Raw genomic sequence first — 72089 nt, 5'->3', positions numbered from 1 at the left:
GAAGAGATAAAAGAATCACTTTTGGAATATGGTCTGAATGATACTAAATTGGATATGATAATATTATTTTTTGAAAGTCAAAAACCTTATTTATTAGATATTCTATCATCTAGTGCCTTTGTATTTCCACACTTTAAGGAACTGGAGTGGCGATTTGAAACTGATGTAAGCTGATGTTTAGTGGTTTAGTATTTTTAAATATATTTCATACTATGAAGTTTTCAGAATCAAAATAAAAAATTTGTTAAGATTTATTAACTATAAGCTTATATATTTTTTCCTCTGTCAATTAATTCTGCAGATTGCATAAAATAACGGAAAATAGCCAAAAGTAGAATATTCTTTGGAATTCAATTTTTTAGTTGCATTCGGTGGCATATTTTTGGGAGGGTTTCCGGGTTTTTACCTCCTTCTGCAGAAAAAAAAAGATTTAAAAATTATAAATTACTTGATACAAAGGTTTAGAGAAAAATAATATTAATTTATATCATCATGTGATTGTAAATAACTTAATTTGTATTTATTATACTAATAGAATAATATAATTATCAATTTATACCTTATGTGTATTTTTTATAATATTATAACATTTATTATTTTATAGAAATATATAAAATTGATCCCCCACCATAAAAAATCGAAAATAAGCCACTGTTTGCATTATAAGCATACATTTCAAAAATTGTATAAATTATTTTAAAAACAATTCTTGGTAGGTGTAGAGATTGTAAAATAAAAGTGATTATAAAATATTATTTTGAAGTATATTTAACATAAAAGATAATTAAAAATCATTTTGTATTAATATTTTAAATCTTAACATATGTCTAGTTTAGTATAAAAAGATATAGAAACAAACATTTTTTAAAATATATGAATAATATATTTATAATAGTTAATTAAGATATTTTATGTTTTTTTACACTTAAAATGCTTTTTAAATAATTTTTAGAGGTTATGGTAAATTTTTTTAAAATATAGTCAGGAAAAACTAAATAATTTTAAAATTTTGGATTATAATAGTGAACTATTTTGAAAAATGACATTATTTAGATTTCCTTAACAATTTGAACAATTTTTTTTTTTCTAAAATCTATTTTGTTATAAATTGATCTGATAAAATGTAATCATTTGTAGTTTTTTGGAAGCATTCAAGCACTTGCAAATGTAAAAATCAATCTTTGTAGTTTTGCAAGAAAAATTTTAATTCATCATGTGTAACTTAAAATACAGGATTAAATAAAGCACCAAAATTAATATTTTCTCACTTTGTTCAGAATCATAAATGTTTTTACTTTATCATTAATTGTATATCATTATAAAAATGTTCACTAGCAAATGTTAATGAACTTTAAAAATACTAAAATTAACAAAAAAAAAAAAAAATATATTTAAATGTAATGAGCTTGAAATTAGGGTAAATTTAGTTATTTGATTATAACATAAAATGTGATTATCCCTATTAAATAGAAATTATATTGTATATTTATGTAAAAAATTAAACAAAATGTTTGTAACATATGATACTTGTAAAAGCAATGAATATAAGAAAGAAAAAATTAATTAAAAATACTTACACTAACATTTTTTTTTTTTTTTTTTTTTTATACAAATTTACTTTTGATATATATTCTATGTAAGAATTTTGCTTGTAACTAAAAAAAAAGTTATTTTAAAAACTTATAAATTTTAAATATATGTTTATTTTTTAAAGCATAACAACAAAGTTATAAGTACATTTATAGAAGCAACTAATCATGTTTATGTGTACAGATGGGATCCAGATCATTATTAAGTCAAACAGTACCAGTTGTTACATTGAGATTAGACTTGGAAAAAAAAAATTTTTCCGAATCATTATTCTTACAAACAAATCCATTGAATTTGGTACATATCAAGGATACACTAGAGGCTGCTTTAAAACAGAATCAATCCCAATGGATAAGGAAAATACGTAGAAAATTGAAATGAAGGTATAATTATTAAAAATAATATAAATAAACCTCGATAAAACATATTCAATAGGATTAATTTGAATAGATTCCTTAGACCTTGTCTTCAGATACAGTTGTTTGGGCAGATGCAACTGATTTTGTATCACTCTTATCATCGTCCAATTTTCCACACACAAGACATGGGAACTTCTTGTCCAATGCTAATCTATATTTCGGGTGGCTGAGAGAAAATAAAATGTTTGTTTATTTTAAACACTATAAATTATAAATATTTACCCCTCACCTTATTGCATATACTATTGGATTATACACAGCATTTGCTTTGGCGAAAACCGATCCCCAGATTGAAAATAATGGATCAATTGTCATTAATTGAAATATTCCAGCAAAGTTAATTACTAAATATGGAGTCCAAGCTAAGAACCATAGGGAAATTGTCATTAAAGCTACTTTAGCCAACTTAAATTCTGCACTAGTATTGCTTTGATCTCCAGATCTCAAAGAAGTTACATTCATTTTTTTTGCTTGTTCTCTCATTGATTTTTCATGTGTAGCTACTGCCTATTTCGAAATATGATTTAAATGATATATTTTTACTTATAGGTTTTATGAAACTTACCTTCACAATGAAATAATATGCGTAAATGATAATCAACAACGGCAAGAAGTATGCAAAACATGCGTATATAAAAACATAACTACGACTGTGCCACGTCATAGTTAAGTAATCAGTTCCACATGCTGTCATATTTGCTTCTGGTACATATCTATAACACATAAAATCACCTTTAAAATGAATAAAAAATTTTTTTCATTTAATGTAAATATTTTTACCGGCTCCATCCGAAGAAAGGTGTCAAAGTCCAGAACAGTCCATGCATATATATACAAAATATTTTTAATAAAGCTAATTTGGTTGTCATTGGTTTTGCAGATAACCCCTAAGTATAAAAATTGTATTTTATCTTAAAAAATACATAATATAAATAATTTATGCATAGTATGTGTTTATAATTTCTTACCTTGACTATTACATTATAACGGTCTAAAGCTATGAAAACCATTGTCCATATTGATGTGACTCCAAATAGTGATCCAAACATAGCATATAGCTCACAAGCAAAAGGCCCTTAAAGTTATTTTATGTAATAAATTAATAAAATAATCTCTTAGATAGGTATTTATGTAATACCGAACATCCATGTTTCGTATATACAATTCCAAACCATTGCCGGACACATGGAGAACATCAAACAGAAATCAGAAAATGCCAAGTTTACTACCAGCAAGTTGGAAGGCGTTCTAAGACTTTTTGTACATGTAAATATGTAAATAACCATTCCATTTCCTACACTCGCTATAACGCCCAAGAAGAAAACAGTAACGCCTAACCATTTGTACCACATTGAATCCATTGGAGGGAATTGATACCTTTTGGAAATATATTTTTAGTTATTAGTTATTATATTACTATAATTTCCTTACCAAGTAGGATCGATCAGATGAAACATGTCTGGTGTAACTCTGTCAACTACTGTTTCATTTCCAAAACCTCCTTCAGCCACGCCGCCCCAAACCATTTCTTGGCGTTCGTAATGAGATCCAATTTTATTTAACATTCTGTAATACCCAAATGTTTTTCAAATATTGCCAGATCGATAGTAATGTAAACTTACTTTGTGAGTGTGCTAATACGTAGTAAAACAATTATTTATAGCGTAATGCTATGAGTTTACAAATTTTAACAAATTTGAAAAGCCATTAATGTATAACACGTTTATTTTATTAATGTCCCAGTAGTATATGACCATTAAATTGAATTTTGTAGTTGAACTGATGTATGATTGTTCTCCGAGAGCTCGTCCAAGAAAGGACTAATTTTCTTACACCTCGTTACCTTTTTTAAATAAGAGCCTAGGATCGAAACCCTACCGATGCCGTCTTCTACCTGTCTTAAGGGTGTAGTACTTTTAAACAGATTATTCCTAATACTGATACCAAGGTTTAGGTGTATTGTAGGGTTTTACTGAACGACTTGGACATTATGTAAATTTGTATTATCTCATGCAATGAGTGTTATTAAATTTAATTATGTCATGAAAATAATACCTTTTCATAATAGGTTCTTTGTTGAATTCCTAAATAACTAAGGATTATATTAACTCAATTTTTCTACCAAAAACAGCACTAGGTACTACAACGTCCTTTATCATCGATTATTGTAGTTATTAAAATTATCTTCCCTGAAATTTTTATTATTTTGATTTCTAGTTTAACAATTACGATTAAAATTATTTTGACCTGATTTTGACTCCCTTGTGTTATATTTAACTTTTCAATGTGGTTTTTTAGTACATATATTTCTTTGCGTAATTCCTTTACATCTCTATTCAAGTTAATGTTTTTATTTCTAATTAATTTCGATGATTCTACATGTTTTACATTTTTTTCTAAATATTTCATGTCGAGTTGTCTTAATATCAATTTTTTCAAAAATTTCATCAGGTAAATCGGCCAACATTTTTTCAAAGATTTCTGCTTCTTCTATTTGTAAATCTATTTTATTACGTAATTCAATGATATTTATTTAAAACTCGTTAATTGTTTCCTCTTTTTCTAATTTTCTTTGATCTAGTTGTATTTTTAATTATTTTTTATTCTCAATCGCAGTAAATTTTTTTATAATTTGTGTTTTTACACTGTCCCAAGTAATACTAGGATTTTTTTGTTTTAATTATTTTAAAAAATATTCCTGCTGTATTTTAATACCGTAATTTTTTCATATTCTCCCCATTCATTTATGATTGATGCTGGATCAAAATGATCAAAAAAATCAGCAGGTTGGATGCACCGAAGGTGTTGGTGGTCAATATATAAGATTTATGGCTTGTCAGCGATAAGGTTTTGTTTTTATTTATAAAAACAAAATATTTACAATAATTAGAGCAATAACATAGGTAAGTATGTACATAACGTGTAAGACTTGGGGAGAAAGGTCTATGGGTGGATAGACTAACAAAATATATGTTCACCTAGAGCCACATTCTTCCCTAATAAGCCAACACTCAAACAAGTAGACTGCCCAATCGGTCCAGTAATGCCACTCCTAGCAATGACTCGGTGGTAGTTGCTCGTCGTCGACAGTGCCGTTATTTGCTAGTTCTGGCAACTGGCAATAATCGTCGTTCGTTGATGATAGGTGTCACCAGCTATTCCACAAAGTTCCCGAATCCGATGTTCAATAGGTCGTTTTGAGTGTTTTAGATGGAATTACGTTTCGGATAACAATATTCCTACTTCAAGAAAAATTGAAAATTTAGAAATTCATTAGATTAGGTACCTATCCGGTTAGATGGTTACTGTTGAAATCTCACCGAATACATTGGAGTATTAAATAAAAAATATTAAAAAATATTAATTACTTATAAAATGTAATTTATCAAAAGAAAATAATTTAATTTTTATATTAAATTATCCTACAAACAGTGTCGGTCTGGCTCAACCGGATACCCGGCAATCTCAGACTTATTCTTAAAATAGTGGCCCAACTAATGACGGATCCACGTTATCCACAGTTAAAGTACTGTGGGTCAGGTTATTTCAAGAGACCATTTATTAGAGCTAAAAGTAGATTATAAATGAATTCCTTGTAACAAAAAAAAAAACAATATGATCATATAATATTTGTTTTTTACAGGGATGGAAAACGTTTTTAATTTCTTCATTTTTGTTTTTGTTTATTGATTTAAAAATTATCGTTTTTGTTTAACGTTTTTAAACATTTTTGATTAAAGTTTTTAAAAACGTTATTTTCTTATTGTTTCCATATAACATTTTTTATAATTATATATATATATATATAATAAAAAAATATATAATATATTCTTATAACTTATAACTCGTAACTTTTAACTTTTAAGTAATAAGAGTAACGCCCAATATAGAAATGCATTTAAAAGTTAAAAATTCAAATTAATTATCTTTAATATTTAAATTTTAAATCAAAATTATAATTTATATAAAATTTAGAAAATTAAAATATTTTTAAATTTTAAAAGTGCATTGCTAAAGATTGAAAACCAAAAAGTATAGACTTAAGTCTTACAGATATTTACTTTTTTTTTTCGTGGTATAAATAATTAAATAATGTATAATACTATAATTTATTTCCGTTTTTGTTTTCGTTTTTTGTTTTGTTTCGTTTTCGTTTTATTAATTGTTTTCATTTTTCATTTTTTTCCGTTTAATAATGTTTTTTAAAAACTTTTTCCATCCCTGGTTTTTTATGTAGATATTTATTGAATCTCCTCCAATATTATGTTGTTTATAGGCCCATTGTCAGATCCGGCTCAAACATTATTTACACATAGGCAAACTTAAGTTTTGACACCCCCTACAAGTAAATACTACATCAAATATTATTTTTAAATAAATAATACTAAAATAGAATAAAATAGTAGGTACTGGGAAACGCAATATATTTTTTAAAATTATCCATAGTTTAAAAATGTTAAATGCCACCCTAGGCGTGGGCCTATGTCACCTACACCTTAAGTCAGGCCTGCCCATTGTACCTTTTTTGGCGGAAGCCCAATCATGAGCCAGACCGACACTGCCTACAATGCATATTGTGTATCAGTAATACATAAGTTTATTTGAAAAAATTATTATTTTCGATTAATTTGTCATTATTCATTACTCAACTTTAAATTAAAATATCACTTTTTTTTTTTAAAAATATTGCTTCATAAATGTTTTTATGGGTTATGGTTACAATTTCAAATTTAATAATTTTAATTTTAAATGAAACCGATCTCTTTCAGTTGGGTTACAGTCCCTGTGTTAAAGTTATTTGTGCTGTATTAAAGATGATATTTACTGATTATTACATCTGCTTGAATAAAAATAATTTATCATATTTAAATATTATGTATAAATTAAATATGCGAGAGAAGTGTTGATTATTAAAAATGTTTGGCATATTAATTTGAAAATGATTATTTGTATTCAGGGACGTAATTAAGGGGAGGGATTAGGGGGGTGGATCCTCCCTAAAACTTAATTTATGTAATTTTTTTTATGTATTATATTGTGATAATATGATTATTATCATTATTATTATTATTACGATTACTATTATTATTATTATTATCACCATTAAAATTTAAATTATTAAACATTTTGTTCTGGTGAGGTGGGGGTGGGGGGTTGCTGTATGAGATGTACAGATTTTGCCAAAACCTATAATCCTCCTCCAAACCAAATTCCTAATTACGCCACTGCTCGTATTGCAGCGTCAGGTTACCCTACAAGCAAAGTAATCAGGTGATTGGAGCGGCAAATTTGCCACACTTAAGAAAAAAAAAAATGTATTTATAAAATTATATTATAATTTATGAATATTAGTCATTAGGTTATTAACTCAATGAATACTGAAATGGTTTCGGTGAACGCGATCAACTAGAATTGTTATTATTAGCGAATCTGTTTTTCCCGAAAATTGTTTATTTAAATATAAACATAGTTATACATTATGGCGATACATTCTGAGAATGCAAATATTCACGATTTTTGATCAACATAGACAAGAAATCAATTGATACCTATGATACCGTGCAAGGAGCCAAAAAACTTCAACAATTTTGTGAAACGGACATTGATGAAAACACATTTATACAAGAATGCATATATTTCAAAACATTTTTTAAAAATCAGAGTATAGAAGAACTATTTCCGAATGTTAGCAATCGCTTTAAAAATATACTCTTGCATGGCGGTTACTAATTGTTCAGCAGAAAGATCGTTCTTGTGTCTCAAAGAACTAAAACTTATTTAAGATCTACTATTGGCGAAAATCGGTTGAATAGTTTGGCTTTCATGTGCATAAAATCCTACAAAATAATACATATATTAGTATTTAGTATTATTAGTAAATATATAATTGTACTTATACAGTTAAAACACTATTTATTAATATATAAAGAAGTAATAAGTGAAATACAATATTTGATTTTCCAGAATTCCAAATTTTTTTTTCTCGAAATATTGGAAAAAAAATTTTTTTATTACAAAATCTTATTTTAAGTTCTTCGTAATTATTTTATTTTATATTATGGTTTTATTTATTGTATGAGCTGTTATTTACTGATTATTATTTTATTTACTGATTTATTGTTTATTATCTATTTAAATCGTTAAGTTGGAATCTTTTATTAAAGTTTTCGGCTATTTTGGGAGCCAATCGTTAGCTTAATTAATTCATATCTGCCAAAATAATGACTTAAAAAAAAAAAGAAATCTAAGCTTCATCACGCAATAAAAACCAATAAAAAAATATTAAAAAATAAAATTTTACTGCAGCACTATAGTTTATTCTGGAAAAATGTACTAAGCGGAGTGGGGAAAAAAATGAACAGTATTAAAAAATGTATATAGTATATTTAAAAATATCTAAATATCAATAGAGAAATAATATAAAAAATTAATTAATTGAAAAACAATGAAAAATTGATTTTATATTATAAAAATAAAGTACACTATTCATTTTTAATACCATAATATTATATTATTTTATTTCTTTAATTGTCATAAAATTTAACTTTGTTCCTAAAACTACAACTTACCATACATAAATGTATATCCTATCTGTATATATAGCTCCCTTCGTAAAAAATTTTTGGATCCGCTCGTGCCCCGGTTTCATAATAATTATGAAACCGGGGCACGGGTATCATAATTATTATGATAATTTAAAAAACTTTAATTTTTCAGTAATTTTATATAATATATATTTTATGAAAATGATTAGCAACCCATATAGATAAATAGTTCATTTTTTAACTTTCAATATTCAAATTCTACTAAATAGGAAAATTTGACTAACTTCTATGGGTTTGCAGGTTTACATGTATATTAACATATTTAATATCTATATTGTAATATACATAATGTTAGCATCAACTTAACACTGATGTTAACAGTAATTGATTTACGTTAATGCATACAACAATCACAAGAACTAAAATCATAAAATAAACAATGGTTTATTTAAATTAAAATAATTAATTATTGTTGCTTATTTCATGCGATCTCGACCATCTCGATGACTATCTATTTCATTATTATTTGATACTTTACTGTCGGAAGTAGGTCAAGTATTATTTATTTTATTTACATTTATAGAATTATATAAATCATTTTAACTTGAATTACATATGCCTTAAATCAAATAAAGAATTAATAATAGTTCATAAAATATTTAAATAAAGCAATAGAAACTAGAAGTAAATAGGTTATAAATTTAAATTATTATGTAAACGATTTTGTAATATTTTAAAGAATAAAATATTAAAGAAATTTAATAAACAATAAAACAATAATACTTGATGAAACAAAGCTTATTCACATATAAATATGCTAATATGCTAATAAAATAATTAAAATTTAAAAGATAATATGAATAACATAATTTGCAAGGTAAGTTATATAATTTAACTGAAGTACTTTCCTTTTAATATCTTTATTTTTCAGATTTAGCATTTTAAAAGCGTTTAAATAACCTCAATGATTTTCTTAATTTTGTAGTTTCATTTTTTTTATAATGATTTAAGGTGATCAAATTTATTTTTAAATTATTTGATCCTTAATTAAAATTGATATGAATAATTTTACTAAGGTTTTATTACTTATATTACTTTCGTAATACTCGTAAATATATCATATAACCATATAACCGTATATCAAACCCAACTATTAATTTGTAGTTACATTTTGCCTAACATATAAATATTTAAAATTGCGTAAGTATTATAATTAAGATTAATGAGCAGGTACTAACTATTGTTAAATTGGGATTATAAAAATGGATTATACTGTATTTTAATGCTGGTATTTTGGTTTGAATATGTTATTACTTTTAAATTAGGAATTGCATTGCGAATGAAATAAAATTGAGTTAAAAAAAAAGATTAAAACTTAGTCACTGACGTTTTTTAAAATGTTAAGATGCATCATAAATAGGTATTGGTGTATTAGTAACGTATCTAATCTAATTAGCATTACAATGAACACTTGAGATTACAATTTACGGCTACAGGTATTTTACATAGCATACATATCTGCGAGTAGAAATTCTGCGTCATTGCAGTGACAGTAATATTTGTAACTTATGCGTAAAACGTTTAAGGTAACATTAAAATTGTGAATTTTGTGTTTGGTCAATTATATTTTACGAAGACATTTAAAAAATGATTGGTAAGCAATATAATTTTTTTTCGTTATTTATCTAATTTCATGAGAATTTTCAATTACTATTAATTATTTTAGTTGTATTTAATATATTTTTAAAAATTATTTATTCTTTTATTTCTTTTAATGTAGATAGGTATTCAGTAATATGAGCGTTAGTTTATCATGTACATTTATAATTTATTTTTGGTCACATATAATAATACAATGTCAATATGTCATAACATTTTGTTACACACAGCATATAAATGGTATATGAAATGTTCAGATTTAAAAACCAATATACTTTATTTTAAGTTAACAAGATGCATTTATTACAGGCACTTACACAAAAAATATTTTTCGGGTATTAGGTTTTACATTTTCATACTTTAGATATAGATTATTCATAGATTATTAAATCTATAAATCACTTTTACTCTATAAAAACAAATATTTAATAATTTTCCTGAATTTCTGGAGAGGAGGTTGAACCTCTAGAACACCCCTTGTATATGTGTCTGATTTGTTATACAGGCAAAGTAGCAAAAAGACAATTTTAAATACCAATAAAAGTTTCTTTTTTTTTTTTTTTTAACCGACAACCAAATATTTTATCAAGTTTTTAATTAAACTATAGATCTTAATGCATCGACGAAGTAATTTACTGTACAGAAATGAATAGACGTAACTAAGACAGTTACTTAACGTGCAAACCAAGTACTGCACATCATTTTATTGATCATCTATATTTTTTTAGGAATTTTGTAAATTTTCAAAATCATTTTTTTGACGAATTTCCATTTTGATAACCGATATGATATTACCAATGTCCGGTATGTATTCTACATGGAAGATATGTTATCAATTTAAATTGTATCTCGTCCTTGTGATGTTTAAATTAGAGCTCGGAAGTTATTGCCGCAAAAAATTAACAATAAGTAACATACAGCGATAATATATTTTCTTCTTAAGGATTTAAAGGTGATTTTAGTTTAATATTACCGACAGAATAATAGTTTGTATGAAATAAAATACATGTTGTCACTTGTCAATCGTATTAAGCTGTGATTAAGGATTTTATGGAACATTGACTCGATTAGTATTTGAAATGAAGACGAAATGTATACTTATTTCTCAAAAATGAAATAGAAAAATTATGATTTTATCGTTATAATACTAATAAAAAAAAAAAGGTTTATTTATGATTACCTAGCTAATGCATACGCGTATGACTCTACGACAATATACGTAATTATATATAATAGAAGTCATTGCTCCACGTATAAGCGTCTTATCCCAAGTTGTACGTTCGCAGTTACTTTCGAACACGTAGTATTACAAAGCTATGTTAGACCTTTTCCGAAAGAAGTTCCGAGCTCTAAGCTTATTGTATTTTAATACCGTAAACCGCGACACCGTTAAAAACACAAGTGATATTATTTCCATAACTCTTACAGGTGGTTATGGGTGGGTTCCAGTCGAACATCCGAACACGTTAATGTGGGTCCCGTGCGATTCTGGCGACCCGTTGCCCAGGGGCGCCGTGCACGTGGGCATGGACAAGAGCGGCGATCGGTTGTACGCGGGTCGTGCTTTTCACGAGGGCGACTTATTGCCGGCAAAAATAAACCCGAGTCACTCGACGGCATACGTGTGCTGGGGAGGCATGGAACACGCCATGAGCCATTTTGAGGTCATATCAATTACTGTTAATTTTAATCGTTTAAGACCCGCCGTAACATTCTAACGGAAATCGTGTACAATTTCACTTGTTAAAGACCTGGTTTTTTTTTTTTTTTACGAGTATGAACACAAAACATTATCAACCAATATGTGCGTTTAATTATTTAATTCGTCATGTTTGTGGAGGTTAACGTTTTTTTAATCAATCGCGTTTATTAATAGGTACCTACACGGCATTTGTTTGAACTTAATCCGCCGCTTATCTAATCTCATACAGTCTTAGCAGTTATTACTACTCTTATTATTGTATACTACTCTTACAGTTAAATGTCTTTGTTTTCTCTTGTTCAAACATGAAATATTATTAATCTTTAACAAATTTTAATTCATATCACATAATTACTTTCAAAATTGATAAGTGAATAAAAGTGACGAACAAGATAGTTTTATTTACTTTTGTTCATTTTTATACTATAATTTTATGTCTGATAGTTATTACAGCTTTAAAACTTGATTTTGTAACCATTTAAAAACCTATTAAATTTGCAGGTTTTATGTAACGCAAGCGTGGCGTGGCAAAGTATTCATGGAAACGCTATTCCACCCAACGCTATCGTGATAGGTTCCACCGTGGATGGTGAAAAACTTTACATGGGCCGTGCTCTTCATGACGGAACATTAACTCCGGGAAAAGTAATTATAGTTTATTTAAAATAACGATAAACAAATCATATTATTGTATTCACCTCCTAATTGCGTATGTCCGTAGACTGTTTACGTATGAGAGCATTTATAGATTACGGTGGACGGTTATAAGAATTTATTTAAAATAAGTAATTATACATTATTTGCCCTTCAATATACATTTTTAATGTAAGTTTTTATGTAATGTTATATGTGCATTTATATCAATAATATTTTCTAAGTTTACCCGTCCTGTATAGTTACATATTCATATAAATGATAATTATATTTTCTAAAAAATAATACATTTTTCATTTTATTTCAAAACTAGTATTTGTGTGAATTATTTAAAATTAATAATGCTAATATCAAAGCAGAGAAAAAAGTAAAATAGGTTTAGAAAAATCGCTAAAAAAAGAATTATTAAAAAGTAATTTTTGTGTTTAATGATTTTTTTAACGACGGAACGAACGAATTCTAACATGTCAAACCATTGACATTATATATTTATATACCTAGAGACGTATAAAGGGAGGGGTACTTGAGCCTCGGGCCGTACATATTGGAGAGCATTTTGATATAATACGGTGCCTAGGTAATTTGGGTAATAAAAGTAATGATACTAATACAATTATTATTGTAGCATTCATTTGAGGAACATGAAAAGAAACATGCATCATTCCTATTAATATATTTATACAATATATTATATTGATATCATCAATATACCATCAGGAGTCATGATATAGAATATTATAACTTACTATAAAAAAGAAAAAATTGTTTAAGAATTGAAATACACAGAATATATGAAACCAGAATGGAAACTGATTAAATATTACATGGGCTCTTTATGGCTTTTTATAACCAAAAATATTTCGTAGACACGTTTAAAAGTCGTGTTGGTAACTATCTTAAAGTTCATAACGTTTACCGGATTAAAAACTCGTTATCTATTACCTATATTCGTATTCACAAACATAAAAAATAAATATTCTGCTCATAATATTATGATTCTTATCATATTTTAGGGAATTGTTTTATGTTAATTAAAATATTCTTATACATATGGGGCATTTTATATGTGAAGGAAGTTTTTTTTAAATGTTGTAACTTATCCTATTATATTGAGTTTTTTTTTGTATATGTAATAATAAATATGCCAACTATAATTATGTAATATGTGATTTAATAAATTAATTTTTTTATATATATATCTACTATCTACCTAGTATGTATATTCAGATTTTGAGTGTAGCGAAAAATGCATTGGTTTTACTATAATTTGTTTTTTTTTTTTACAAGTACACTTATTGTTAAAGAAATTTAGGTTGGGAAGGAGACGAATTTTTTTGTTACTTGGGGCGCAAAAATCCTAAATACGTTTTTGCATATACCAATCAATTATTTTAAAAACAATAGTTTGATTGTAAATAAAATTATTACGTTTTTAATTTTGTCATTGTATAAGATATTTAAATATATAAATAATAATCCTTTTTTTTTTTAGATTCAACCCAGTCATAATTCGCTTTATATACCATACAATGGAGAAGAAGTAGCTGTAGATGAATATGAAATCATGGTTTTCCGGCCACCTATGACGATTAATTAATAATTATGATAAAACTATTTTTTTGCTTCTAAAAATCGTATTATTTTAGAAGTTATTTCGAATTGTATAATCGCTTGATGGCTTAATCAATATATTATTTACATGGAATTTTTAAATAGTTGTTTTAATTCATTTTAAATATTAGTATTTAATTGTGCTGTGTTTGTAATAACTTTGGTGCATCAATATATAAAATATAAAAAAAAATATAAAAAATTTGACTTAATTTTATACATATTTAGATGGTTTTTCATCTTTTAATTCTTTACAACGGAATTATTAATATTTATTTTATAATTTGCATTAACATATTATAGTAATCCAATTAATTATGGTACATTTTAATTTAAAAACAAAGCTGCATTGAATTATATTATGAATTATACTACAAATATCTACTTTACTTATTTATTATTTATGTACATGTTTGACTATTTAAATATTAACCAGCAATTATATCCAATAAAAATACGAGTATTACGTTAATCGTATTTTTAACAATAATTTATAGTATTATACGAACATTAAAGTAATAAAAAATTAAATTAGTTGAATTTATGACTGAAACGTTCAACAAAGGTAGTGATTCTTCTGAACATTGTTATTTTTTATCAGCTTTTAGTTTTTGTTTTGGCCCACAGATGTCGTTGTCAATACATAGTCGATTCCTAGTCGAAATAAGTTGTAGGTAGTAACATTTAAAAACCCTTATTCCCTAACAGTAAAAAATATATGCTTTCTATGTGCTTTATATTTAAATCGACAATGGCAAGGGTCAAGGATATTGTTTTACATACAAATGTATCGAGCCGCAATATTTTATTTATTAACTTACAGCTTATAATTTGACTATTGATTAGGTCAAAAATTACAAAATGTTTATAACTATACGTTAGACCACTTTTTAATTGGTCATGGGATACACATTTTATTTTATTCTTAATATCTTTGTTAATTAATTATTATTTATCTCATGGGTGTATAAGGGGTTTAGTGTCAAACAAAATGTGTTGCCGCGCAAGGCGGTAAGTTTTTATTGATCACCATATACACACGAATGAGAATCAAACTCATTGAGTTAAAGTAGTTCACGATTTTTTATTAATCCATCAGATTATTCTAAAAATGATAAATGACCAGTGATGTTATAGAAACTAGGGGCTATTGTGTAAAATTGTCTTGAGTTTATTTATTTCGTGCATCTTGTGGAAAAATGTGAAATTATAGCCTGGCTCGTAGCTTATTGTTGTTCTACAATACTCTTCCCGACCCATTTGTGAACCATTACTAAAAGTGATTATTTACAATGACGTCATCCACGATTGCATGTGTATTTTTCCAAACAGACTTTGTTTAGGGGTGAAGGGGCTTCTAGTCACTTAAGGATTTATCGTTTCCATCCTGTTAATAATAAGACTACTGTAAATTATACTACCTATATGTATGCTTTCAGAACATCGTATATTTTACGCTTTAAATTACTCAAATATTTTAAACCTAATTAGAGAAAAAAAAATTGAGGTTAAAATTAACTAACTAAAAATCTGATTTTATGCTATAACTTATAGCAGTGGTTCTCAAACTTTTTTATTCACAGAGTTCTTATGCTCCTAAAAATTTTACGAAGCTCCAAAAATCAGGAATTTTTATTTGTGGCAATAATAATTATAAATTTTATATTAAGAAAAACACACAGTCTAAAATATAATTTTTTTTTTTTTTAGAAGCTCGGATTTTGTCATTTGCTGTGAAAATTATGGTCATTTTACGATGTATTGATAAATTTACTTCGTTTAATTTTGTAAAAATATCAACCAAGTAATAAAGTCGGAATAACCAAATTATATCAGAAATATGAGTAATAAATTAAATGGGTTTTACGAAAACGAAAAATTCATTACACAATTCAAGTAATCATACCAGTTTTTTCTTCGATTATTAAGAAATATAATAATATTTAAATTGAATTAATTCAAATTTGTCCATGGCTCCCTAGGGCTTCGTGGAGCACAATTTGAAAACTGCTGAATTATAAAATTATTAATGTACTATATAATAATAAAGTAATATATATATAATATAAATATTAAAAATATTAATATATAATGTAAATGTAAAAATGAGAAAAATTAATAAACTTTGTCTATTACCTTAATAACTCCTAAAAATTTAAAGTATTTTTAAATTTATTTGTGTTATAATGCTTTTTTACTATGCTTTTTATGTATAATGAATGTATATATTGTAAAGTTTTCAAAATATACGAACATATGTTGTACTTGAAAATTCGTATAAATAGTGAAAGAAATCAGTATATTTTTAAAATAAAAGCCTAACTTCTCTTTTATTTATCGATTATTTATATTTTAAATATGGAATTTAATAAAATCTATTTAGTTTAAATCGTAAATCAATATTTTTAACAAAATATATGTTATAATTTAAGGATATTAGATAACACAACAAAAATTGATTTTTTGATTTTAATTATACATTAAAAGTGTATTGACTGACTAATGTTTACAAAATGTACGCATATTCCTCGAAGCAAATTTATAAAAATTTTAAGGATTAGTGAATCAAATTTACATTTAAATTTGTTAATTTAATGCTAAAATATTAGATATCATATATTTTTTGCTTATTCATGAGACATAACTGAAATTTAAACATTAAATTTATGATAGAAAAATATTTATACAACATTTTACTACACCTATATAAATATTTATACAATTTCTTACTTTTATTATTATAGTATTATTTTGCTGAATCATTTATAGATAATACATTTTTTTTCTTTTTAGGTAATTCTATTGTACTACAACGAAAGCAACTTGTCCTGAGTAATATCTGAATCAAAATTAATTACTCATTATTTTACCCATTCTTACATGGTACATTACAGTATTCACTATCGAATAAAATAATATACATATAGATATTATATACTTATGCATTGTTTACATGTATCAATTTAATTTTGAAATAATCAACAATACATTTGTCTTCTGTTAAATAAAATCAATTCTAATATGATGTGACTGGATAAAATAAAATTAGTATGTATTTGGTGTAAGTTATACGTAATTAAAACTAAAAAAATCATCAACTATTTAACATCGACATCATTTAATACTAGTATGTGAAGCTACAACATTTCATACAAATATCATTCTTTGATAATTAAAAACACTAAATCTTGCGGTTTATCGGCTTTTTTGATAGATAATAATTTTCTAGTGATTGCTATGTATTGTTAAAATATTGTACATATTGGCTATTTCTATGTAATTAAAATTTGTTACAATTTGATGGTTGTATTTGGTCACGCATCAGGTGTCAAAAAATAATTGATTACGAGTGTAACATTCATTTACGACTATGATTTATGTTCAATCAACATTTTTTTAAATGAAATATCTAACTGGAATTGCTCACGATCAGATATGATTAAATATGATAATTTATCCACGACAATATAATATTGACTACGTATTCGCTATTATACACAGGTATGCGTGGGACGTGATATTATTTTTTCATTAATCCTTAAATATCATATTATGTATTCGTGCATAATAATCTATGTATAACGTGGTTATCATCGTTGAAATACCACTATATATCTTTACACCATTAGTCGGCGAAATAGAAAATTCCGATGACTCAAGATCAGTGGCGTAATCGAGAATGTTTCATGGGGGAAGGATCAAAATAAATTTGTATGGCAAACTTGTGGGGGCATTACCCCCACACCTCTTTTATCTAAAGTTATCGAAAGTAAACGTGGAATCGAATCACTAGTACTAAACAACTTTTAATTTTTTATTGGATTAGTTAACAAATATCAACTAATTTTATATATAGTTACAATTTACATAACTTAAGTATTGTATATCATAATATATCATTTTTTTCACATTTTTTAAATAAAATTTAACATTTTCCAACTTATGTTGTATATATATATACCTTTACATTTATTGAATTAATAGTATATGTTAAATAAAATTATTACTGTGCTATAGCTTTTAATTTAAGCGTAGTATACAATTGTTTTGGTAAAAACGTGGTCAATAACTCATTTGGTGGAAAAGGAAAAGGTCTACTTTTGGTGGAAACGGGCATCGCTCAATTTAACATATGTACCTTCAAAATTTTTAGAATGGATTGAAAATCTTTCTTCTAGTTGTTGTATAAAAAAGTCCAAGAAAAGTATAAATACTGACACTTTGTAGTATTCTTCAACACTTAAATTGGGATCTGGGTTTGCTCGATTTACTTGTTGCTTAGATATTCTTTTAGTACTCAAGTCTATATTTATAATTACTGACATCTATTACAAATATTAAATATAAACATAATTCTTTTCATATAATTCATATAATAATATACTTTATTTTAGTATACTTAATTTTGCAAGCAAAAACAATTTGTGGAATTCAGTTTCACAATTTAATCTGATATTTTTTAGTACAATAATAATATCTTCAACAAGGCTTACTGCTTCTCTTAAATTATTTTTTTCTTTTTGTAGCAATTTACACAATGGTAATCCAAAAGAAAAAACCAACTAGAAAAATATTTTATTATAAAATAAAATAAATTATATTTATTAATTACTATTTACTTGTATAACTTGTAAGAATATAAGAAATTCTGAATCAATAGCTTTTAATAGTATATTAGCTTCCGTTGAAGTGGAATCATTCCAATTATAAATATTTTCTCATAATTCAACTACAAATGCAAATAGTTCAATGAAATATGTTACCGCATCATAATGTTGCACCCATCGTATAGCACATAATCTTTTTAAAGTTTTAACCTTAGGATCCTCATTACTATTTTCAATGTTGGTTAAATGAAGATTTTGACGTTTTGATGTATTAAAGAAAACATACACATTTACAGATAAATTTTACGGTTTTTTTTTTTAGTTTCGTAATAATTTATAACTTTGTATTTGTAGGTTTAAGACAATATATAAATACAGCTCATGCCCCCCCCCATAGGGTGATCTATCCCTCATACCCCACCACCGTAATTACGCCTCTGCTCAAGATCAAACATTTAGATCATCCTACTCCCATCCCATCATACATTATGTACGCACATGATGGTACTGTATTGTATCGGTGTACAATTGGAGCGCATTTGACTTGCATGGGACGGATTTATGTCGACCACGGGTACACAATCTTACACATGAACATTGCGGAAATTGTCGTCTTTTTTTTCTACTTCAAATTTAGAATAATCCCTTTCCCTCTCTTACACGACTAGTTTCACCACTATGTAGTAGTATACATGTGTGTATATATATATATATATACACAGCGAAGGAGCTGTGCGCGCACGCCGACCGCACACGTTGTGCTATCGATCGAGGGCGCGTGTAGCGACGCCAAGACAACAAAATATACAGTAAATACATATATATATATATATATATATAAAAATAAACGTACTGAGTGTACGGCCCGCGGCGTGTTCGGGCGTGTTCGTGCGAGTGTTTTGAGTATTTTTCTGGAAAAAATAAACGTCCCTCCCGTCGAAAACACGCGCGTAAAATGTACGATATTATCGAACGATTGTACAGGAGGTAACGGTGCAAAGAAAAGGAAAAAAATATAATAAAAAATAGGTACGTTTCGCGCGGCGAATTATCGGTTTTCGTACACGTGGGGATTCGTTAGATCGTCGTCCGCGCGTTTTCCCGGCCCGGAAAAATATTTCGATTGTACACAAGTGTCTCGGATACGGCGACCGCCATGAACCGCACGCGGTCACCTGATTCGCGCCGCGGTCACCATAAGGGTGACTCGTCATCGGTGTGCGGCGAACTCACTGCGGTCGGGCCGCGGTCAAACGTAGTGAGTCATACCGGAAACGACTGCGGACCCGCGACGGATACGGCCGAATAACCGATGGACGGCGGAAAAATGGAGAAGCCAAGTGAGTAATCGTATACACTTTATTCGACGCGAACTTTCACGGTAATCCGGTGTACGTTATAATCGGCCGGGAGCAAGGAGAGCATTTAAAACGTGCACCGACCACCCGATTGATCGGCACGTATATGATGTCCGCACGCTTCGAGGGTGAAACTTTTACATCGCGAACCCAAAAAATGCACGCACCAATCAATACATAAATCATACATCGATGTGTGCACGAACACGGGTGTAAAAAGTTTACTTTTATGCCGTCGGTCTACATACTCCGAGCGTAGAAAGTCTCGTCTGTGTACCTGTACCTATATTATAAAAATATGTATACTCCTATACATTTATTGATATACACAAAGCGATCAATAACTTGAAAGTCCACTGTCAACGTTTCATTGCGTAAACCGCAACGTTATACGTGTGACAATTAGGTACATCTTTACGGTTGCGCACATGCTTCGTCCGTTGCTCGGAACACGTTTTCTGTCAAAAACATTTCACGCCTTTTCCGCGTTGTCAGTATTTCAGTATGGTGGTGTGATGTCTTGAACGAGTACATACAACTTTCATGAGAAACGCATGTCGTCGTCTCGCTCTAATCTATATTTGTTCGTTCTACTTTTACGTAGACTTTTTAAATCACCAATACAGATATAAACATTATATTTGTCGTGTAAAGTCAATCGTTTAGAAATACATTATTAAATCATGATGATATGAAAATCGAGGGTTGTTTTTATTTTAAATTTACCGCGGTGCAGTGTTTTGTTGGTCACTGGAAGAAAACGAAAAACGTAAAATCAATACTATCACGTTATCAATTGCAAAAACTTCTAAGTTTTGCTTTGCTGTGTTGCCGACTGTTACTTTTTTTCATTTAGAAGTTGTCGCTATATCAATACTTGATTTTTCTTGATTTTTTAGACACATATTTTATGCTTTTAGGAAAAAACTATCACTTTCACACATTAATTACATATAATGTGTATATTTTTAACATAAATATTTTAATAGGCAAATATTGAATTTATTTAATTCAAAGAGATACAATTGTTATTCACTTCTAAATATATTACTTTTATTTATCATTTCAATAAAATTAAATAATATATCTAACATATATAATTATATATATCTACATCTATCAATAAGTGAGTTGATCTAATAAAATTTAATTAAAAAATCAATTTATAACAATTGTTCTTGTTATTAATTCAAATAAACACTCGTAGTCATTGTTTAGCTATATTATACTATATTTTTATGTAATATACATAATATATCTGTATATTACTTTGGACATAAATACAATGTATAAATTATAAATATGAAAAAACTGTAGTCTAACTTCCGTGCATAAAATTAATAATTATACTTATAAAGAAACCGAATAGTAATTTTACTTAATGCATGTAAATATGTAAAGTTAATCAGCCAACGAATTAAAATAAATTCATAGTCATTAAATGTAAGTACTATAATATTATTACATATGGATATAACTTGTAAATATAAAATATTTCACTTAAATATAAGCTAAGTATTAGTACTTCCTGAAGATAGTTGATACTAATGTAATATAATAAAAAAAATACTGATATGGAGGTATTAATGTCTTAAACAACTTTCTCGAAGCATGAAATTATTATATTGTAGTAGTAGATCTTTGTTACTAAAACTAGATTGTTAAATTGCGTAAATTTTAAATATTTGAAAGTAAACCTATTATTCACTTATAATTTTTAGTTGATTAATTTTAATTCGACGAACCTCTTCGAATTCGTAACGAAGAAATAATTTCGAGTCGGCTAAAGTTTTTTATGGTAATTTGCCAAGATTCGATTTTTTTAATTAGCTAGAAACGCTGAATTTAGAACAGTGCCAACAATTTTGTTACCATAACGAATATGGAATACCAAGGGTTAACTAAGTATTCATATTTATATAATAGCCTAAACTCTTGATACAGAGTAGAATAATATTGATAATAGACTATAATATAACCATAGAAGAATTACACATTATACTGAAACGATATATATATATTTTTTTTAATTTTATTAAGATAATATGCAATCTATACAATTTATTAGGCACAAAAAGTATATGCGTGCGATGTAAAGAGAAAATCATTTTTATACACTTTAAATACTCATAAATATTTTTAGCTTAAAAGCCAATTAAAGTAATTTTTATTTCAAATTAAAACGCTAATACTTTTAAATTTAATAAAAAAATGTATAGTTATTGATTTAAAAAGTCACCCCGATATAAATTTAGGTGGGTCTTTGAAGAATATTTTTTTAAATGTTAAAGCAAATTATAAATTTAAAAGCAAAGGTTGATGCGATTTGTATTTAAATTTATAATTAGTTTTGTAAGGTAATTACATTAAAATATTTTCATTAAAAATATTTGAAATATTTTGGAAAATATATATGATTAAGTAATAGAGTATAGTTATATTAACTTGTTACTATCGTAACAAGTAAAATTAAAATTTTTAACAGTAGAAACTACAAATTAAATATTGATGACAAATTTAAAAAAAAAATGCATGTGTTTTTAAATTCACTCAGATTACTCTCTCAGGTATTTCTACGATTAAAAACTATCTCAATGAACTTAAAATTAATATAAATTATAATTAATAAATATTTAATTTCAATTAAAAAAAAATATACATATATATAATATTATGTATACGTAAATCTAATACATTATACAATAATATAAATCTACAATTATCTACACACTTTACACTATTATATTATTTTTAAAATTCAATATATATTTTTAAAAGTAGTAAAAAGATAAATCGATAACGTGAAATTGTGAATCAGTAGTATTTAATATATATATATATATTTATATTATCTCTATAGAATAATATAATAAGACGTTATAAAGAGTACACAGTATATTATGTATTATTCTTTTGTGGGAGATGTTAATAAGTAGTATTTCCATATTTTCCCGCTTTTATTCTTATTTCGCGCCAAATGAAAAATAATACGGATAAAAATAATATAACATTTGGCACCATACCAATGAATTATTTTTATATTTTGTATTATGTTAACATATGGTTCACACTTAATTCAAAGTTTATAGTAACTATTATTGTTTTATTATTATTTCTCTTATTATTACTATTATTATTTTTATTTTGCAACTAATTATTTTCTAAGAATAAAATAATAATACTTTAATTATTTGAAATATATACTATTTTTAATTAAATCTACTTTTGTTTTGTGTATACTACCAATAGTAAAATAAATAATAGATTATCAATAATCGATCAGAATATTATTTATCATAACAGAAAAATTAATAATTATCAAGTTTATTCCTATGAGTATTGGTATAATTTTATGTTTTCTTAACCTTGACTTTATACAAATTGTATGATACAATTAATTTAATTTATATTAATAATGATAATAAAAAATTAAATCAACTATACATTTTTAATATATGAAAGGTTTAATAAACGTGTTTATAATATATAATTGTATTATTATTTATAGTAAGAATAAATAAATTATGGACAAAATATTAACAATTATCGCACCAAAAATTAGTCAAAGTCAAAATAGGTGCTTATTTCCTATTAATTACAATAAGCACAAATATAAAATAAGATATTATGCATCATATAGATAAGGTAAATAATAATAAATGGATATTTTTATAATAATGTAGTTTTAATTTACAATTTTTATAATATATGCAGAATATAAGAAGAAGATAATATTTTTTTGATTTTAGGATTTGTTCACGTTTAATATGGACTACCTTGGTTGTTATGTTATAAAATTAAATTTTGAAAGTTGTGTAATATAAAATATACGAAATGCTATTAATGACTAAACTTCTAATTAAATAATATTCTACATTTTGGAGCATTTAAACTACTTTAAAATAATGTATTATGAAAAAATATGTCTATTACAAAATGTGATTTTGAAGATTATTTGTTGACATAGCAAATATTATTAGTTATTTGTTATTAGTATTATATAATCATATTAGTATAAAGTATAAAAAAACAAACATTTTTATTGCTTCACTACGGTCAAAATATTATCATTTTAAAAATTATTAAGTAAATATTAAATGTTATTATATCTATATATATTTTAATCCATTGTTAATTTATTGAGAAAATTAATATAAATAACTAAATATATCAATATATCAAAGGGTTTTATCTTTTTTATCTATTTATTACACCATTCGTTAGGTTTTGCAATTTTCATATAGAGAAGTTTATAATATAATTTCTCAAATAATAAAATATAATAAAAATATTCAACAAATATAAATATAAATTTAAAATTATTTGCTTTATATCAAATAAAAATATCATATAGAGCATTTTATAAAATAATTTAACATACATTTTTACATAAATACAAATAAAAAATAAAATTTTTCTTTACATAATACATCCATCATTGCTATTCTATAAATCGGTTTAATTGGGTTGCAATAATTGATAACCCGATAATGCAGCCTTTTTTAGTGGTAGAGGTATTTATTAATATATTACCCGGTTTGCAGAGTATCAATCGCGCTGAAAATCGAAGATAAAGAAAGAAAAATTATGGGGTATAAAAAAGGTATACAATAGATCAGCTGCGCCGATCGATATTCGAATATAATATAATGTTCTAGGTTAGTTGCGCCAATTGATTCCTACATAATTATAAACGTGCATAATACCATTACTATTATTTTTAGAACTTACAGATTAGCAGTATTTTACATTTGGTAATAAATGGGTTTACTTTGTTGTGCCCGTAGGTACGTTTGAAAGCCATTATTTTTTATCATATTATTATTTTGTTGTTTGAATATAGAAAAAAATGTGGACAAATATTAATTTTGTGAAATAAATTTGTAGTATTGTTTAGTATAATTCTATGCATTTTACGTCCAATCGTCGTGGCTCGTGCTTAAATTTATGATGGAAATAGTTGAAATGAACGTGGTAAAGAAATTATTATTTACTAAAATAATTTATTTTCTTGTAAAGAATTTACCTATATGTCTTTTCAGTAAGGTGGTTAACAATTCTCCATTGATGTATATCTTTTTTTGTATCGGCGCTATAGATGTAAATTATACAGGTAGTGTCCCAAAATTGGCGTAATTGATGAACACCGTTTGCGGGTAATAGTCTTGAAAAGGTTGGAAACCGCTGATATTTAGAAATGTATATAAATATATTTTTTAAATCATTAGTTTATTTCAATATAATATGAGTAAATCAATGTCAATTGTTATTTCTTGTATTTCCTATTCCTTTCATTAAAATAAACGATATGTATAATATCTATATATGTTTTTTTACTTCAATGACTGAGAAACTAATAATAATTAGTTAGGAACTAACCTATGATACACACAAAAATATGTTCGAAAAAAAAAATAATCATATCCAACAATATTGGTTTCTTTATCTTAATAGATATAATATCAAACAGATCGATTTAATATTTTTAATAATTTTCGTTGCACTCATGTATTAAATTTTGGACATTTGACATTTTGATATAAAAAAAAGTCTCCACGTTTAATTATTATGAAAACTTACGCACATTAATTTTTTTATTTTATTATTAATATTTCACATTTATCATGAATGTAATTTTTTTTACTGCAAGTTATATTTATTACAGTGGTATATTCGGGAGAATCTGATATAGAGTATTGTATGTAACATTTATTATTTAAATTCACACTTTCTACGGATCATCGAACAATAAACAGTGAAGTCACAGATACTCTTCCAACATTTTTGCTATAAGTTTTAAAATAAGGCACACTACACACAAATGCCAATGAATGCAATATTTAAAAAGTATAGCAGTGAGTAGAATAGGCAGCGTTCAATCGGGTATCAAGTTTACTGATCAAAATAAATGTTCTTGGTGACAATGTCTAGTTAATAAGTATTTAATTGTTGTATGTATCAAAAGTTACTATTATAGGAAATATATGATATCACTAAAAAATTAACATTTCCAAATTATCGAGTTTTATGAGTTACACATTTTTTTTAAATAACTAAAGTTGCTTTTTAAAATTGTGACGTATATAAAATGAAGAATCTACAGATTTATGGTATTTTGGAACATATATTTTCACCTATCAATAGTATAACGCATAGACTCTTAACACTAGCCGCTAGCTGCTTCTTAAGAAATTTTTTTTTCTATCATAGCTGTTTTACCGTGTACCAAGTATAAATCAAATATAATGCAACAAACAAAAGACGTATACATGTACACCAGTAAAATATAATCGAAATCTGTTCTGAGCGTGTAAATGTGAATAATATTATTACGTGATGGGCTACAATGACAACGACAACGGTCCCCTACAACGTGCCCTATGCACACCACACTCGCACGTCTATTAATACGACGACCAATGAGCTGTTGCCTATTCGTGGTCCTGCCGACATCTGTTTTGGCATCCAACCATCTCATAATAATAATACGTTGTCGCGCGTCCTGACGTACCTACTACGTTTTGCCGCGTTCTCCAGTGACATTTTGAATTGAATTATTTTGTTTTTCCTCTTTGATTTTGTTCGCCACGGTCGTATACTTTTCCGTTCAACGCGTATATCTTGACGAAAAATCGCGTAGTCGTTTGTTTTGATTTGTCTTATATTATTATTATTATTGTTACCGACTATTGTTTATCGTGTATTAACTTTGAGAACGATAGTTTATGAGCCGTGTCGTGGATTATAATTGCTATAGTGTGTAATAGCAGTCGCGTTTGTTAGTAACATTTCGTCGTTATCAAAAGTGCGCATTTATATTTTACACGCCCCACCACTTGAACATCCGGCCGTCGTCGATAATAATTGTATTGTAATAATAAAATTTCATACTGGGCTTGGAGTAATTGATTGAAAAAATATATTAATATATATTATATATTCACTGTTATAAATGGAAAAACGGAGTTACGCGTTATGGACGAATAACACGAATCCTTCTTCATTAAAATAAAAAAAAACTAGTGTGCGATCGTATTCAGTAAAAACTGGCTCGTGTTAGTGCGGTTGAATTTTGGCGGGCACCGATTCGGATTATGATATTTTTCGGTTTGTGTTATTTAATAAAAAGAGCGATTCACTTATCGTCGAAGAAAATATTTAACGGCGGCGATCATAAACGCAAGAAGTCTAAGCGCAAAAGCAAACGGGCCATGAAAGGTAGAATTAATTTCTTATTTAATATATATATATTTATATGTATAATGTGTGTGTGTGTGTGTGTGTGTGTGTGTGTTTGTTGTGTGTACACGCGCCCGTATGTGCGTGCACAATGAAAGTGAGATTATAATGAATTCATATTATGGAATGCAATTTAAACCCTAGACAGAATGATTTAGACGAAAAATTGGTAATGGAAAGGTTATATTATCACGCTTGTAAATAATTCATTGTTTTATTACCGAGGAAGGGGAATTTTCTTAGCAATAATTATTTTTGTCGAAAAGTTATTAAAAAATATAAAATAAATAATAATAATGATAATAATTGGATAATTGGGAGTGACGTGGAAAATATTATGCAAGAGATAACCCCAGCTGTTAGAAAATTATTCGATAACGCCCAGTTTAGAACTTCTTAATTTTGTGTTACTATAATAATACATATTGTACAAAAGTTTTTCTAATGCACTATACATATCTGTACACTGGCTTTATTTAAATTTTCTATTTAGTACTTAAGTGTATTAATTTTTAATCATGTCATCACACAAATGGATCTCGAAATGTGTATATAGATACAACGTAGTATTAAAATACAAATTATATTGTATTTTACTAAACAATTATTACAAATTCTATACAGTAGAAAAAGGTACGTACAAATCAACACATTTTTTACCTACGAAAGTTACCGTAGTCATTTTATTTCATGTATGAGCATCAATTGATAAAATGATTTTCAAATAAATCCATATATGACCTTGAATCTTAATTATTTTTAATATTTAATTATGTAAACAGTATTATATATTTTCCATAATTTTTCCATAAAAACGCACTAAGAAACCTCAATAAAAATCAAACTTGTTGGGTTTTGTCTTATTTTATACTATTATAATTAAGAAAACGAATAATAAGTGATATTGATTTGAATATTTATTTTATATAATGTTTACATGAATATGTTTAAGTGGAATACCTACTATAGTAATTAAGAATTAAGAATACATAAGTTTGAATTTATAAATACTCGTGTATATACATATATATATATATATATATATATAAATCATAAGACATAAGACAATACTGTAACTTCATATTAGCTATTAAATAATGTCAGTAAAATATAGTATAATATCTGGAAATCAAATGATTGGTGTAATAATATGCACATGTATTAACTACCAAACATTTAAAATTTTATTATGTTGTTACAAATCCATTATTTTAAACTTAATATACAAAATATACATATAAAATGTAGGGTAGTGTAAACATATCTTTATTGAATCACACAGATTTATTAAATAACGTTTCATCGTTATTCATAGAGTTTTAATAAGACGTTAAATGCCATGTTATTAAAAATTTACGGAACACTTTTATTTTACTTTTGCCCCAAATAGTCTTATTAAAATTTAGATAATTCCAAAATAATAGTACGCAAAATAGGTAATAGTGCAGAAAATCCACGGATAATAATTTTACAAATAATTAACATTAAAATATACTTCAAAAAGCGTAAGCATGATTCTTTACAATTTTTTTTTATTTAACTGTTTAATCAGAATTTCCGTCATAATATAATACTCATGTTAGGTACATGTAAAATAATCGCATTTGCACAGAACTGATAAATAAAATAATTAATTAAAGTACCTATCAAAATATAAACCTTACTATAAAACTAATAAAAAATAAATATCTCTTAAAAAATGATATTCTAATTTATAAATAAATTTTAAAAAAAAACGGACAGATAAATATTTTTGACAAAAAACTCCCTCTTTTAGAAAAAATTATTTTAATACCTCTTCCACTAAGAACTTTCAAGTTAGTAAGGAGTTAAAAATAATAACCAAACAATATGTTATGTTGGAAATGTAGAAACCTTAATAACAATAACGTAATAAATATTTAATTTTGTACTCGTATCGTTAGCTTCAGATTTAAGAAGTTATTAATATTATAATAATGTGTTTTTAACTTGCTTTTCGTCTAAAAAGTAAAATATTTTGAAATAAAAAGTTTATTCCATATAGAGATCTTTCAAATTGGAAGTAGAATATATAGAAAATGACTAATTTTTGAGTATACTAATAAGTAGTTTACGATAAAGTTATAAAAAATAGTAACGTAATTTAAATAAATATAGATGTTTTTCATAAAATCTTACCAGCTTTTTCTAACCACATATAGAATTGGTTTTCGACTGCTATTTTTTTTTTCTCATTGGTTTAAGATACTTTGCCAAAAAAATCAACCAATTCAACATACTTGAATATTTTTACTATATTACAATTATAACAATACTCCCATGTACTTAACTGTAACTACCTTCCGTGGTGCTCTTGGAAATTTTTATTTTTGCACTTATTTTATACAAAGAACCTAATTTTAATTTAACTCAAATGTTGCCCCTTAATTTACTGCTCCCTAGACGACCACCTAATTTGCCAGCCTTTAGTTACAGCACTGTTTACCACTAATACTGCAATAACATTAATATAAATCAAATTTACTTATAAACATATATAAATGTTGTTAGTAAGACCACATTTTATTTCACCACATTACAATGATTCACTAATTTTAATACAAATAAGCGGATTAGTAAATAGCATTTAAATTAACCCATCCAGTGGCGGCACGAAATATTTTACTTCATGAGTCCTGTTAGGATTTTGAACACCCACCCACCCACCTAAAAATAAATTTAAGGGTACCTTGTAAAAAGAGCTCCCTCACTATTCGTTCTTCATGCTACATACCCACTTGATACCCAATGGTCAATACCCACCCACTGACTTGAGTCCAGGGACTCAAAAATCTGCCGTCACGCCGCCACTGAACCCATCACTAAATTAGTAAATTAATAAATCCTCATGTGGGACTAGTATAACTATTAGTGTACAACGCAAAATACTGAATATCCTTATATTTAATGGTAAAATAGTGTAAATAACTTATATACAAATATACCTTACTATAATTAGATTATTAGACAAATACTTGAACTTCAGACGTGTAATTGTTTGCAATAAAATTATTGTTTTATGACATAAATACATTTGGAATACATGGTAGTAAAAATATTCAACACCCTCCTCATACAAAAAAAATGTCTGGGTTCGCCCCTGGTTGTAAGTATAGTATTACAAACTATATTACAGACAGTTATACACTGTTATTTATAATTTAAAAATAGTAGCTCAAAAGTCAAAATATTATAAAAAGAACAAAAGAAAGGCCATATTGGCTTTTACGACTTTAATTTCAAATAAAAATTTTTAAATTACTAACATACTTTAAAAATTATAATATCGAATGAAATATATATATATATATGTATTTGCATAGTATAATTTAATGATACCATATTTTTATTTTATACAAAACTTTTGGGTTCGGTACTAATATTCTCTTAAAAATATAAAATGTAGAAAATTATGTAGAAAAAGGAATTTATTTTCGAAAAAATTATATTGTAGATTATCTATTAATTCGTATAAATAAGTTTTAGCTATGATAACCTATTGTTATTAGTATCTTTGAAGTTGATACACATATGTATAACGTGAAGGTTTACTTCGAATATAAATTGCTACTAAAGGGATAAACTAAGGAATTTTTGCTTTGCTATGAGCAACGTAAATAGATGGAAGAATTATATCACTATGAATATTAAAACAACCATGTTAATTTTTGAAAGAAAGTAAAATCTAAGATTTAATAAATAAAATTAATTAAAAAATATTACTTTGTATTTATAAATTAATTTTTGATATTCTTAAAAAAACTATACATTAATTATATAATATATGCAAATACCAGTAATACCATACAGTATATGAATACACCTACTATGCAGTAACAAAGTAACCCTATACGGCTATATGGTGTAAATGAAATGACCTTTATTAAAGTTTATAATAAGTTTTTTTATTTATAAAGCTATTGCAATGATATTTTGATGTAGTAATAGTTTACATTTTAAGTGTAAAAAGATGATAGTATAAAGTTACAAATGTTATAATCAACATTTTTACCAGAATAATTTATTTAAGGGGGAGGTGTCCATGAAATACAATCAACTTTAAAAAATGTTTGATATTGATGGTGTATAGGATGTACTATATTTCTCTATTATTTATGTAAGTAGTATTTTATTCATTCTGCGGTAGTACGCTGCTCGTGCTACATTAATTTTATGCAAGACTAACGTTACAGATACACGTTAATAAATTTCCTGTATTCTTTGAATCATGCGTAAAATATGCATTGTGTACGTATCAAGAATGTTAACATGCAATATATATTTATTTTCAAAACTTACTGAGTTGACGATAATAGAAAGAATACATAATACATGAAGTGTGTGACCTTTGAACCATTTTTGACAAATATTCTAATAATTATTATATCATTATATATTAGAATTAGAATTTATAAAAACAATTAACAATTTCTGAGCGTGTTTCGTCATCTTAAATTTTCAAAAATATAATCCAAGTGCATTTCGGTTGTGACGTGTCTCTATATAAATAATCTATATGTTAAAGACTTAATATATTTTATTACAGTAACGATCTACTCATACGTTTATGAGTATTTAATTTACAAATTACATTGCATAAGAACGATAATCTGGTGATTTCCAAAGAAGAATATAAATTAACAAATTTGTGTATTCATTTTGGTAAAGAGTATAACTATTTCAGTTATTTGAACAGAAAAAAAAGTGTTTTGAACGTCCGTTTAAAAATGCTAACTTTGAAAGAATTGACAACAAATTAAAATAATTGTGTATAGTAGTTTTATACACTATGACGTACTATTTTGATGTCGGTGATTACTTCAAGTTTTTTCTAGGATCCAAGGGTGGGAGGGACATCAAGCCCTCCAAACACCACTAGTCAATTCATAATAAAAGCCCACGATCAAGGAATAATATTGTAGCCATAAATATAACACTTTTTATGGTAAAACAATTTAATGCGGGTAACAGCAAATGGTTAAAAAAAATCACGTAGAACACGGACCATACGGAGTTTACGTAGTAGTAATATTAATAATATAAAAATGTACAACGTGCTATTAGAAACGCGTCAATACTGCGAGAGCATTGTAAATTTGTCTAAACGCACAATTAAATACTCATAAGCGTGGTGTGTTCGACTTTCTATAGAAACAATAACCAAAATCCAACGATGAAAGATTTACACGATTCCTGCACGTCACGCATGCTTTTAGGTATAATATACGGTACATAATATTTTACGCCATTTGCCAAATGTCTAGATCATTAAATAACGTGTTAACGGTTATATGTGTGTGTATTTGTAGTGCTATCTTAAGGCAGGGGGTCTCGGGATTTAAAGGGCCTCAATTTTATAAAAATTACATTATATTTACAAATTATCATCATTTTACATTGTTTTATTTTATTTTTAAAAATAAATGTCGAATGCAAGGCATTAAAGTTAGCTTTTTATTAAAATAATACAACTTTTTCAATGAAAGAAAATGTTCTTGTCCACATATGATAAATAATAAATGTCTATATAAGTAATAAATGACTATCCATAATGACAGTACATTTTAAAATTATAATTAACAATAAAGTTTTAAGTAACAGATTCAAACAAGAATTTACTTTTTACTGATACAGTTACTAAGTTTATTAATAACCAATAATAATAATTTATGTGTTAAAAAAATGTATGTTTCATAATTTATATAATAAGGCCCCTAATATATATTAGGCCTTTGAGTTTCAAATAACTATTCTAAAAACGGCTAAGCGTACGCGCATCTGTGTGTGTGAAAACGGTCAAGTATTCGTCAGCAATGTATTATGAAAAGGTGTAATTAAATACATTACAATTTAGATAAAATTTACCAGTAGCAGGTCGCCAGAGGAGATTTTGAAACTTAAATTTCCTTTGAAAATCTTTAGCTATTAATAATAATTAATAACATGGACATTTTAATCTGAATTACTAAGTTATATCTTATATATTATTATATTTTTTTTTTTTTTTTTATAATAGACTACTCAATCAGCCAAGACCGTACTGGAAAAAAAATTTTGGGGGGTCTAACATTATTATTTAATACAATTTATAGTTGATAAAGTATATTCACCGCTAAAATGTTTCTACTTTTGAAAATTTCAGGGGGGGGTCTGGACCCCTGGACCCCCCCAGTTACGACCTTGTAATCAGCAATCAATATATATATTTGAGACAAAATCAAAAAGTTAAATTTGTTAAATTTTATCGCCTCTTATAGATTTCATCTTTTAGTGAGAAATCAGTTCCTTCCTCTCCCCAAAAAATATGTAAATAGTAAAATAATTATTGGTATTACGAATGTTAATTTGTCATCTAGGAGTAAATTTTGTAGTAGGTCATAGTGACGTATTAAGATAGAAGTAATGTCCAGAACGGCTAATTTTAATAAATTCAAAGAGAGTGGGGCAAATTTTTTGAAGATTAGAAGGATTACAAACATATATTTTGTAGGTTATATACTACACTATATAATAATGGTTTCTAACATTTAATGGACGTGACCTTGAAATTTAAAATTTAATTATTCGCAATCACAAAAAATTAAAATAAAAAATATTAATCCTAGTGGCTGCATCCGAATTGAGTCCCGAATTTAAAATTACTACACTAATTGGGTTCCAAATTATTTAAAATACTTCACTAGTTAGGTCTCGAATTATTTTAGGTACTACACTAGTTGGATCCCGGATTTTTGTAGGTAGTATACAATAGATATGATAATGTATTATCCGTGATTAAAATGGAAAAAATATTTTGTTATCAAATCATGAGTTCGAAAATTTGCAGATAGGTGTTGTTGGGCCAGCGATATACTAAATTTAAAAAAAACCAATTCCCAAGGGAGGGCGATCCACCTATCGCCAATGCTGTTCATAACAACTCTCCGCGTTCAGAAATCAATTTATTAACACACCATTACAATGTTGTTCAAACAATGTAAAAAAAAAAAATTAAATTATTATTATAATAAAGCGTTACTATTCGAAAATAACTGATTTAAAAATTTCGAATAATAACCATCTGTGGGGTAACGTTTTACCTACGTAAAAGAAAAAAAAGCAACCACCATCAAAACTCTTCTTCGTCTCGCCATAGTAGCTAATGTTATTGGTAGAGCAACAGTACTCCGATCGACTGAATAAACCATATAGTGCAACGTGTGTATTGTACTTGCGACCAACGTATTCATGAATGCTGATAATTAGTGATAATATAATGTATTATTGCCTTTAGTCTTGTGTACGAAACAATGGCGTCAATGGTTAATTGTACTAATATAAACAAGAATTGAATAACGAAACGATGGAAAAAAAAAAAGAAAAATTCATACGCAAGGCGTGGGGTGTCAGCGCACCGATCTTTGTGTGCGCCGCGGTGGGAAAAATAGTTTTCAAGAGATGTGTGTCGCGTTCTGCCGGCGAGGGAAATGTTTTCGCCCAACATCTGGTTACTGTGCGATTAGTTTCTATTTTCGCGTGCGGCCGTAAACACGTCTGTGATAAAAAAAAAGTAAATAAATAAATCAACCATTTTATGAAATACAATATTACATTTCTTATCTGTGTGCTTCCTTTCGCGATACCGTTTACATTATAAAAAATTATACAAATATTTCATGGATTGAATGATTTAAGTGCAACGTTTTCTTTTTTTTTTTTTGTTATTAAATTCCTCTCCGATAATATTATACTGTTTAAAAACTATTTGAAACGGTAGTATCTATTTTTTTTTTCACTTTGCAACGAAATCGCAGTGCTTTTTCGAGTACCGATTATCTGTTGTAAGCGTTTGCGCCACGCAATAAACTCTCGTTCAGAGAGTAAAAATAATAATGACATCGTCTCTGACCAGCCCACCGCGATAAGTGTTTCTGCTTATGTGTGTGCAGTGCTTGTGTTTTGCGTTCGTCGTTTGGTCCAATATCTGTGGGATCACAAAATCTTGATGGTTTGTAAATTTACTTCATATACTTCTATTTGGTAGGTTTTATTGGTATTTTTTGTCTTAAATTACTGTCTCAAAATTTATTAAATTTTGGGTTTCTACTTTTTTGGTGATACTGGGCTTGTTGTATCATTACGTCCACTGCAATTATATTTCAAAATCAGTTACTACTGTTTTTTTTAAAATGAAACTGCTGTCAAATATTAATATCAATTTATTTGGCTCAAGGTTGATATTCAACAATTACCTACAATGAGACCCTGTGACTAATGTTTCTTTCATTATAGTCTGGTACACTGTATTAACAAGTACCGAGGTCATGTAAATAGTAATTGCTTAAAATATATTTAATAAGTATAATTCTTGCAAATCTAAAGACTTTTTAAAATATTATAAAAGTATTGAACTGTGCCATAATAATAAATATGTATAGACTTATTTTTTTATCTATTGGAGGTTGCTTAATACAATATTAAGAATCTCTGTCAATAAAGGTTTAATAGTTTTTGTTTAAAAAAAATTTTTGATTAGTAATTCAGTCAAACCCTATACTATTTGTCTTAACATAAACTGGGAGTGGTTAAATAGCTTTTAATCTAAATTATTGATGATCTATTTAGTTTCAAATAAACTAAATTTTTTTTTTTTTTTTATAACATTCTTTATCCTGTAATATCTAATATGGAAAATTAAAACTTAAACTGTTATTCTTTCTGTAAATATTAGTTATAAAGAATTACTTATATATTAAGTTATAAAATATGATGTTATTTGACTTTCAAAAAAATAAAATTTTTAAAGAAAATAATTTATTATTTCAGTATGTAGTTTATGAACTATATTTTTTATAATATGTAATTTATATTTATCTCTTTTAAAATTATATAAGTAATACTGACTATGTATTTTATGTCAAAATGTCTGAATATGAATTATGTATACAATAATGCTTCATTTTATTGCAAAAATTATTTGGTATTTGTCCAATTATCCAATAAAAATAATATTTATTAATTTACTGCAACAGATTTTGTATATTTATGATTTTATATTACATTTTTGACTATATTTTAAAACATATATGTCATTATTTTCATTATGCACCTTAAATTAAATAATTATATTTTAATTCCATTACATTTGTACTTAAGTTTTTAATGTTTTTCATTCATCAATAATTTTTATGGTCTAAAGTTTATCAAAATAAATCCATTTTAATTCATTTTTTAAAGTGTTTCTTCAATTATAAAGGTATTATAGTTATTAATTTACTAAAACTAAAATGAAAAACATGCTTAAACTGAGACATCCAAATAAAAATACAATTATTTTTACTATCATTTTTGAGAATCATTAAATATTATGGACTTACTTACACCATAAAATATTTTACCATTATATATTTAAAATGTTTATATATTAAATTATCATTCTGTATCATTAGCATATATTAAAATATGAGTATAAAATCTATCTTTAAAGTTTGGTCTTTGTGTGTATTTCTGTTACGTTGTTGCAAGTCTGGCAACAGGCAAGCATCTGTTTTTGTTCACTAAATTTAAACATATGCTCTTGCCAACCATTTGTCTTGAACTCCTAGAGTTCCAAATTCAATATATTAAAAATTAGTTCATGTTAATCTTTTCATGGTTCTTTGTTAAATAAAATATTTTCTAAACAGGCGTTGTTTTTTTTACAGATTCTTTATTAGGATTATCTTCTACCACATATTGCAGTGTTCTTCAAAAATCTGCCATGGTTGAGGTGTTTGCTGCCAATCAAGGTGATTGTAATTCTAATAATTTGGAAGTGTTAGATGCCACTTTGAGCTCATACAGGAGCAATGGATCATCACAAGATAATGCAGATTTCTTCCAAGATTATTCAGATTATCAATGGTTTGCCGACTACAGGTAATAATGTCTTATATTCAATTATTATTATTAATATTATTTAATAATTTTGTTTTATTTTCACAGATACCGTGATTCGGATAACTTTAACCATCATACAAGTATACTATCTTCTATATCTGAAAATTATAATATTCCGTGCTATGAAGATGTTTCTCGAGATTTGGATGTTAATTTGGCCCAAGTAGACATGGAAAATCTTAAGACAGAAGATATACACAATATACTCAGTACATTACCATCAATGTGTGGTCAAGATTTACAAGTATTTATAAACTAAAATAAGTACAATTTTTTATTTAAAATTTTTTTACTAAGTAATTGTTTATATTTCAGATTGTATCAACTGAATCATTTTGTAAAAACAAACAGCTCTTTTCTCCTGTAAAGGAACAATCACCTAATCCATTCATAACATTTAGCACGGATTCGTTGGATTGTAGTGATGATATGCTTATCACCTGTAAGGCCAATAACAAACATAATTATACAATTGCTTTTGAAGAACCAACTATGGGTGTTTCGGAAGAATTTCAAAATAGTGAAGCTATGAGTACAGGAGAGAGTCGAAATACTGGTTCAGGTGAAGTATGGTCAAGTAATGGAAGTGTTCCAGCAGTTAGTGCTCCAATGATATCATCAGATACTACTTTTACCACATGGAATAAGTTAAAAAAATGTACTACATCTGCAACCACCAACTGTACCCAACAACATAAAGAGGTATTAGCTTTAATTTCAGTATACAATATTAACTTAGTTTATATTAATTTTGTAAGAATTACCATCAGTTTTCTATGTTCTATTTATTAAATACAATTTAAACTACTTTCATGTAATTTTTATTGTTGTGCTAATCATTAAATTCCTGTTTTTTTTAATTTCGTATAATAATTTTGTTTTTCACAAATAGAATTAATATTTTTAGAGAAATATTCATAAATGCATACATTTACCATATATTATCAGTATTTTAAGTATTAATTTTTTTTTTTTGTATATTTTGAAGCATGCAAGTTTATCATCAAGTGTAAATGAAAAAACCCAAAGTTTACCAGATCTTATGCCTTTGAGGCTGTTGTGGTTAAAGCAAAAAAAAAGTCACTATAACTATCTAGTCAAATCTACACAATCTGAAGGAGGGAATGGTAATATATATTGTGTACATATACCTTCATTTAATTGTATTGCTACTAAAAATATTGAAAATATATTATAACTTACAGAAGGTAGAGTCAAGCTGTATGATGTATCTGGTACTAAAAATCAAACAGATAGTGCTAAATTCAGCTTAGTCAAAATGTTTATTAGTCAAAAGAAAAATCGTCAATCAGATGGCAGCCTTGTTATTAGTGATAATGAAGCAATTGAGGTCACTGAACCTAGTAAAAATGATTTGGAAGATAGTTTAATGTGTGAAAATGAAAAACCTGAAAACACCAAACGGGTCAGTAACAACAATGGATCTAACAATTCATCAATTATACCTAGTAAGCATTTATGGAAAGGTTCGAGCTTAAATAAGAGCATGCAGACCTCATCTTTGGATGGAATCAGTAATACTAAATCAGACACCAAGGTACAAAGATTTAAATTATTATCAATATTTATTTTTAAATTTATATATTGTATATTTTAGTGCAAGAATAGTCCTGTTTATGTAATGTTTCCCAGTTACACATTACCAGATCTCTCATTCTTGCAGAACCCTAAAGCTGCTTTAGATATAAACAATGTGTTCCTTGTACCACAAAAATTTTCCCCTTTGCCATCTCCTGAAGTTGAGTGTAAAAAGTTCAATACTACACCTATACATGAACCGTCTTCAGAAGAAAATTCATTTGATTTAAAATCAATATGTGCTAAAGGATTCGACCACGTTAGTGATTGGGATTCATTAGCATTGTTATTACCTCGTAATGTCTCTGTGGCTTTATCCAAGACTCCTGAGCTGAAAGATCGCTTTAAACAGATTAATTTTGATATTAAAGAACCATCATTTTGTCATACTGTATCTAAAGCTACAGAAAAAAAAGATAATATGTTCATTTACCAATATGATGATTTGAGTCAACATCAAAAACCACCAGTTGGACGAGTGAATTCAAAGATTCCCATCAAAAATGAACTGAAAAGACCTATTAATGAAGTGCCAAAAAGGTAAATTATATTTAAATACATTATTTTATTAATAAATTATTCTTAATTTGTTTTTTTAATATTTAGATTTAGCATGTTTGACATGAAATCAGAATCATTTCAAGAACTACAAAACAAAAGACGTTCTCTTCCATCGCAGTTGACAATCATCCCTAACATTGCTCCTATTGTAAGACATTCACAAATTTTAAGTGGGATTTGGTAATTTCTCCAAAAGCCATATGTTCAATTTTTGTATGGTTGATATAATATTTTTAAATAGTCTTATATCTAATTTAGCATATTAAAGTGGTCATCTATTTAAATGAAATTTGTTGTGTATGAATTACCAGTGTAATTTATTAAACAAAGTTACATATAATATACACAGCTGGAGTGTTTTTTGTTGTTTGTATCTATATTAATCATTACACTATAAATAATACTTTGTAACTTAAATTAGTACACTCTATGCAGTAATTTTTAAATTGCTATTCATAAACTTAACATAGAAAATTACCAAGTAATTTAAACACATTTTACAACTTTATTACAAGCATGTTAAAACATTAAGTGAAATTATCATTCTATATATTTGAGCGCCTAAAAAGTATGAGCAAATTACTAAATTAGTATTACTATTTCTGTTAAATTTAAGATAACTTGTTTTATATTTATATAATAAGTGTATATACAAATTTTTCATTTTTAACTTAATCAAAAATACTTAAAAGATTAAACAATCTAAATAATTATCTTATTTTTTATGAATACTTTAAACTTTAAAAAACAATTCATATGAATGCGAAAGCTTCTTAGTAAATTAATTACTATAATAATTTTGTAATAATTGTTTATTGATACAAATATAATATTTATTAAGGCCGGATCTGATGTTGGCACATCAGAAGATGAAGGAGTTGAATGTTCTGGAAGTAACTGTGATAGTCCAAATCCATGTCTTGATGAGGCTAAAAGATTAGATTCATTGTTACGACAAAATAAACAATCTCGTGTTAATCTAAAATCACATGTCAATAAATATTTAAACCGTGCTAGTGGGCATCATACTCCACCAAATTCACCTAATCAAACTACCATACAAGTAAGAAATCATCAGTATAAAATTTAAATGAATTTAAACATGTATATTATAATATTTTACATGAATACATTATTGTAGTCTAAAAAAGAAGCTGATAACATAGACAGATTTGAAGGATGTGAAATAAATAAATTAACAGACTCTATTTCACATAAAAAAGGTAAATTTAAAATTTTTTGTGTAATATTTTTTAAATATTTGATGTGAAAATTAAAATTGTATTTTTAAGATCTTGTAAGAAATTGTTGCTTTGGTGCTGAAAAAATTGCTTTCTGTCTGGATAATGACTATACAGAAGATTTACACTCTGTTGTTCTGGACGTTTTCTGTCCAGCTTTATATGCATTATTCAGTGAAAATCTGAAATCAGTTTTGGAAACATCTTTTGGCTCAGTTAACAATTCTGTATGGCAAGTAATAGAAGCTTCTTCACAACAAGGTTAGTTAATTTATTATTATTAAAATAAATTATTAGTATTTAATTTAAATTATTTAATCATATTTTTCTTTTAATATTGGTTATTTAAATGATAAAAATGAGTTAAATTAAATTTATTTTTTAATAAATTTAAATGAATTATGAATATAAGGGATACATTTAAATATGCCAGAATATTAAAACCAGAAAATCCTATGAATTATTTAATTATAATAAGTATTTAGTTTATATGTACCTAAGTAATACAGTAGAGGTAATGGTAATTGAGTGTTTATTAATTTTAATTATATACTCGTATTTTTTTGCTAAGTAAATATTAAATTATATAGACTATAATGATCAAAATGTCTTTAAATCATCTCTCTTTTTTATTTTTCTACTGAAATCATGGGTGTTATTACTATATATGTGGCTGTATTATATGTACAGTGGCGCCCAACTTAAATTTAAATGGGAAGAGTGGTGGAAAAAATTATTCTTTGCTACCCACCACCTATTACACCATAGAAACATAAATAGTAGTTAATTGTTTTTTTTGGGTACCCACCGAAGAAAAAGGAGCGGTTCGTCGCTTTTGGGTTATAGATTCGACGCTACTGATTATGTATAAGTATGTCTAAATTCATTCTATTTGTACAAGTATTAATGTATATCATTATATTACGATTCTACAATATTATCACATTTATATTGTATAAAAATATGACACCGAAACAATTAAAAATTATACGTACGTAAAACCTAAATGTATAAAAGGTTTTTTTGGTTGATTACTATTTCTCTATCTATAGAATTCGGAAAGGAATAAATTAAAAACGGTTAATTCATCTGTCATATGTCATCCAATTATTGGTGTAGATATGAAAAACGAGCCCGAAGTCACCGACTACAATATCGATCGACACTTGCTGATGATCGCGTCGCAGTTAGTGGCTTAAACTTAGTGGTGTGTCCAGAACTATTGTTGTGGATGGGCCACACATTTTTTTATAATTATTTATAAATCATATTTTAATTTTTTATTGATCATCAGAATTAAACTAGTCTAGTACTTATATAAAAATGTGGGTGGGCACATGCCTACCGGGCCCACCCCTAAACACGCCACTGTGTAAACTGGGCGGTACAAATGTGGCACTTGCAACACCACATATAAAATGTGGTGGTGCAAAGATATATTTTTGCACCACCAGAAAATTATTGAAATTTGTATACCTATAATATTATTTTCTAGAGCCAAGGAAATTAGCATACTAAAAAAAAAAATGTGATTGTTTTTTTTTTATTGATATTATATAAATAAAGGTTTTACTGCTAAAATAATTCAAAATTTATTTATTATTTAAAGAAATATATGGGAAAATATTTAATTTATTGGAAAGGATTTTACTTGGGAAATCGAAAATTGGTGTGTTGGAAATTATAAGTTGAGAATATGTCTCTGCACCACCAGAAATTGGATCCAATTTACGCTACTGGTCGTAGTAGTGACAAGGAGAGAACTCTTAAGCCTGGTAACAATAATCGTAACGCAAATAACTTTAAGTCAAGAACACCCAAAGTCCACCTATACATCACACTAATAAGATCTATAGTACTATATGGAACCCAATGTTGGACTGTAAGGAAAAGTGATGAGTCAAAACTGAGGACTTTTGAAAGAAAAATATTAAGAAGGATATGTGTGAAGAAAACCTGATGCTATGATAAAGACGGTCTTGCATGAAAATCCAAGAGGGAAAAGACCCCTAGGAAGACCCTGAATGCGATGGTAGGATTGTGTCAAAAAAGATGTAACAGATTTCTACCAGGATGAAGATTGACATAGGTTATTGCAAAATCGTGAAGGATTGAAGCTTTTGTGTTTGGATGTGTGGTCTAAAAGGCCGTAAAAAAAAAAAAAAAAACGCAAATTATCTGGTACAGTACGTATAATATATAATCGCACGCACACACACACACACACATTGTCCCGGTGCGCGGAGAAAAGAGATCAGTGTTTGAGCTGGTGCCTGACGAGCTGGTACCGTTGGCAATACGACTTCGGGCACACGTCGCACGCGTACGGCTTGTCGCGGCTGTGCGTGCTGCTGTGCTTGGTCAGGTTGCCCTTCTGCACGAACCTGCGGTGGCACACGTCGCACGCGTACGGCCTGTCGCTCGCGTGGCTCCGCTGGTGCGTGCGCAGGTTGCCCATCTGGGCGAACGCCTTCCGGCACACCGGGCACGCGTACGGTTTCTCGCCGGTGTGCACGCGCTCGTGGCTGACCACGTTGCTGGTGTTCCGGAACCGTTTGCAGCACACCCGGCACCTCTTCCGGTCCGGCGCCAAGTGCTGCGCCAGGAACCGTTCGGTCGGGAACGAGGTCGCGCACCTCGAGCACACGTGGTCCCTGGCGCACTCACCGTCGTCACCACCGTCCGTCGCCGATTGCTGCTGGTGACGTCCGTTCACCGCGTTTCGGTGTCCGTCGCTCACGTCCGCGCGACGAGTCTGCGCTCTGCGGAATCCAGTCATTATTATTATTTTCTTTTTTTTTTCTTTCTAAATAAAAAATATCATTCGAAAACAAAATCGAATCGACGACCACATGTGATGCGATCGGGACTCGTTGAAAATTATCCGTTTTGAATATGTTTTCATCGTTCGGGCGGTTATACGCTAACACAAATGTGCGGTTAAAGTAATATAATTTTTAATTTTTCTTTAACCGCCCGCGATTCCACTGTTGAACCGCCGTGTGTGGCGTAACCGACCGATCGCTAGTACACTTTGTATTATGTAGCCATTAGCAAATATTAATATCGGCATTCGTTTGTTTGGATATGATTCAAATTCAAACGATTTATATTGTTTCTCTCGCAATAAAGTTGACGTTCGAATTTCGTTAACGTTTCGTCACTCGATCCAGTGGCTTAAATTGGGCTTAATTTTTAGGGTTGCACACAGTTTGTAGGGCAAACCAATTTGCATAGAACAAATTCCATACACCTCTAATTCCTAAACTCTGTTTATCGTGTTCTAAATTTGAATAAAATGTATTACAATTACATTTAAGTTTATACTTTGTTATACATTTTATATAGGTAAGATAAATAGAAATTTTAAAATAAGTTATAAAAAACACATTTTTGAAATAAAATTAAAATAAACTGTCCAAATGTTCAAATTTTACGTTTTTATGTTTTAGAATATATGTAATATAAATTTTGAAATCAATACAGACTTAAAAATATTAAATACCCAAAATAACATTTACATTAATACAGTTATATTATTATACACATACACAATAAAGATAAATATTTTTAATTATATTTTAAATGTACAAACCATTTTAAAAATAATATGTTATATCAATACATTTTAGATTTTAATAAATAATACCCAAAGTATTAATATTTCTTAACATATCTATGTTTAATAAGAAATCATTAATCTTTCCTTAGTTTTAATATTAATTATCTATGTAAAACGACGAATTTTTATCAATGTATTCCTTTATTTTTTCATACTAGGTCGTGATTTTTTTAATTATATATATAACGTATTTACCTCCTACTAAATAAAGCTCTGCAAAATTACCACAGTTGGTAACCGAGATAATGGTTATTGCGTGCATATATTCTACAATAAGTTATATTTGAAATAATTTAGTCCAAAACAATTATTATCAATGTTGTTCATACAAAACACATTGTATTTTTGTTATAACACTAGTTGCGATTTGTTTTGACTGGAGTTCACCTTGTTAATAATATAACTCAAACAAATCAATTTTCCCTGTGATTGTGGTTACTCGAATTACTGTAGATTTTTAATTTATATAAGAAATATCAAGGTCCAGTATGTAATATAAAAAGTCATGTGTACGAATTGCATAACTTACCGGTTTTTTGTCCTATGTATTGAGTTATACATATTTTTCTGAACACTTATTATTTTTCAATGTTAGCCTTTATTAGTTGTCACGGCTCCGGGCTTACGTTTCACTGCTGTAGTACTGTTTACTACACTAACCAACTGAAATATGGTTTGCCGCTAATTTAATATTGCGGTTGTCACTCAGTATGGAATCAAAATCGCTCACTCTTTCAAACCTCGTCTATTTAAAATACTATCTTAATAGTGTTTTCGACTTTGCCCTGTTGGAACATAATTATACATCTCGGGAGAATGTATTTACAGCATGGACGGTTTTTTTCTATTTTTGTGCATTTTGCTCAGATAATCCCATAACTCAGTCATTAAGTATATTTAATCAAAACTCAGTATACTAATTATCAATGGATTAGTGTATAAAAATAAATTAATATATATAATATATATCATACATCCGCAACAAGATTGTCATAACTCATAATACATAATATGTATTATGAGTATTATTATTTACATATTATGTTTTGAGAAGAATCAATTTTTGTTTGACTTCACTCGTAATCTAAAATGAAAAAGTGTTTTTGTTCTCTATAAAAGAGTAGGTACGATATATTTTATGAGCAACCGTTTTGTTTATTTTTTTTTTTAATTTTAAATCTTTGTACACAATCTTGACTGTTTTATTTAATAAAATTTTCATAATATAACGTTACAACGATAACAATGAAATTATTGCCGTTTTATGTTTTTGATTGACAAGGGAAACAATTCGAATTGTGGTGTAATGTTTTTATTTTTGAAATTTTTTTTTTTTTAATAATAAATTATGTATTATATATAAATAAGTACAATACACATATTGCGCTGCAATTCGTTTGCGTACATTCAAAATTTTTACTTGAAAATCGACGACTCGTTTGTGCACTACGACACATTCAACACATGACACGTGTTTACATACATCGTCACAGACTGTAGTATAAATTATCAAATATATTACCTTAATATTATTTTATAATCGACTGTGTAGACTATATAAATTTGGATTTTCCAAACAACTTTTAGTAAAGTTTCAGTAAGTATGGACTATGGATATGGACAGTGGTGACTAGTGTGTTGACGACGTAAACTTTAATATGGCGTAGAAATTTCTAATACCTACTTTTGAATCTCCATGAAGAAAACGATGTTTTAATATTGATAATTATAAATTTTGTGAATACCGTGTTTTAATGAGTGGATGTTCAAATTTTAGATGCACTAATAAAAAATATCCTGTGAGTGTTATTGTTAATAAATAAGGAGTATAATAATCAACGATAATAAGCAAATGAGTTCTGGCACTAAGGATTTTCGTCACAGGTAGCCAAAATATGTGTGCGTAATCAAGTTGTGCACTTTTGCACAAACGAATTGTAGCCACATATTGTGATCAGTTATACGCTATGTAATTTATATTTGTATAATGGCTATGGTGTAAGATCTGAAATAAATAAATTATATCAAACATTCGATGAATATTTGAGTGATTTTTTAGATTTTGAGTGAAGCAAAAGAATGTATTTTGATCAGAAAGATCCAATCAACTTAATCTTTTTTATGTGACAACAAATTTTGTCTTTCTTCTGGATATCATCTTTTGATTTTCTATACAGTTTTCCAAATAATTGAGAAAAAATGACGATAATTCGATTGTTATTTACCAAAAAATTACCAAAAAAAAAAAAAAAAAAATGGTAACATACAAAATATTTTTGTTTGTTGTAACTTATAATTACTTTAGTAATTTGAAATGCTCACGGTTTTAAGATGGTTATCAAAATATTTTGACTTTTTTGTGACATTAGGTATTTAAAATTTTCATGTTTTCTTTTAATTTTTTTTTGTTAAATGTCGATAAAATAATTCTGGTCCCACAAAAAATTTTGAAAATTTAAGACAAAGTTAGTTATTTTACGATTTTCTTATTTGTGTATAATCATATTATCTTTCTTTGTTCGTGATCATTTTTGATACCAATGGTACATATATTTCATATGCATAAGAACTATTCATCCTTATTAGTCAGCTGTTCTTGTACTCAAAATTTTCATCCAATCATGTATCTAATCTCCCTTTTATTTTGTATAATGTACATAAATAGATTATAAGTTATAAATATGCAAGTTGAAAATATTTTACTTAGTATCAATTTAGTGTAAATATGTATGCTATAAATATAATATTATGGTGTTAAAATAATAAATAATTATTCAATTTTGATTCCTTGATTATCAAACATAACTGATACCATTCTTCTCGATTCCCACTTGTAATCTCTTAATTATCTCTTTCATCTTTAGTTCTGGCTTTTTAATATAAGTTTTAATTTGTAATCGTCCTAACTTCCCTTAAATTTATATAACTTTTTTAAGTACTAAACACCTTATAATATAATGTTCTCTAATTTTTCATAAATTAAGACATTTTATTAAAAAAAAAAAAAAAAAATGTTATTGTTTACGGCTTGTAGACACATAGTTGCTGTAAGAGATCTACTTCTTAGAACCTAAAAATTTCTATCTTATCAACCCCCTGTTTACTTCCATCGATTAAATATACATATTTGAGTTTACGAAAAAAAAAAGCAATTAGTCATTGAAGAATTTTGCTATCTAATTATTATTTTAAATTTAAAATATTTAAAATTCAATGTTTGGCTATAAATTGTTTGATTTATATTGCAATTATAAACTTTCAGGTGTTCTTTCTTCAGCACTTAATGAACTTACAGCAAAAATTAATAATGAGTTGGCACTGAATGAAGGTGTTATGAAATTTAATGCATTTATTTTCGGCTTGTTAAAGTAAGAAATAAATAATTAAATAAGATTATTAATAAATAATATGATATATATATATATAATAATGTACAAAATAAATAAATTATGTTTATAGTGTTGGAGGCTTGGATGCTTGGTTAAGTTATATGAGAACCCGAGAATCGATTTGGCAAAAATACTATAACCGAAATGCTCTTTTTGTACGTGCCAATTTTGGATGTACTTTGCACAGGGATCTTGTTGATCGTTTAATCACATCTACTAAACCTTTGGCCAATTACAAACCGGAATTTGATCCATTGTATGAATGCCGTAAACTTCATGAAAGTTTATCTAACATAAATGTGGGTATTTTCATCAACTGCTTATAGATATTTATACAATTATTATAAATTATAAATTGTAGAACCGAACATCGTGGTTATTAAAGAAAACTGCTCGAACATTGGAAAACGAAGCATCAAGACCAAGATCATATGTTGATTCAGCAAAGACAGTAGATGTGGCAAGTACTGCCAGTAAACGTTGGAGTGGTGTACATATGGGCTCAAAACTAGCTACAGCATTTGGAAGATTGGACAACATTGATGAAAGAATTCAGTAAGTTAATAAAATTATAAATTTAAGATATTACTTATAAAACTGAAATGTTACAGGCCAGAACTAGAGATTAATTCTGAGAAAGAGACACCTGTAAAAGGAAATAGATTTAGAAGACTGCAAATGAAATGGGAGTTACTTAGTACCAAAGATCTTACAGTGGATACACCTAATTTTGATGGACCACAAAGCGTGGCGATGAGAGCTAGGTTCTAAAATGATTACTGATTTTTACACATTTTAATTATTTTAACTGTTTTTTTTTTTTTTTTTTTAAGGAGATCGGCTTCAAAATCTCGTATACCACGTCCAGTTCTCTCGCCAATACAACCAGTTCAAGATAACTTTGGTAAGCGCCCAATGACGGCTACTTATAGAGCTGATTCACCAACATCACCATCTTGTGCCAATCAAATTGAACCTACTTCCAACAAGTAAAAATAATTTTATTTATTAGTTATGAAAAATGTAAATAATTTAAATATGTTATAGAATCAAAAAACCTTTGTCTGCATCTAAAGCAACACGGCCTAGTAGTTTACCACAGCGGAGACTCAAGGAACCTACTCGTTATGTGCGAACATTATCACATCGGTTATCTGCTGACAATGGACACTTATCATTCAATGAGGGCGAAAAGTTGCAACTCGTTTTAGAAGTAGATGACAAGTGGATACTCTGTTGTCGGGGTGCTCGTAAAGGTCTCGTGCCTAGATCTTCCGTACTGATAGTATCCAAGTGAAACCAGTCGTAAAACTGGGCACATTCCTTATTGATAATATTAATATTTAATATGTATCTCTCTCTTTTGTTTTTAATGGTCTCATTTTCCTTATATTTTGTGTTTATTTCTGTATATTTTGTATATTGCAAACTATTACATTTGATTGAATATTTAAAATGGCCTAATGTAACAGTGTGTACATAAGGGTTCAAGTGCAATTGTTGAATTTGGCTTCACATTGGTTTTTTTTTTTTTTTAACAAGCTTACTTATTATTTTTCTTTTTAATTAATGAAATATACACTTAACAGAAATAGAATAATATTAATTGTAATGGAGCATTAGGTAGTTGTATGATTTTTTTATGTGTTTGTGTGTATTGAATAAAGCATTTTTATTTTTATAGATCATGCAAATATCATATTATTCTAATAGTTCTTCATAAAATTATAAGCTTCTTTTTTTTTTTTTTTTTTTTGATATATTCTGTTTCTGTTTCCAAACATTATTCTTAATGCTCCTTAAAAGATACTTGTAAAAATAAGAAAAGTATAGTTGTTTAAATTATAGAATATCTTTTTTTTTTTTTTTTTACAAAGTATTTGCTACTATTATTTCGTTATTTTTATTTTTTATTTAATTTTTTTTCTGTAGTCACCTGCTGAAACCTTCTTTATTTGAATCCATTCTGTAGTTTTAAATAAAAAAGGTTTCAGTATGGGTTATAAAATGTTGGTTAAGATCATTTGTGTTAAACTATCTTCAGTGCCCTTGTTCCCAGATATTTGAAAATAATTTAGTGCTGCACTTATTCTTATGTAAAATAGCTTGACTAATATGTTGCTTTTAATAAGATTTATAATATATATATATATATATATATCGTAAATGTTTTTTTCATATTTTGGTTTTATAGAATTTAAACTTAGGTCCTTTAAGATTTTATTTTTGTTATTTTTTGTTTAATTAAACAAATAAGACTGCTTTTAAACTCGGTATTATTATTTTATTTATATTTTGTCTTATTATTATTATTCATTTTTTTCTTACAACATACATATTTACATAAACTAAAACAATATTACAAAAAAAAAAAAACTAATTACCATAGTAACTTGAATAAAGTATACCTTCATAAAATATAATTAAAATATATATATTATATTATGTATTAATTTATTCAAACTAAAAATTAATCACTTCATATTAAGTATAATTATTTTTACAAACATAAAAAGTATTATGTTTGTAATTAATTATTAATAATTAATAATTGGATAATGTGCCATAACAAAAAAAAATAAAAATATATTAATGAAAAATTATAATATACCGAGCATAATATGTTTAACTGGTATTGATTTCTTGTATTTGATGAAATTATGAAAATAAAACAAATTATTAAAAAAATAATTGTGTATCATTATTTGATAAGTTATTAAAATCAATATCTTTATTATTTTGTATTGTTATTGAGTAGACACCAAAGTCGTCATTATATTACATAAGGATAACTAAAAGTGAACTCATGTTAATTGTTGGATAATTTCATAAAGAGAAATGCAATAATTGTTCAATTAGTGAAAGTGATCTACACATTTGCGCTTTGTTGGCAATAATACCCACTATTATTTTCTTTTACCATTAGTTTAGCATATAGTCTTACGCTTAAGTTTATTAGTTCATATATATTTTATTATATTGAACTAAACTTGAATTGATACTTTATTAATCATTATTATGCCTATAAACATAGTTGCATACATTTATTGTTGCTGTTAAACAACTGTACCAATAATACATCTCAAATTGAATTATTTTTTATTATTTGGGTTTGGTTTGGCTATTCATTAAGTTCACTACACTTACCCAATTGTATCCTGTATGTTAAGTGCTATGGTCAATGTACCTAACATGTGTTTAATCAACTTATGCTTGTTCAGTTAAATGATTTTTTTTTACAAAAATGGGTTTTTATAGATTTATTTTGTTCTTTTTCAAATCAAAATCAAAACTGTTTTATATAATTTTATAGTTTCATACTTCAACGATAGACAAATTATTGATCTTATCACAATAAAGGCATAACTAAACAATGGTTAAAACTATTCCATTCTAGGTATACACAACATCGACACAATGATGAACTTATTTTCTGATTCTATTTGCATTTCTGACTAAACGCGATCCCAGTGTTATTGAAAAACAAAGGAACTGATCAACTGTTTGTTGTCAAGACAATATATAGTTTGAATGTCTCTCATGATATTTTTGTTCATAAAATTTACATAAAAAAACAAAAACACCTTTAAAAAACTAAAGACAACATAAACATTACGGTTGTTGAAAATCATGAACATCGTACTGAATTTTCAGATTTTTGTTAAAAATAAATCCTCACTAATATAATATTACATTAGTAAGATAATGAAATTTAAATTTGAACTAGAATACTATGTACCCGTTTATAAAATTGATTAAAGAATAATTATATCTTATTAACAATAAGATTATTCTACAATCAACAGTAATAATAATACAGACTATTTTGACACACTCAATCAGTGTATATAGACTTTGTGGTATATGTAATTTTTTTATAGAAATTATTATGTGGATACAAATTATCATAGAAACTTGAAAGGTTAACTGTAGTTAGCGAACAAACAAATGTACTCAGTAGAAATATATTTAGGGCAAAGATCATACTTAGTGTATTTTTAGTAGGTAGTACATTATTTTTACAAAAACAATTTCTCCAAAGTAACTCAAATGTAAAAATGAGCCAAACGTGTAATTAATTTTACTATGCAATATAATGGGAAGTAAAATTATGTCCGGAGCAAATAATACTTTGATGAAAACTTTTTGTCTGTATTTCATCAGTTTATCTTGTTGTTTTAACAAATACTATCAAGTAAACAAAATAATAACTTGAAAGTGTAACAAATCTCCCCCTTTGAAGTACTTTAATGGCATCAGGCACATTAGGCTTGTCGCTGACATGCAATTTTCAGTTGTCCAACAGTTTAATCGCATAAGTGGCTACTACAGTGTTAAATCACATTAAGCTCATATGTAACTGATCGAATTGACCAACTAAATAGTTGGTGTTTTGTCACAAATTGTTCAATTACATCCTGTCTATCATAGTGTGACAGGATAGTTTAGTTCCATCTGTGAGTGCAGTTATGATCAAACTATTGCGAATCTGAAAATTGCCTATCAGCAACTAGCCTGTCTTACACTGATTTATTGAAATCTAATAAAACATATTTTATTAAACAACAAGTTACCAAGAAGTAATTGCATAATATGTATATAAGGTTAAGTATTTGCACAAGTAAAAAATATTAAAAAAAAAAAAATGTTTTCAATAATTAACCACAATAATTTATTGTTTTTTGACAACACATTCATATATTTATAGCTTGTAAACATAATAAGATAATAATTTTAAAATTTCAGTTTTTGAATGAGTCATTGCAAACAAATTTCATTAAGCATTTACATGTACAAATTATGAAAAACACTGATATCAGGCATTTGATTTAATTATTTCAGAATTATAGAATATTATATTTTTAGGTTATCATTAATAAAGTACAAAAGTATTTAATTAATAAAATAAAAGATACATATTTGATGTGAGGTTGTACATAACTTAATACATTCAAGATAAAATGTGTTACATTTTGTAGAAAATAAATTTAAAAATAATTTTAGGAGTAAGAATTAATATATATTTTTTTTTTATACATGTATTTTACTTTCCACTTTACAAGAACATAACATTATGTAATAATTTACTCTAAAACGTCGCAGGAATATTTTGTTTTTCAAACTCGGCTCTGGAAAATAATAATATTCATAAAGTATTAATAAATAATAAAAATCAATAATGTTTAAAAAATAAAACATAACAAATTTAAGTTTTGATATAAATATTAGATTGTAAATGGAGTACCCATACATTATTAAACATTTTATATTTATGATCTACTGAAATTATTTTGAAAACATTGTAACTGCTTTTCTCAAGTATAGTTTAGATTTTTTTTACCAATTAATTGCAAAAAGTTATTTTGAAAATATCCATATTTAAAATATATGTATAGTTCACTGGTGTTAAAACCTTATTCAAATGAATTTGTTTTTAATTCATAGAAATATTAAGCTTATCATAATAGGTTTTGTAGTATATACAATGTTCACCGCTTATTGGAATTGCAGTTAATTAACTCTGATTAAACTCAATACCAGTTAATGGGATATATAAAAAAAGTAAAAATGTTTGAGTAGAAAAACTTACAGAAAAAACTTCACAGTAACCGTATCAAGTTATTATTGGGGAGGTAAACTATCTTTATAAATACATAAATTATCTTTCCACAATAGAAACATCAAAATAAATTAGGTATTATGAACCAATGAGCATTTGAATTATAATTTTATACTTATGTATATATTGATAATACATATTAAACATTTTTAAATATTTTTACACGAATATTGAGCTTAAATTTTAATAAATATATAAAAAGAACACGCGTTCGTACATATTTTTATTCTTTAGAATTTTGCCATATTGAATTATTCGCTTAATGAACCAAAATGTTCTGGTTTTAAAGCAAGTTCAATAACCGATGACTACTGTATTTCTAAAGAAAATAGTAGACACAAGTATTCAATAATCATGTATATATATATATATATATATACCTTAATTGAACACTGAAGTCATCCTCGACATTATCATCATCCCAATTATCTTCCCAAACATTAGCTTCTTTATCCTCTTCGTCATGGCTGGTCCATTCTTGATATAAAATAAGCACATATAAAACTTGCCAAATAGGTTGACAACTAAAAATAATGAAGATTTACCTTCTACCGGAAATTCTTCGAATTCATCATCTTCTTCCAATAAGCCAATGTCTAAAGTGTTCTTTTGTTTATCCGTGTCGGGCTTAGGTTCATTAGATTTTACCATGATTTCTGTGTAAATTACTATACAATTGGTAAAAATGTCTCTAATAATTTTTACTTAGTAAATGTGTTAGCAGAGAGCAGACAGAAGCAAATCTTTGTTATTATTTGTTTTACACTTGTAATAAATTAACAGTCATGGCTCTAACCTTAAATTAATTGATTTCCAAAATTGTCTAATAAACAGAAAATGATTGTGTTACTTTACACTTAATATTAATACTGAAATGTTGAGCATCTCTGTTCAGTGTTCTAATCGAATAATTTATCATGGAAGGAAAAGTGTACAAATATTTTTACCCATGATCATTTTTTATCTGAGACTATAATCAATAACAAATACGAATAAAAATTGTACACTATAATAATATTGATAGGAACCAATAATAATATTTATAAATTTAAAATTTAAAGTAATAGTTGTTGTTAAAAATGTTAATTATGTTAATTGAAGTGATGTACCGAAAATAATTTAAAATTTCTAAAATGAAGCCTAGTGAAGTAGATGTGGTGAAGATGATTGATGCTAATAAAATGCGGAAGGAGAAAAAACTGTCGGTAAGTTCTATCAGTAGTAGTACACCACCAGACCTAAAGCCCCGTGTGGTAACTGTCAAACAACACGATTCAAAAAAATTGTACACGCCATCTGCTAAGAAAGAAAATACGAAGAAAATTGTTCAAGATGCGGCTAAGGAGATCCAGAACTGTAATGACAGTTCCGAATGGCGCTTGGACTTGAGTAAATCAGGTTTGACCAAAGTTCCAATTACCATTAGAGATGCTACACAACTAACAGAATTGTATTTATATGGCAATAAATTGGTCACTTTACCATCAGAGATCGGATGCTTGACCAGTTTACAGACACTAGCACTCAGTGAAAATTCTCTAACTTGTTTACCTGATTCACTGGCTAACCTTACTAGTCTTAAAGTCTTAGACCTAAGGCACAATAAACTTACTGAAGTGCCTGATGTTGTGTACAAGCTTGATACTTTAACTACACTGTTTTTACGTTTTAATCGTATACGTACTGTGAGTGATGACATTAGTAAATTAGTCAACCTAGTCATGCTCAGCTTACGAGAAAATAAGATCAAAGAACTATCATCTGGAATTGGTAAGTTAGAAAGATTAATTACATTTGATGTATCACATAATCATTTAGAACACTTGCCTGAAGAAATAGGAAATTGTGTACAGTTATCTACATTAGATCTTCAGCACAATGAACTCGTTGACATTCCAGATACCATTGGTAATCTTATACTTCTAACACGTTTAGGATTACGTTATAATAGATTGAAGACTTTACCAAATTCTTTAAGTAATTGTAATCGAATGGATGAATTTAATGTAGAAGGCAACATGCTAAGTTGTTTGCCCGATGGTCTACTTGTAAACTTAAAAGAAATGAACAGTATAACACTAGCTAGAAATAGTTTTACAGCATATCCTACTGGAGGACCAGCACAATTTATTGCTGTTGACTCGATTAATTTTGAACATAATAAAATTGATAAAATACCCTATGGAATATTTTCCAAAGCTAATTATTTAACAAAACTAAATATGAAAGATAATGCATTAACATCACTGCCATTAGATGTTGGTTCTTGGACCAATATGGTTGAATTAAATGTAGGTACAAACTTTATTACCAAATTGCCTGATGATATACAGTATCTACAATCATTAGAGGTGTTGATTCTATCCAATAATGCATTAAAAAGACTGCCAGCTACCATAGGAAATCTTCAAAAACTTAGAGTACTTGATCTCGAAGAAAATAAACTAGAAACATTACCCCAGGAAATTGGCTATTTAAGAGAATTGCAGAAGTTAATATTGCAATCTAATCAATTGTTGTCTTTACCACGTGCCATTGGCCATCTTACTAATTTGATATATCTTAGTGTTGGTGAAAATAAGCTAAGTACGTTACCAGAAGAAATTGGAACGCTAGAAAATTTGGAAGCACTTTACATAAATGACAACCAGAGTCTTCATCACTTGCCATTTGAACTTGCTTTATGTTCCAAGTTGCAATTGTTGGGAATTGAAAACTGTCCATTGAGTCAACTGGGTGATGCAGTGAAGGGTGGCCCATCTTTAGTAATGACTTATCTTAAGGTAAATGGTCCATACCGTACTCTATGAGATAATTAAAACATTTTATGGTTATTTTAATTTGATATTTTCGTTATAATATTGCAGTGAATTTAATAAATGTTGTTAATATTTGTTATTGTGTTTAAAAAGTTAATTTAGCACATAAATATTAAGCCAAATGTTAATGAATCACTTTTAATGTTATGCGTTATACCTTGATTACCATTATTAAACCAAATAGAAAAATTTTGTTTTTTATTTTTGGAATTATTGTGGTTGAAATAAGCTTTAAACTAATTAATATTTATGTTGTTCATATAAATTATATCAAACCTATAAAAGTACTTAAAATCAAAGTTGATTATTTATTTAGTGAAATTACATCGAAATGGAGTTTATAAATTGGTATGTTATATAGAATAACGCTTAAAAAGTATACAGGGTATATGACGAAGATCTGTAAAATTTCAGTGTAAAATAGTCATATCTTCGTAATATACTTTATATAATGATAAAAATATTGTACATTTCAGCTGCAGAAAATGTTATTGAGTTTTAAGTAAAAGTATAATATTGTTAGTAATATTATTATTATTTGAAATGGAAAAAGTGTTTAAAAAGTTACTAAACAAACTTCAATTGATTATTTTCAGTATTCTATTCTAAACATTTAAAAGCTTAATGTAAATTATTGATTAATAGCTATTTTAAAGGTATTATTTAATAGAATTATTCTTTATGTATTCAAAATGTATTAAATAACTACATGTTTTTAACTGGTTTTAATTATATTATTATTTTATTATATTAAGTTATAATTGTCAACATTTACTGAAAAGTTAAACTATTGGAGATTTAAATATTTAAAATGATAATAATAATTCCATAATTGAACAAAAACGTTGTCGGATACTAAACATATTTAATGTTTATAGTAGTGTATATCTTACAACAACATAAATATGCTGCACAATTTCATTTAAAAGTAGTTTTCATACTGCTGTCTGCTGGAAATTATCCAAAACTATTTAAAATACAATTATTTTTTTATTATTCATTTATGTCAAATATGTAGCTTATTATAAAATATTTGTTTTCAATTAAAATATAAATTTGTGTACAAAGGGTAGGTAAGCCATTATATTTTAATTTTTCTTTAGCAGTTGGATGTAAAAATTAAAAAACCTGGTGGACCACCCTACGTATACATATATGTATAATTAATTATTTTAATTGTTAATAAATATAATGTTTTATTATTTTTGTGTGATAAATATTATATGTTAATGTTTAAACATATTACTCACTAATTTATTTTAAAACAATTGTCATATTAGTATAATGATTACAATTTTATGTTGGTTAATATCTATTGGTTATTATTTTACCTTTAATATACTCATAATTAAATAAGGTGTATTAGAAAATGTAAAGTTCTTAGATTGGTATTTGTGCCCAAATTCCACCATTTGAACTATACTTCTCATAAACATGGTGTATTATCATTATTTGTGCAATATAATGATTTTTATTTTAAATTCAAAACGTTAATGTCTTATTTTTTTATTTCCTATTTATTTTCTAATTATGATACATAGGAATTTAACATTTATGCCAAAAAATTTCAGTTTTAGTAAATAAATCAAATACATATATAAAAATGCATTATTATTTATGAAATTCAATAAGCATATACTGTAAGCCATTTAATAATTCAAATTAAATGAGTTATAATAATGTTGAAAATTCTAAAACATGATTGTATTTACATTTATTTATGAATATATATATTGGTATTTGTTTTGCTTCAATTATAAGTAAGTTAATATATTATTTTTCAAATATGAACTCTACCACATTAACTTCATAAAAAAAAAAAAAAAAATGAATAAACCGTTTTGACTATCCAAAAATTAATAAAATGTTGTTAAAATTATAACTATTATAGAATTTTACTAAAATTGTACTAAAATTATTTATCGTTTTATCTTTATCAAAGATATTTAGATTATTAGTATTTAGATCTTTCAATATTTATAACTGATAAATCTGCAAATTTTGATTGTTTCATGCTTGTCCTAAGCCTATTCTTTAATAAATAAATTTTTTAAAGAACATACCATTATACTTTAATGTTATCTCCGAAGTAATTGTCATAAGTATAATTTAAAAAGTTTAAATTTGAAAAAATGCAGCTATAAATTTTTGTATTTTTTTGGTATTGAAATTATTTCATTAACTTGAATGATTTAATGGTTATACCTTTTATGATTTTAGTTGTGACTTGTGATATTTGTATACTCATAACATAATATTACTATACTGTTGAATGTATTTAAAAATATTTTATAAACATGAAAACAGTTTTGAATAATGAATACCACTAATTATTCATTAATTTGATTTTATATGATAAATAACAGTGGTATAAAATATTGAAGTACAATGCAATTCAACAAATTGAAATTGTATTCATTACCTACATTTAATAATTATTTTTCTGTAAATATTTACATTTTGCAATATTTTACCAATTGCTATATTTTTAATTAAATATTTTTGTATTTCATTACAATTCATAACAGGATTTTAGCAGTGATATTTCATATAAATACTGTGGCTCAGAGCATATTTTAAGTAATTTTCAATGGGTAGAACTTAAATACGGGGCCGGCACTAGAATTATTGGTACCTTAAGCAAAACCATGTTTTGGCACCCTTGAAATCCCCCCCCCCCATCCAACCCACTTAGTTTGAGTAGTAGTAAAATAAAGTTTTTTAGTGAATTTAAATAAAATTAGTGCACATTTAGTATAATAACTTGGTATTATATCAACGCATTTTTTGGACAAGTTTTTGTTTTTTCGTTGCAAGAATATAATAGTTCTAATTTTGAGCTTGGCGTTTTTTACTTTTTGAAAGTTTTTTCGGGGAATATATTATTTCACGCCACCACTGCCTACAATATAGGAATACTGTGTTTCACTAACAACTCATTTATTAAGACAACCAGAAAACGGAGTTTATTGTAGATAACTACCTAATAAGGAACCAAAATATTATGTAGAAATTAACTAAACGAAAAATATGAATATTAATACCTGTTAACTGTAACTTGTTAGTTTAAACATTTGACATTACATAGTAAATCGTACGTAGCGAGAGCTCGTCGAAAACAATAAATTGTGCGTGTGTGTCGGGCATCTGTGTCTTTTTGATTTACACCACACGTCGCGATATTTTCGCCGTAAGGTCCAAACAGTTTTACCGCCGCGTTTTTTACGTAATCGTCTAGTTGTATGAATTTATTTGTAAACGGGTAAATATTTTATGAAAATAATTATTACGACTATCTATTTATTTACACAGAAAATGCGGTGGTATATTTCCATGCATTATTTTTACATCAAAACCAGCGCTGTATGGATACAGTACCTATATGAAGTAGAAAGTACAACTGTTATATTCTTACGTTAATGCGTATCTAAAGATAAATTAGATGAAAACAATTCTCAGTTTGGCGCCCTTTTCGTGCTGGCGTCCCGGGCAATCGCCCGGGTCGCCTATAGTTTTCGCCGGCCTTGCTTAAATAAAATTGTTTACTAGAAGAATATAGAGGGAATATCAACTCTTGTCTCAACAAGTTTTATTTAGGTTTATTTACTGATATATATATTCAACATCATTGATTTTTTTGAGTGAGGATGGTTTGGTCAATAATGTAGTGATCGAAAGTCTAGAGATAAAAAAAAAGTGATTGAAGTGTTATCCGTTCAATGTAATCGAAATAAATTTGATATATATATATATATATATATATATTTTTATACATTTATAATAATTATACGATCTTAATACTTAGTATAATAAATACCAGGGGCGGAAGCAGAAAAAAATTTCGTGGGCAGTTTTGAAAAAATAAGAATAATTACCGTTAGGCTCGTATTTAAAAATTTGTCACCCTCGGGCATAATATTTATGCCCCCTCGCCCAAAAAAAAAAAAAAAAAAAAAATAATAATTTAACACTTATTATTTCGTCCATAATCGAGATTCTTTTATATTAAAATATAACTTACAAATGAAAATTGTTTAATACTTTTTTTAATTAACAAATTAAACAAATTATAACATAATAAAACATAGTATTATACTATTTTCTTTTTTTTATTATTTTATTTTTTTTTCATTAGGTACATCATTTTTAAAATTGATTTCGCTAAAATATTTTGCCGCCCTTGAGACTTGAAGCCCCCGGATATGTGCCTACCCGTGCCCCCTCTAAATACGGGCCTGATTACCGTTATTTTGAAATAATTTACTATTGACTATAGATTGACTATTTTCGATCGTTATCACATGACCATACAACACAAAATTTAGGGAAACCGTCAATCATAATGTACCATTGTAAATAATATTATATCGATTACGTAGGTATATTTACTTATTTTTACTTACTGATAACAAGCGACTTACAAACACGCATTATTTTTACAAAGTATTGCCATCATGGAATTTCAAAAATTTGAGTTTTTAGTACCAATACCTTTTAGAACGTTTTGAAAATTACAAATTATTACAAATTCACTTTTCTTAACTAAACATTTTTTTTCTAGCATATTTTAATCGTATTTTGAACAATTCATTTTTTTTAAGGTACATATGGTAGGATAACTACGTTTAAATTAATCAACTATTCATTTCGGGGGGGGGGGGGGAGTTGAACCTCCAAAACTCCTTCCTGCGTCTGTCACTGATAAGTACAAGTGATAAAAGATAGAAAACATGATATACGTGATTAAGAAGTCACCCACTAGTGATTCTTTGCTTGAGGGGTAATTGGGGAAGATAGGGTAAAAATAAATTCGAGGAGAGAGAGGGTTTGAGAGACTTATTGTAAAAAATCTCTGCACTATCACATTTTCAGTCGACGGCAAGGATTAGGGTGTTTACAGCCTTTAGGACTATCATACATCCAGCTTTCCATCCCTCTCGGTCTTCTGATCGTGCCTTCCAATCACTTCCTCCTCCTAGTTCTTCCACGTTCTTCTTCATTACATCCCCACATTTCATTTTCAGTCTTCCTATGGGTCTTTTTCCTGTAGGCTTCTTTTCCAATACTGTACGGATTAAAGGATTTTGGTTTATCCAGACGTGTTCTGCCCATTGTAATCTTTAATTTCTTATTACTTCAACGGTGTTTGGTTTTTGGTACAGTTAATCTAATTCTTCATTTTTCTTTATCCTCCATTCATTAGTTACACTATCCTTCACAGGTCCGAGGATTATCGGGAATTGTTAAGTTATTTAAGTTACTGATTAGTGGGTTATTATTATTTGCCAAACGAGAGAAGAATCGCTTATAAAATAAACAGATTTTTCTTCAATTGTTTTATCATGTAAATCATTGTGGAGCGTCAGATTTGAAATGTATGGCGAAGCGTTAGTGGGTTGACGTAGAGTGATTTTCTGGTAAGTTAGGATTTTATTTACATTCGATTTCTTGGTCGTACCCCACAGTTATAGACTATAAGTCCATATTGATTTTAAAAATGTTTTGTAAATTAGCAATTTATTTTTTAAGCTTTTGAATTTATTTTTTGATAATATAGTTTTAAGCATACGAGAACGAAAGTTCAGAATTAATTTTTGGGATCTGATTTGTGGATTCTAGGTTAATATTTTGTCTAGAGTAAGGTCTAAATATATCACTATATCGGATACAGGTATAGGTATGTTGTCCAATGAAACTGGTGGGCAAAGTCCATGATTTAAAGTGAAGGTGGTATGAACCGACTTGCCGTGATTCAGTGTAATTCTCCATTTGATGGTACCATGATAAAATAAGATTTAAATAGGTTTGCAGATTACCAGAGGCTATTAGGGGATTTTCATGGATTAAAATTAAAGGTTTGTCGCCAGCGTAATCGGCAATAAGGATGTTTTCAGTGATGGGTTAATTAGAGGCATAGATATTAAATAATAAAGAAGATAGAATACTACCTTGGGGTATACCTGCATTGATTATACTTTTATGAAGTTTGAAATGCCTGAGAAATATCTAAAAAAACATAGGAACAGTATTGTTTACGTTCGAATGAGGTTGATATATGTAAAATCAACCAGACGGTAAACTTGATGAATTATGTTGTTTAGCACGAAATCCAAATTAAGATGAAGAGAGAATGTTATTTGATGTAACACGAGAGTATAGTCGTTGAAGAATAAGTCTTTCGCAAATTTCGAGAAAAATGGTAAGAGGTTTATAGGTCTATGTGAGTCTTTAGAGTCTGAAGGTTTGATTGTATTTTCGAACATGATTTCATGCAAATTTCCACGTTATGATAGATGAAAAATTCTGTTGAAAATAATACGATATAGTTAAAAAGTAGTGATTGGCCGAACTCTGATTTTTTAAATCGAACCGAACTTGAACCGAACTTCAAATTATTTTTCGAACTCGAACTGAACCGAACCTTCATATTTTTTACCGAACCGAATCTATTATGATTTTAAGTCGAACTCGAACTCAATACTTTTTATCATGTACATTGTACCACACACTTTATAACGTTGCGTGGTCTATCTATATAGATAGATATACATAAGTATATTTAATCAATGATTGTACCAACCTACAAATTAAATCAATCATAATTATTAATTACTATTGTATTTTATATTGTAATTACTATTATTTTTAAGTTTTCGTATTACCTATTCTATATTTTAACTTTTAAGTCTAAGTAATTTTATTATTTACAATACATTTAAATTTTAGATCATTTCTTCTTCTTTTTATTATTATTTTTCAAAACCAGTATTGTGCTCTCTCGTGTTGTCTTGTAGCTTATAAAATATTATTTGTGTATTGAGTATAGTATGACAGTACAATCAGTACATTTTAATAATATGTAAAAAAAATAGTAATAATAACTATAATTCACAAATATAGAATGATTAGTAGAATTTATAATGTAAGACGTAAGTTGTAAACATGTTTTTATTAACAGCGCAGTCGCGTATCGGAATATTACTATGGATTTACCCAAAATAGGTTTTAACCTCTACAATAAATATGATAAAAACAAAAATAGCTATATCATGAATGGAGATACACTAACTTTATTGGCAATAAAAGACTTATTAATGTTTTGGTCAGTGGAGGGTGGATTTGTAACAAGCGACTGAAAAAATAACATTATTATTATAAATAATGCATAATGTGTCCCTTACAGATTATCATTTTCTATCGCCAATAGTCTAATTATTTCTAAATAATCATTATCAATTTTTATTTTTTAAAAATAACTTTTGAAGAATTGTACAAATAATTGATTTTCGAACTATCGTGGACAGTAAGTCTGGTTCGACAAATATTTTCAAATTCGATTTTCGAACAGTAAAATATGCTTGAGAGTTCGGTTCGATTTTTTTCATGCAGAGTTCGAATTTCAAACCGAACCGAACATCAAGGGCTTGATTCGAGATTCGAACAGTTCTACCCATCACTATTAAAAAGATTATTGCTTTTTTAGATAGAAATTTTGCAACTTCAGCTGTTATTAGGTCAAAACCGGGAGATTTTTTATTCGAATGTTTTAGAATTATATTTTTGACCTCGTTTGATGTGGTGTATTTTACATAGATCCATTAGATAACGGTGAGTCTAAATATTTTCTAACAATAGAATTAGATAGTTAGATAGTTATAGAGTTAGATAGTTCTCAATATCAGCGTGAGGTTGAAAATGTTATCAATTTATTATTTAATCAAAGTGGTAAACATCCAGGTGTCATAATTAATAAGCTAATTTAATAAAAGTGATATAAATAAAATGTATTAGATATTTTTGTTAGATATCATTATAATATTAAATACTGTTGGTTGCAATATTATTTACCTATTAAACTATGTACCTATGCAGTGCTGTAGCCATGAAGGGAATGAGCCATGCCTTCCACCATAGGCCATATGTTTTATACATATAATCAGTATAAATAACCATAGTAGTTGTCTTTTTATTTTTTACTTTGTACCCCTAACCCTTCAACCACCACCAAAATCCTGGGTACACCACTAAAACTATGGTATAAATTGGATATGAAAAAAATTATCCTACATTAAACAATTTGAAAGTTAGCAATCCTAATAAGGTACTAAACATTGAGTCGGAAGTCCTAGTATTCATTAAGAGCGCAGAATGCAAATAAATAGAAAACAGTAAATAGGTTGATATTACTATGTATGATTATTATTACTATGATCATTACTAGAGTTCGTATGTTTATGACTTGGCATATTTTTTTTGTGTAACCAAAATTATTTCCTTATATGATATAAAATCGATTCATGAAATCTCGATTGCAAATATGCAAATTTATTTTGCATATTTTTGCATATTTGACATTTTAGAGAATATAAATGTATATATCGATTGTTTCTAAATTAAGTAGTATATATTTTATAAATTATAAGTATAATATTAAAAACTGTCCATATTATTAATCATTACTGTTTATTATGTGATTTTCAGTCTACAAAAACTTCTTATCGGATCGTCGAATTTATTGATGTACAGTGTAATCCTAATACTTAAAGTAATTAACTTATGTAAAATTTAACTTTAATAGATCGAAAACGAATTAATATTTTTTTTTATATATTAGCTTTGTTTTTTATAATAAAGTAATTTTAAATACACATTCGTATATATTCGAGTATACACGTGTTTTGAATTAGTATTAACTATTTTTTTTGACTATATTTGTCGAAAAAATAGGTATATTTATTACATTTTATGGCATATAATTGCACACTTTGACATTTTATAATACATATTTGTATGAAATTTTGGTCATTAACATCCGAACTCTAGTCATTACTCTTGTTCATTTTACAGAACCCAATAAATATTAATTATTATATTATTATAGTTTATACATTTATACACTTTTATGATGTTTGTAACTCATGGTTATGTGTGATAAGAACAAGATAAATAATATAATACTATGAAAAATATATATAGAGATTGCTTTATAATACGGTATTCCGCAAAAACAATGGAATTTGAAATGTTGTTACACAGCACATTATTCTCGTCCAGCCTTCAATTTATGAGAATAATAACGATCGACGATTTTCGAAGAAATTGATAATACTGTTAAATTTTGTGTATTATTTAATTTTTTAATTTTTAATTTTCGTTAACATTATTTATATTTTATACTATGTGATAAGCTATACAAAAGCTTAAAATAGTTTTACCAGTGATACAGTTTATCGACGAATCTAACTGGCAATTGCACTAGTACAAAGAAAAAATTAATTTCATTAAATTGACATTGACATCGGTCGTTATGAGAATGTGTCCGTCAGTAGCACGATTACTTACCACTGGGCAGCATTCAATAATCACTGAAGGGGGGGGCACCAAGCCCTATTATTTGTACAATTTCGGACTGCATACTTGATTTTACTGCTTTAAATGAAAATTTAGTCTCGCTACTGTCTTAGAAAAAGGAATATATTACATACATGATATATATATGCATTAAATTATAAAAAATACTCATATTTCCTAGTAGTTGGCTTATTATTTAATTTTTTTTTTGTAGACCGTAGTGCACACACGTTAAAACCTTAGTGCATACTTGTACATTCGTAGTGCACATTGTGTGTCGGGGTGCACATAAAAATAGAGTCTGGGGAGCACTAGTGCTATATATTACGTACCTATACATAACATAGGTTTACATTTAACATAGGTTAAAATATGTTCTGCCGTGACTAATGATAACCCAGGCGACCATTAGACTTTAAATTGGGTAAATTGTAATATGGGATATGGGAAAACTTTCACAAAAATAAGCAACTTTTCTATATGAGATGAAATTTATTCCTATACAAGATTTATTAAACAAAAAATTATATAGATTCTCGGCAGTAAAAAGCTATAATTTGTAAACTATCTCTATATAATAGATGTAATCAAGTTCAGATTTGGTTAAAAAAGTATAATATTATCGGGTTTTTTTTTTTGTATTTTTGTAATTTGGATCGAAAACTGTTCAATTTTTACCTACTTATTTATGAAAAAAAAAAAAATAAATAAAATATGAACTAATAAATTACAGACTAATTAGACAATATAAATAAAATGTTTTTTTTTTTTTTATATTGACATCACGAAACTAATTTCTATCTAATATTATATATGTACGAGTGAAATATAACAACCTCCCAAATGTACAGAATCATAAACGTCCTAATCCTTTGATTCTAACTAAATGTATATATATATTAAATGTTTTAATGTGTGTATTAAATAAGTCATGTATTTATTTACTAACTTTATGAGTTAAATTAATAAGTTAATTCGTACTCCTTTTTAATTAACATGAGATTTTATTAAACTAAAAATGTATTTAAATGATAATAACAGGTATCTAATAAAAAGTATATCTATAAATTAGTCATATTTTTATACATATTATATTTTTTATGTTTATTAAACAATGCATTATACATAGAATATAAATATTTTGCATTTGACAGTACAGTTAGGTAATACGAATTCGTTTTGAAACATCATTATTTATTTGCTAGTTAAGTAAAAAGATCAGTGCAGAAAATAAAATTTTTTGGCCAGGTTATTTGTATAGCAGTATACATTTAGATTATTTCATTATTTATTCGAGGGGTCGTCGTCGTATATGAATTGTAACTAGTTTTCACTACAGATTATATACTGATCATTCGAAAATAATTACTTATTTTTATAAATCCAAATAACTCATATCATTAACTGTACATGTTAAGTATCTATTACCTAGTACCTATTTAAGGCGAAAAAAAACATTTATTTGCGTGACCATTAGAGATAATTTACAAAATATGGAAAGAAAATTAATGATTTATTTTTTTTTTTAAATTAATTTTTCGTGCCAAATAAAAATTGTATATTTAATATCATACATACATGTTTTAATCGAATACAGCTGAAATGTTTTTAACATTTTTATTCTGTATTTATTTTGTTAGAATGTTTAAGTATTTAGCTTAATGCAAAAATCTATAATATAAACGAGATACCATTTGTGTGTGAGAGAGCTAGAGAGTATATTAAATCCCCATAAGTGTTCACAATCCTTATAAATCCAGCTGTAACAACATTATGACTATATCTTTGAAAAAAAATGTAGAAGTTTGAAATCTGATAAATGTGGTATATATTGTATTTTTGAAGTAGTTTTTTCTCCGTATGTGTTCTAATGGTAGTTAATAATGTACAGTCTAATACATATTGTGTAATAAGAACACTACTAATAAAAATCAAACATTTTTTATTTTAATTGAACCTAAGTTCATCTCCGGAGGTGAAAAAATAAAATACAAAACTATACAATAACTTATTCTCTTAATATTTTAATGGTTTATACTAGGGCTCTCGGTTTGGTACGTGCAGGGGCGGATCCAGAGTCGGGGAACTGTAGGTCAAGCTATTTCAAGAGGCCATTTATTAGGGATGAAACTGAATTAAAAATGAATACCTTGTAAAAAAAAAAAAAACACAATATACTCATAAAAGTTTATAAGTATATTTATATTACATTTTAGAATTAGTGATACCACCGATAATGACATATTTATGATTAATAAATATAATCTAATTTTATCAGCGCAATAAAAGTACGGAATAAAATACGATTTACTTAACATTCTACTAAAACGATATAATTTAAAATATAAATTATGAATTGAAAAATTTTAAATTTTGAATATACATGGTATTCATTTTTCAAGTAACTCCGATAGGCCAACTGTCCAAGAGTCCAAATCAAGGTCTAAAAAGAGAAAAATGAATACAGAACATATTTTTAAACAAGAAATGTAAAAACTCTAATGAACGTAATACTTTTAACATTGTTTATTTAAATATTTCTTTTTAAATTACATTTATTTATTATTTAATTTTTATTTACATCGTATTAATCATATTGTTCGTAATTTTTATTTGAAAGAGCTAGAATGAAGTATAAACTATACTGGGTAAGCATCTATACTCAATTTAGTTTTTGATATCATTTGTTACGAGGAAAACCTTAATTTTGTTAAACTTGATGCTTATGAATTACAATATTAATTTATTACATTTCTATAAAAATTTTAGTATTCTGTTCGTGTTTCAAAATAAACTACATTTATCATAATAGAATATTAGGCAAAACTGCATGGAATAAAATATAATAGAATAAAAGATATAAATAAATTCACAAGTATAATTTCATTGGTAATACGGCAGTGTAAAAATCGATTTTTTTTTTTGTAAGATTTCGGTCAAGGACCATTGTTGGTATTTCGACGATTGTTATTGTAAAGTACTTTATACCGTTTATACTTGGAAATCACGGTCTCTATAAATTAAAGATCTGTTTACGGTGCAAAATACAAATTCCGGTCATAAATATTACAACTAGATTTTGACTTATAAGATTTCCAAAGAATAACTTACAGGTATTAGCGAAGAAATATCAACGTTACCTATAGGCTAAAATCAATTTTCAATTTCTTTTTTTAAACATACAATGAAAAATGTCCTACCTGGTTTAAAAGAGTATGGACTTAAGACACTGCTCACATTATTGCCACCTTCGCATAACATTCAGCTTTTGTTTTGAAAACGTCACGTATAATCATGTTGACATCAAATATGTACCTACCCATAAGGAATTTCAATTTTTTCGTTATCGAAAAATATGTAAATAAAACATTTGATATCTTACGTTCACGTAATGTGTACAACATTAATATATTTCATTATTGAATTGTAATAGAAAAATCTGATGACATCATACACTATTCGTTCCGATGGCTTAGTTATTCTTAAAAAAAAAATGTTTAAACAAAATTATATTATTAGATACTACCTACTACATTTGTAAAAAATATCCGTAATGATATTGATTAATGAATACCAAAGACCCAAGAAAATCGTGTGCACATTATTTTCTTACGTTTATGTGTATGCATTGCATGCTTAATAATGACATTTAATAGTTAAAAACTATTATTTTCCCGTGTTTTTGGTTTAAGTAATGAAACAATGTGGTAGAACAATAACGACTACCGGTGTGAAACACGCTACGCTAGGGGTCGGCAACTGGTGGACCGCGGAAGGCAATACTCTGAACCCTGTCAACTTTTATTTTCATGCTTCTATTATTGTAATTTTAATATAAATTACTTGTACTCATCAAATAATTATTTTTATTTTTATACTTCTATTTTTAAAATATAAAGATTTGAAAAAGATTTTTTTATCTAGACCTCATTGATTTATTATTTTAAACTTTAGGACTCCAATGTAAATTACTTGCCGGCATCTGCGCTACGTGAACGCAATGTTTTTGTTGTGTTCCTAACCATGTCAATAATATTTTACGTCGTTGTATGTCGGACGCAACCGTTTTTAAGTGGCTTGATTTTCAACGGATAATTTAAACACACAAACGTGCGCGAGATTTCTGTGATAAACGTACACCAAATTTGTCTATCGATTTACATGTTTCATTAAAACGTTGTGCTCCGCTGACATTCAACGTTGGACTTTTTCAATTTAATATGAAATCAAGAAAACAGTACACTATACAGATAATTAGGTATGGAAGCAGCTCTAAAAGGAAAAAAAATGTTTTCGATGTTTTTAAACTTCGATGTTCTTAAACGCCGATGGTTTTTTACCGATACATCGAACACATTGATATTTTAAAAATCGGTGTATTGATACATCGAATATCGATGTTCAAACAATTTTGCCTGTCCCTAATTCACACTAGAAAAATTGCGGACGTCTGTGTTTGACGTGTTTAATTTTAGGCGAATTTTCGCCTTCAAACGTTAAAATTAAGCAAATTGTTTTGACTGGAGTTATCCACACTAGGCGTTTTATTCGTCATATATTGGCACAGTTTTTTTGTTGGCACAAACGATTTAAAATCGCGTTTATAAGCGACTAAACTGACTAGTGTGTAATGCGTTTAAAACAAATTAAAATGTGAGTTGTCGATAACTTTTAAAAGTATAATTGAATTTACTTCCTATTCGTAGACTAATGGACAATAAAGAGATTATAATTATTTCATGATATTGAAAAACTATAACATACGATTACAGTTTTATTCGTTTTATACTTCAAAATTGACGTTAACGAGTTACATTTTACATTTAAGATTATACTTTTATATAATTATGCTTTTTGAAACGTATAAATTATGTAATTTTTAATATATATGTATATTTATTGTATAACTTTATGATACCAGTCTTTTAAAAATATTAGATTAAGCTATCGTTAAAATTAAAAAATGAAGTTCATATTTAAAAATATACATATTTTTTATGTCATGTTTATATAGTATTAGTGTATTCTGTAATATATATAGTATTCAATTATACACTATGTATCTATATTAAATTATTGTTGTGTGTACATTTTGAACATATATTAATAATATACTCTATAATATTTACCTACTTTTATATAATACGATACGTATTTTAGATAATTATAATTTGTTTTTCGTAATTTTATTTTTTGTTCTTAAAAACTAAATTATATCTATATTATGAAAATATATTTTTTTTATATTTATCGAAAACATTCTTGGATAAATAATTGAACCCCACATTGTCCACTGTTTGTGTCAATACTGTTAATTTCTAAATAATTGTTATTTAATATTTCTAATAAAATAACAACTAATTTATTTATGATTTTGCAATCATAAGTTATAATAGGTAGCAGAAATTTAGACAAGTAGAAATTGCACACTTCCTATAACCTTAAAGCTTGTGTTGGAAGTGTACTTTCAAAAAAATAAAAAATAAAAATCAAAATTTTTAGATAATATAATTTGTTGTATATGCTTACATATAATATATTGACAGGCCCGGTGAGGGGGAGGAACAGCTGGGGCTGTAGCCCAGAGGCCCGGACTTCAAAAAAGGCCTGCCCAAGTTTACTACGTCTCTGTCAAGCTATTTATGGATCACCAACATGAATCGTGTTAATAACATATCCAAATAATTATATCGCATGGTGTACAGTTATAAGGAGTCTACAATAAAGTGAACACTATCATACAATATTGATCTAAAACGTAGACAAATAATATTTTAAAAAAAGACCCATATAAATAATATATATGCTATAAATAATTATTTTCATTTAGTCTGTGGAATAATCATGATTAAAATTATATTATATCTTTGGTATACACATTTTAAAAGAAGATACTGGATGTCAGTAGCAAGTTTAACACCTCGTGCGAGAAGGGCCTGTATTAATTTGTCCCTAGGGCCCTTGATTTCTCTCCACGGTCCTGTATATCGATTGCGCGTGTACGCATATTCGTACCATAGTTGAATTATGTACACACACAGAGACAATTTTTAACAATTATATTAAATGATTCACACGATTGCTAAAAAATACTGCACCTTCAATATAATTATAAGTAATAAATATTAATGTAAATAATAAGTATTTTGTAAAATTTATTTATGAGTAGGTTAACTTTTAGATTAGATTCACCGCTTATTCTTTATATTAAATAAAATATTTAGTAATAATATAAATATTTAATAACTATTAGTAAGTAAATAATGATAAATAATATAAGAAAGGTATTTTTATAAATTGTCAGATTTTTAAAACATTTAATTTAATTTTTCTATGGTGAAAATTCTTTAAAATCCCTTTAAATATTGACAGATAACACATTATATATAATCATAATATGGTACACAGTCCCATTATCTTGGTTATTTCATTACGATCCTGTTCGTCATTCGTCATTTCATCGCCGCCGGTTCATCACTCGAAACATTCTCGCTAAAATTTTATCTTGTAAAGGTACGTACTGACCAAACAATATTTTGTTTGCAATATGTTGAGAACAGTGTA

General features: G+C 27.1%; 7 protein-coding genes across 11 annotated transcripts in view; 4 read left to right on the top strand and 3 right to left on the bottom strand.

Moving 5' to 3' along the window:
* Positions 1-2646, top strand: part of LOC112686189 — a 4833-nt gene extending 2187 nt beyond the window's left edge. Inside the window, exons 5-7 of the mRNA XM_025558391.1 lie at positions 1-165; positions 1774-1973; positions 2559-2646. The exon at positions 1-165 is cut by the window's left edge and continues 9 nt beyond it. Of these exons, the coding sequence (XP_025414176.1) occupies positions 1-165; positions 1774-1971 (363 nt within the window). The 3' untranslated portion in view covers positions 1972-1973; positions 2559-2646. The remainder of the gene's footprint in view (positions 166-1773; positions 1974-2558) is intronic.
* Positions 1962-3842, bottom strand: LOC112686188 (opsin-1-like). Its single transcript, XM_025558390.1, has 8 exons — positions 3632-3842; positions 3441-3575; positions 3148-3386; positions 2978-3084; positions 2790-2896; positions 2575-2722; positions 2239-2516; positions 1962-2175 (listed from the first exon to the last, which is right to left on the bottom strand). Exons 2-8 carry the CDS (start codon positions 3572-3574, stop codon positions 2046-2048), a joined length of 1143 nt encoding a protein of 380 aa, XP_025414175.1. The 5' UTR covers position 3575; positions 3632-3842; the 3' UTR covers positions 1962-2045.
* Positions 3843-10072: 6230 nt separating this feature from the next.
* Positions 10073-14282, top strand: LOC112686190. Of its 2 annotated transcripts, XM_025558392.1 has the most exons (5): positions 10073-10208; positions 10942-11017; positions 11642-11877; positions 12417-12560; positions 14062-14282. In XM_025558392.1, the coding sequence occupies exons 2-5, from the start codon at positions 10999-11001 to the stop codon at positions 14164-14166; spliced, it is 504 nt and encodes a 167-aa protein (XP_025414177.1). In that variant the 5' UTR covers positions 10073-10208; positions 10942-10998; the 3' UTR covers positions 14167-14282. The 2 variants fall into 2 exon arrangements, with proteins under 2 accessions (XP_025414177.1, XP_025414178.1); XM_025558393.1 differs by lacking the exon at positions 10942-11017 and having other exon boundaries at positions 10074-10208.
* Positions 14283-19636: 5354 nt separating this feature from the next.
* LOC112685991 lies at positions 19637-49322 on the top strand. 4 transcript variants are annotated; one of them, XM_025558074.1, is made up of 17 exons: positions 19637-20127; positions 37089-37302; positions 37369-37567; positions 37639-38025; positions 38312-38450; positions 38529-38881; positions 38942-39462; positions 39529-39631; positions 40325-40546; positions 40625-40706; positions 40776-40985; positions 47609-47714; positions 47806-48034; positions 48097-48290; positions 48347-48499; positions 48569-48724; positions 48783-49322. In XM_025558074.1, exons 1-17 carry the CDS (start codon positions 20100-20102, stop codon positions 49030-49032), a joined length of 3546 nt encoding a protein of 1181 aa, XP_025413859.1. In that variant the 5' UTR covers positions 19637-20099; the 3' UTR covers positions 49033-49322. The 4 variants fall into 4 exon arrangements, with proteins under 4 accessions (XP_025413859.1, XP_025413856.1, XP_025413857.1 ...); XM_025558071.1 differs by lacking the exon at positions 19637-20127 and adding an exon at positions 26633-27363; XM_025558072.1 differs by lacking the exon at positions 19637-20127 and adding an exon at positions 27888-28017.
* Positions 42926-44007, bottom strand: LOC112685992 (zinc finger protein 568-like). The gene has a single exon (XM_025558076.1). The coding sequence runs from the start codon at positions 43501-43503 to the stop codon at positions 42979-42981; it is 525 nt and encodes a 174-aa protein (XP_025413861.1). The 5' UTR covers positions 43504-44007; the 3' UTR covers positions 42926-42978.
* Positions 49323-52661: 3339 nt separating the features above from the next.
* On the bottom strand, positions 52662-54219 carry LOC112686106 (26S proteasome complex subunit SEM1). Its single transcript, XM_025558243.1, has 3 exons — positions 53901-54219; positions 53736-53832; positions 52662-52864 (listed from the first exon to the last, which is right to left on the bottom strand). Exons 1-3 carry the CDS (start codon positions 54004-54006, stop codon positions 52825-52827), a joined length of 243 nt encoding a protein of 80 aa, XP_025414028.1. The 5' UTR covers positions 54007-54219; the 3' UTR covers positions 52662-52824.
* Positions 54220-54415: 196 nt separating this feature from the next.
* On the top strand, positions 54416-56731 carry LOC112686105 (leucine-rich repeat protein soc-2 homolog). The gene has a single exon (XM_025558242.1). It carries the CDS (start codon positions 54489-54491, stop codon positions 56163-56165), a length of 1677 nt encoding a protein of 558 aa, XP_025414027.1. The 5' UTR covers positions 54416-54488; the 3' UTR covers positions 56166-56731.
* Positions 56732-72089: the final 15358 nt, after the last annotated feature.

Source organism: Sipha flava, unplaced genomic scaffold, assembly GCF_003268045.1.
Source record: "Sipha flava isolate LNK unplaced genomic scaffold, YSA_version1 2_pilon_pilon, whole genome shotgun sequence".
Lineage (NCBI taxonomy): Eukaryota > Metazoa > Arthropoda > Insecta > Hemiptera > Aphididae > Sipha > Sipha flava.
This window is presented reverse-complemented; position numbering and strand designations above follow the sequence as displayed.

Excerpts from the sequence above, each read along its gene's own strand:
- LOC112685992 (XM_025558076.1), bottom strand. The coding sequence starts at position 43,503 with ATGACTGGATTCCGCAGAGCGCAGACTCGTCGCGCGGACGTGAGCGAC.
- LOC112686188 (XM_025558390.1), bottom strand. The coding sequence starts at position 3,574 with ATGTTAAATAAAATTGGATCTCATTACGAACGCCAAGAAATGGTTTGG. Across the intron at positions 2,723-2,789 it reads CCTTTCTTCGGATGGAGCCG|ATATGTACCAGAAGCAAATA; the intron begins GTAAAAATATTT and ends TATGTGTTATAG. Across the intron at positions 2,517-2,574 it reads CATATTATTTCATTGTGAAG|GCAGTAGCTACACATGAAAA; the intron begins GTAAGTTTCATA and ends ATTTCGAAATAG.
- LOC112686106 (XM_025558243.1), bottom strand. The coding sequence starts at position 54,006 with ATGGTAAAATCTAATGAACCTAAGCCCGACACGGATAAACAAAAGAAC. Across the intron at positions 53,833-53,900 it reads CGAAGAATTTCCGGTAGAAG|AATGGACCAGCCATGACGAA; the intron begins GTAAATCTTCAT and ends TTTTATATCAAG. Across the intron at positions 52,865-53,735 it reads GACTTCAGTGTTCAATTAAG|AGCCGAGTTTGAAAAACAAA; the intron begins GTATATATATAT and ends ATTATTTTCCAG.
- LOC112685991 (XM_025558071.1), top strand. The coding sequence starts at position 27,240 with ATGATATTTTTCGGTTTGTGTTATTTAATAAAAAGAGCGATTCACTTA. Across the intron at positions 39,463-39,528 it reads ATTAATGAAGTGCCAAAAAG|ATTTAGCATGTTTGACATGA; the intron begins GTAAATTATATT and ends TTTAATATTTAG. Across the intron at positions 40,986-47,608 it reads AGAAGCTTCTTCACAACAAG|GTGTTCTTTCTTCAGCACTT; the intron begins GTTAGTTAATTT and ends ATAAACTTTCAG.
- LOC112686105 (XM_025558242.1), top strand. The coding sequence starts at position 54,489 with ATGAAGCCTAGTGAAGTAGATGTGGTGAAGATGATTGATGCTAATAAA.
- LOC112686190 (XM_025558392.1), top strand. Across the intron at positions 11,878-12,416 it reads ACGCCATGAGCCATTTTGAG|GTTTTATGTAACGCAAGCGT; the intron begins GTCATATCAATT and ends TTAAATTTGCAG. Across the intron at positions 12,561-14,061 it reads GAACATTAACTCCGGGAAAA|ATTCAACCCAGTCATAATTC; the intron begins GTAATTATAGTT and ends TTTTTTTTTTAG.